At 36.6% G+C, this 69,589-nt stretch overlaps 2 protein-coding genes across 2 annotated transcripts; one reads left to right on the plus strand and one right to left on the minus strand.

Annotated features, from left to right (window-relative positions):
- Positions 1-31,350: 31,350 nt before the first annotated feature.
- Positions 31,351-46,578, minus strand: gnaia (guanine nucleotide binding protein (G protein), alpha inhibiting activity polypeptide a). Its single transcript, XM_073832340.1, has 9 exons — positions 46,124-46,578; positions 38,472-38,514; positions 38,022-38,163; positions 37,757-37,914; positions 34,406-34,534; positions 33,976-34,105; positions 33,739-33,892; positions 32,492-32,699; positions 31,351-32,398 (listed from the first exon to the last, which is right to left on the minus strand). Exons 1-8 carry the CDS (start codon positions 46,239-46,241, stop codon positions 32,509-32,511), a joined length of 1,065 nt encoding a protein of 354 aa, XP_073688441.1. The 5' UTR covers positions 46,242-46,578; the 3' UTR covers positions 31,351-32,398; positions 32,492-32,508.
- Positions 46,579-63,506: 16,928 nt separating this feature from the next.
- On the plus strand, positions 63,507-67,616 carry chrm2b (cholinergic receptor, muscarinic 2b). The gene is made up of 2 exons (XM_073831636.1): positions 63,507-64,329; positions 67,039-67,616. Exons 1-2 carry the CDS (start codon positions 63,507-63,509, stop codon positions 67,614-67,616), a joined length of 1,401 nt encoding a protein of 466 aa, XP_073687737.1.
- Positions 67,617-69,589: the final 1,973 nt, after the last annotated feature.

Raw genomic sequence — 69,589 nt, forward strand, 5'->3', positions numbered from 1 at the left:
CTGTTGACTTTACAAAAGATCCTGACAAGTTCAGGTTGGTCTTTCTTCTAATTTTAGAAAGTAAATCTTCACACGTCACTTCAAGGTTTCCACAGCTGAAATGACGACAATGAAAAATGGGCCTGCAACTTGAAGTGGTTAAAAAAAAAAAAGCACAGTGAACCAAAACTATAGCAACCAAGCCATTTTCAGAATGGAAATGCCATTATTAGTGGTGATTGCTATTGCTCATACTTGTGCTTTAGAAATATGAACAAAACCCTTAAACATCAGTGTTAAACTTCTAAATGAACTTCTAAGTGGTTTTTGTCTGGGATGCAATATTTCACCACTTCAGCAAGCATTGCTCAGATGACTGAACCTCGATGCATTAAATCAGGCCCAGATTTTAAAGGCATTGATGTCATGTCAAATGTGTCTTTGTCATGCAGAATCATCTGGGATCTCGTCCCACCCAACCGGTGCTGCGATCTCCCACCATCTGCTGGAGGAAGGTCACTGTTATTTTTCCTAGAAAAACATCTTGAATTTGCGTGTTTGCAGTATTAAATAATTTTCTCTATGGTTGACACCAATGGCCTAATTTCATGCCATTGACACAATTCTCTCACTCACACCAGCAGACAGTCTGTGACGCGGCATCAGAAGAATCGAGAGACATGGGATCCATGTGCAACAGTTTATTATCAAAAGACAAATCAAACAGGCTTAGGTCAACAACGGCAAACTGGTGTGGTGAAGGCAAATCCAGAAGAGTAGTCAGAGTCCATGCAATGGGGTCGAGGCAGGCTGAGATCAACAACAGTAGTCCGTAGGGAAAGCGTGGGTCGATAAAGGGCAGGCAGAAGAGGTTCACACACAGTATATCCAGTCCGGTTGGCAGCAGTAAGACAGTCCAATGAATAACGCTCAGGATTGGGTACATAACCGACAAAACTTCGCAGTGAATGAGCTGGCGTGGCACGCTCTTATGGCCGCCATAGAGGAAGTGAACCGGGAGACCCGGAACTGGAAATGAGCGTTCCCAGGTACGGGATTGTGGGTAATGTAGTCAATATTCAGGTGAAGGTTCCCGCTGGCGCGGGATAGAGGGAGCCACAGAGACCGCGCTTGTGACAGAGCCCCTCCCCTGCGAGTGCCTCCTGGCACGAGGAGGTGGCCGACGCCGAGGTCTTCCCCTACCACGAGGTCCTGGCCGATCTGGGTGGGTAGAATGGAATTCTGCGGTGAGAGATGGATCCAAGATGTCCTTGGCGGGCACCCAAGACCGTTCCTCGGGACCATAGTCCTCCCAGTCGACCAGGTATTGTAGGAGACCATTCCGGCGTCGGGAGTCCAGGATAGTACTGACTCTGTAGACCTCCTCGCCATCGATGATCAGGGGAGCGGGCACCTGTGGAGCGGTCTCGTCTAGGACCTCCCTCTCCTCCGGGCGACCAGCGGGCTTTAACAGAGAAACATGGAATGTGGGTGAGATACGGTATTCTGCAGGTAAGTCTAGTCTAAACGACACTGGAGTGATTTGACGGGTGATTTTGAATGGACCCACGTACCTGGGACTTAATTTCTTGCATGGTAAGCGAAGGCGTAGATTCCGTGTAGAGAGCCAAACCCATTGTCCTGGTTCGTAGGGTGGATTGGGCCGGCGCTGACGATCTGCCTGAACCTGATTGCGACGAACAGCTCTCTGGAGGTGTATGTGAGCTTGATTCCAGGTAGCTTCACTCTGCTGGAACCAGGAGTTTACAGCGGGGAGATCCGAAGGTTCCCCAGACCAGGGGAATAAGGGAGGTTGAAAACCCAGCACACATTGGAAAGGTGTCAGGTTAGTAGAGGGTTTTCTTAGTGAATTTTGAGCATACTCAGCCCAGAACAGGAATCTACTCCAATCCTCCTGACGGTTCATGCAGTAGGAGCGGAGGAAGCGTGTGAGTTCCTGATTCAGGCGTTCAACTTGACCATTTGCCTCCGGATGGTAGCCTGACGTGAGGCTAATGTTGACGCCCAAGAGGCGGAAGAAGCTGGTCCAAAGGCGGGACGAGAATTGAGGACCCCTGTCCGAGACGATGTCCTCGGGCAGCCCGTAGAATCGGAACAGGGAGTTGCACAATGCTTCCGCCGTCTCCATGGCGGTGGGTAGTTTGGGAAGGGGAATGAAGCGGCAACTTTTGGAGAATCTATCGACCACTGACAGAATGGTAGTGTATCCCTGGGAAGGGGGTAGGTCGGTTACAAAGTCCACAGCAATGTGGGACCAAGGACGTTGAGGAATGGGTAGCGGTTGCAGCAGACCAGCGGGGAGTTGATGGGAACTCTTAGAGGTATTGCAAATGATACAGTTCTTGACATGGGTTATGGTGTCTGCACGTAGATTGGGCCACCAGAAACGATTGCGGAGAAGCTGGATGGTTGCCTCCATTCCCGGGTGGCCAGAGCTGGGTGTGGCATGAACCTCAGAGAGTACTCGAGATCGTAGGTTGACAGGTACATACGTGAGGTTAGCTGGACACTCTGCTGGAGGTGGATCCTGGGCATGGGCCTCGGTAATCTCCGTCATGAGATCCCACATAACTGGTGCAATGATCATGGATGCTGGTAAGATGGACTCGGGAGATTGAGGAACGTGATCAGGTTCATGGATGCGAGAGAGAGCATCTGCCTTAGTGTTCTGGGAGCCTGGACGGTAGTGAATTTCAAATTGGAATCTGGTAAAGAAGAGTGACCATCTGGCTTGGCGATGATTAAGAACCCTGGCAGAACGGAGATATTCCAGATTCTTATGATCAGTCAGGACGATAAACGGATGCTTCGCTCCCTCCAGCCAGTGCCGCCATTCCTCCAAGGCGAGCTTGATGGCGAGCAACTCTCTGTTCCCCACATCATAATTTCTCTCAGCCGGGCTGAGTTTATGAGAGAAAAAGGCGCATGGAAAAGTCTTGGAAGGTTGATGGTGGCGCTGAGAGAGTACTGCTCCAACTCCTGAACTGGAGGCGTCCACCTCCACGAGGAAAGGTAATTGGGGATCTGGGTGACGAAGCACGGGAGCTGTGGTGAATCGTTGGCGGAGTTCTTGGAAAGCATGCAGAGCTTCGGTTGACCAGGTAAGATGTTTCTCTCCCTTCTTGACCATAGACGTTAGGGGAGCTGCTACAGTACTGAAGTTTCGAATGAATCGACGATAGAAGTTAGAGAATCCCAGGAATCTTTGGAGCTCTTTGAGGGTTTTGGGACGTGGCCATTCCAGCACTGCAGTAACCTTCCTTTCATCCATAGCAACGCCCTCAGGACTGATAACGTACCCCAGGAAAGTGATGCTCTCTTGATGAAACTGACATTTCTCCTCCTTGGCGTACAACTGATGCTGTATGAGACGTTGGAGCACGGACCTGACATGTTGGACATGTTCCTCAAGTGTGTTCGAGAAGATGAGGATGTCGTCAATGTATACTATGACCCACCGATTCAGCATGTCCCGGAAGACCTCGTTGACGAAGGCCTGAAAGTAGGAGGGACTGTTGGCCAGGCCGAAGGGCATAACCCGGTACTCATAGTGACCTGAAGTCGTGGAGAAGGCGGTCTTCCACTCGTCTCCTTCCCGGATGCGAATGAGGTTGTATGCCGAGCGTAAATCCAGCTTTGTGTAGAACCTTGCTGAACGCAGCTGCTCCAGAGCCGGAGGAACGAGAGGAAGAGGGTATCTGTACTTCACCGTCATTTCGTTGAGAGAGCGATAGTCAATACAGGGTCTTAATCCTCCCTCCTTCTTTTTGACAAAGAAGAACCCCGCCGAAGCTGGAGATGTGGAAGCTCGGATGAACCCTTTAGCCAGTTCCTCTTGAATATATTTCTCCATGGCCTCGGACTCTGGTTGGGAGAGTGGAAAGATACGACCATGTGGTGTTACGGCTCCTGGTTTGAGGTCGATGGCACAGTCTCCAGGTCGGTGGGGTGGTAGGGTGGTAGCCTTGAGGACGCTGAAGGCCTCGAGCAGATCGTGGTACTCTGGAGGAATGACGCTGCTGGAAGGTTGTTCGGTCGGGTTGGAGTGAGTCTTTGATCCGGAGGTAATGCAGTGTTGGTGACAATATGGAGACCAGTGAGTGATGTTACCTCCTGCCCAGGAGATGGTCGGTTCGTGACGATCCAGCCATGGAAATCCCAGAATGAGTGGTGACTGTGGTGAGGTGATGACAAAGAAACGAATGATTTCTTGATGGTTGGGCTCTAGACAGAGGGTGAGATCCTCCGTGGTGTGGTCAATGCGTCCAGAGCCTAGTGGTCTCCCGTCGAGGGCGGCCACTGACACAGGGGAAACACAAGAGAGAGTGGGTAAGTGGTTGGATTTCACAAAGTTCATGTCGATGAAGTTTCCTGCAGCCCCAGAGTCAATAAGAGCAGTGGTCCTGATGGACCGACCACCCACACTGAGAACCACGGGAATCACACAACGATTCAAACAATGTCTATGGGAACTCACCGAGGTGGGTGGACGTGGTGGTCGTGTTGGACATGTGGCCCGAATATGTCCAGTTTGTCCACAATAGAGGCAGAGATGGTTCCGCATTCGGCGCTCTCGTTCCTCGAGAGTGATCCTAGTGGTCCCCAGCTGCATGGGTTCGGGTCCAGTAGGTGTCGATGGTTGCATGGAAACCGGAGTGGTGAAAGGCCGGTTGACTTTGCGTGCTCGCATCACATTGTCGATCCTGATGGAGAGGTCGATGTATTGAGCCAAAGTTAATCCCTCATCACGGCATGCCAATTCCACTTGAAGCTCTGAAGTGAGTCCCTTACGGTAATGTAACTTGAGAGGCCCGTCGTTCCATCCACTTTGTGCTGCTAGTGTGCGAAAGTCCAAAGCATAATCTGCTGCGGTACGCCGACCCTGACGTAGAGCAATGATCTGCTCTCCAGCATCACCGCTCTCCGGAGTGGGTTGAAACACCTCCTTGAAGCTCCGTAGAAATGTTGCAAATGTTGGGTAGGTAGGTTGGCCCAGATCCCAAACCGCAGTAGCCCAATCCAGAGCTCTTCCCGTGAGGAGTGAACACACAAACGCTATTTTGCTCTCGTCTGAAGCGTACAAGTTCGGTTGTTGGTTCACAAACAAAGTGCATTGAAGTAGAAATCCCTTACACTTAGCTGCAGCACCGTCAAACTTCTCAGGGAAAGCGAGTCGGGGGCTTGTGGTAGCCGCTGGATTAGCCGTGGGTGGGACTGGAGGGTTGATCGGAGCAGTCGGAGAAGGCGTGCTGGGTGGTGTTGAAGCTTGCATACCTCTGATCGCTTGAACCAGTTGAGCAGTCAACGCGCTCAGTTGATCCAATTGCTGTTGGTGATGCATCAACAACGTGGCTTGAGTAGACATCTCCGATGCGATCTGGGAGACTGTCGCTGGATCCGTGGGTGGCGAAGTTTTCTGTGACGCGGCATCAGAAGAATCGAGAGACATGGGATCCATGTGCAACAGTTTATTATCAAAAGACAAATCAAACAGGCTTAGGTCAACAACGGCAAACTGGTGTGGTGAAGGCAAATCCAGAAGAGTAGTCAGAGTCCATGCAATGGGGTCGAGGCAGGCTGAGATCAACAACAGTAGTCCGTAGGGAAAGCGTGGGTCGATAAAGGGCAGGCAGAAGAGGTTCACACACAGTATATCCAGTCCGGTTGGCAGCAGTAAGACAGTCCAATGAATAACGCTCAGGATTGGGTACATAACCGACAAAACTTCGCAGTGAATGAGCTGGCGTGGCACGCTCTTATGGCCGCCATAGAGGAAGTGAACCGGGAGACCCGGAACTGGAAATGAGCGTTCCCAGGTACGGGATTGTGGGTAATGTAGTCAATATTCAGGTGAAGGTTCCCGCTGGCGCGGGATAGAGGGAGCCACAGAGACCGCGCTTGTGACACAGTCACACAGTTTATGTTTTACTTCACTTCACGTTTTACTGTGTATAAGTGACCCTGGATCACAAAAACAGTCTTAAGTAGCACATGTACAATAAATTGTATGGGTCAAAATAATAGATGTTTCTTTTATGCCAAAAATCATTAGGATACTAAGTAAAAATCATGTTCCATGAAGATATTTTGTACATTCTCTACCGTAAATATATCAAAACTTAATTTTTGATTAGTTATACGCATTGCTAAGAACTTATTTTGGACAATTTTAAAGGCGATTTTGTTAGTATTCAGATTTTTTTTGCACCCTCAGATTTCAGGTTTTCAAACAGTTGTATCTCTGCCAAATCATACATCAGTTTCAGATGATGTATAAATCTCGATTTCAAAAAACTGACCCTTATGACTGATTTTGTGGTCCAGGGTCACATATAGTGTCTGTATAGCATATATCTGTCTGTCTGTCTATCTGTCTTTCAATGGAATATATGGTGCAAGTTTGTAAAGGTTTTAAAAGCATTAATGTCAAGGTCATAAATGTATAAAGCACTTATGTTAATTCTTCCGTAAAAAAAAAAAAATAGCAAATACATGAATTTATCTTAGAATTGTGTATTATTTGAATTGTACAAATAATAAGCAATATATACCTTTTTGACCAGTTTTGGAGATTTTGAAAGCATAAATATGAAGCTTATAATTTTTCCAAAAGTACATTCTTTTTTTTCTGTTAAAGCTGAACATTATTTGAGTTGTAAAGCTGTTTAAAGCATCATTGTTGCATTCATTTTACATTCTCATAGCAACAACTTACTAAAATGAGATAAACTTAGACAGGGAAGGTCAGTAAGTGATTTTTTTCCCACATAATATCATGTTAACACACATTGTTTACACCTTGTGGTTGTACTATTGAAACAGAGTATTTAAATATTTACAGATTCATTCACTTTAACTTTTAACTTTGTTTTAAACGCATCTAAGGTCAGAAAACATTATAATTTTCTAAGAATATACATTTAGACATAGACATTTGTCAATGATTTCAAAACGGTTCATTTGAACCAGCTTTGAGAAGAATCTCTGTAAACCCCTCCCTTCCATAAGCCTAATCTGCTCTGATTGGTCAGCTGGCCAAGCCTGTTGTGATTGGCACAGAGAGGAGTATTTGAGAAAGTTAGCAAGCACTACCATCTGTGTTGCCACGTCCGCAGTTGTTTTGTCTGCAGGTTGAAACGACCCCAATAACGTCATATTTAGCCCTGGAATGCGAATTTACCAGAGGGACCCTGACAAAAAAACATGATTTTTAATGGGGGACCCCCCTCAAAACGTGATTGGGCTAGTTTTGAGTAGCAATTGGGTGGGTTTTGTTGTGAAAACCTGGCAACCCTGATGTACCTTTACATAAAACAATATAATATCCAATCCGTTCTTAAAATAATGACATAAAAACATTTTGTTCAACACTTACACAAGCGAATCCTGCCCACAGCTAAAGCTTAGCTGCTAAGCTATAAATGCATAACAAAACAATAATGGTGGATACGTTAGCTGAGTGCTAACATAACTAACTGATGAAACAACACAGTTTGTAAACCAAAATGTGTCTAAGTTACATTCCTTATTAATAAACTAAGTAACCAGAACAACAACAGTCTACATTAATCGACACATTCTTAGGAAAATAGTGGGTTCACAGTGAATTATCAGAACTATTTCAGTAAGACAGTAATATAATGGTTTACCTGGAAATCTAAAGCTGCACTATACATAACATATTAGCACTACAAACTAGATATTTTGAGCACTCACTTGAAAATGTACACATAACATATCAACTGTACATACAGGTAGTGGTTTGGAGACACTTGTTAGTCCAAATAAAGAAGATTAGAAGCCAAAAAGAATAAAAGCCAAGATTAGAGAAGCAGTCCTCTGTAAAATGACGAGAACACAACAAAAGGTTTGAATTGTATTGCTGTGGCAGCGTGGAAAAAATTAATTTTAACCACTGATTCTTCACATCATCATCTTTCAGCAATGAAAACAAAACAAACTTACTTTTATAGCGCAGAACACAGCATATTCTCAACATGATGTAAACACACTAACTAGCAGAAGTGTTTGTGGTCAGGTCAGACTGTCCGTATTTCGTAGGCCCAGTGACGTAGATCAGTAACAGGCAAAAGATTTTGAAAATATGACGACTCGTTAAGGCGATTCTGAGTCGACTCTTTCTTCTGAGAGACAATATCTTTATGTATAATGCACTTTTTTGATTAACAACTTTGCAGACCATTTACAATGAAGGATTGCTACGTTACAAACTGCAAAAAATATATATTTTTAGAAACCCATATGACATGCTCTTTAAATAAGGCCTTTATGATATCAACATTTTTGATACCATAGAAATTTCATAATTCTTGTCACGGTGTTAGTATCACAAAAAACTAATACTAGCCTAAATTGAAAAAGGCATCATTGTGGAAAAAATTATTATTCATCTTTTATTTACATTTTAACAAAAAGTGGCATGTCCAAAATTATTCATACCCTTCTCAATAATCAATAGAAAAGCCTTTATTGGCTATTACAGAAATCAAACGCTTCCTATAATTGCGGACCAGCTTTTTGCATGTCTCCACTGGTATTTTTGCCCATTCATCTTTAGCAATGAGCTCCAACTCTTTCAGGTTGGAGGGTCTTCTTGCCATCACCCTGATCTTTATCTCCCTCCACAGATTCTCAATTGGATTTAAGCCAGGACTCTGGCTGGGCCACTGCAAAATGTTAATGTTTTTGTCTGCTAACCATTTCTTTACCCCTTTTGCTGTGTGTTTTGGGTCGTTGTCATGCTGAAATGTCCACTGGTGCCCAAGGCCAAGTTTCTCTGCAGACTGCCTGATGTTGTTGTTGAGAATTTTGATGTATTGCTCCTTTTTCATGGTGCCGTTTACTGTGATTAGGTTCCCTGGTCCACCGGCTGAAAAACACCCCAATACATTAGGTTCCCACCACCATGTTTGACAGTGGGGATGGTGTTCTTAGGACTGAAAGCTTCTCCTTTTTTAAGCCAAATGAAGGCTACATCATTGTGGCCAAACAATTAAATTATTATTTCATCTGACCATAAAACAGAAGACCAGAAGTCTTCTTCTTTTACCAGATGAGCATTTGCAAAAGGCCAGTCTTTTGTGTGCCTTATCTGGAGAAGTGGTGTCCTCCTTGGTCTGCGTCAGTGGAACCCAGCGGTGTGCAGTGTCCGTTGGACTGTCTGCCTTGAGATGTTGCCACAAGCAGAGCCCAGATTCATCAGGATGGCCTTGGTGGTGATCCTTGGATTCTTTTTAACCTCTCTCACTATCCTCCTGGCCAGCACAGGTGTCACTTTTGGCTTCCGACCACGTGAGATTTTTCACAGTGCGGAACATCTTGTATTTTCCAATAATACTTTGCACTGTAGCCACTGGAACTTCAAAACATTTAGATATGGTCTTATAGCCCTTTCCTGACTTGTGAGCAGCCACAATGCGCAGCCGCAGGTCCTCAGTGAGCTCCTTTGTCTTAGCCATGACTGTCCACAAACCAACAGCAGAGAGCTTCTGTTTTTCACCTGTTGAGTTGATTAAAACAGCTGTTCCCAATGAATCAGGGTAATTAGGATGCTTTAGAACAGCTTGGACTATTTGGAATGGTATAGAACTTTGGATTTTCCCATAGACTCTGACAGTTTGCAAAGGGTATGAATAATTTTGGACATGCCACTTTTTGTTCAAATGGAAATAAAAACTGAGAATAAAAGCTTTTTTCCCACAATGATGCCTCTTGTATATCGTCTTATTATCTTTTGGGAGAAGCCTGTGTCATTTCCGGTCAAAAAAACCTTGCTGGTTGAATAAAAGTAACTTTAAGTCAGAATTTGCCAGGGGTATGAATAATTTTTTTCAAGGTCTATAAAGCGACAAAAACAACTTGTTCAATACTCCTGTGCTTTATGAGCACCATCTTTACATATAGTCTCTCAATAATTTTTTCTCTTTCGCTGTTGATTGCGTTTCAACGGCTTAAAATCAGTAGTTTTTTAACCGCAATGCTTAAAAATGCATGCAAATGGTAAGTTTTTGTGACCACGTAGCACAGCAACATTACATGAGCATGTAACCGCGATAGAAACGACTATATTCTACTGGTTAATGTATTGTATATTTCTTTAATAATTACAGTCCTATACAATTAAATGGCTCCGTTTGAAAAAAGCAGTGTGTAACTGACCTGTTTTGCTCCAGCCTGACTGAGCGCATTTCCACCTCCATGCAGTCCAACACAACCAAAGACAAAAACAACAACAGTTTGAATTTCAAGTAAATAAATACGCTCTGGGGATCAATTCTGGATCTCTGTGACAAAGCAGACGCTCTGGGGCATTGAACAAGACATTAAAGCCCACAGCCACATAGTGATTACTGCACAAAAAGACCTTTCTTTGCCAGTCTGTATGACTCGGGGCTCTTAAAGCAACCGTTTTGTTTTGTATCCCGCTGTTGAGTAATTCTACACGAGCAGGCTACACCTCTTTAATTTGCGTATACATCTCTAATCCCAAAACAAACACTTTGCTCATCCTCATATTCTCCACAGCAGAAATACGGAAACTGTGGGCTGCAGAGCAAACAGCGAATGCAAACAGTTCTTGCACAATGTATTACAGTGATGCGCTTTTATAGATCGCTACATGGTACTGAAATTAAAGCTGATTTCAGAAGTCTAGCATTTTTAGTCGGCCGTGGACATTTATTTATTTTGCAGACGCTGTATTTTAGATCCCGAAGCTAATTTTGTGATAAAACACACAGCATGAGTCTGCATACTGCGTGGACTCCCTTGACTAGGGATATTTTTCTTTTAAGAAAACAGAAGATCTCATTTTTTATTCATTTTTATTTCAGGATTAGATTCAAAGCCCTTCTCCTCATATAAACATTACCACTGCCTGGATCATTTCATTTATTCAAAAACACATGAATTAATAAATTAAATTTACTCGTAAAAATTACTTGACATAACACAAATTCAAAAAAATACATTATTAATTATTAATATTGAAGAAGACAAAATCCAACATTTTGACCTTTTAGTTCAGATAAAATGTAAAATGTTGTCCAACTCTATTGATTTGTAGGCATAAAACAAGTACAAAAATAACAAAAACGCACAATAAAATTGCTAAAATAAATAAAAAGAATTTAATCAAAATGTTAATAAAATAACTAAACCAACTAAAATTAACTAAAATGACTAAAATGAAATAAAAATGAATAAAAACTATAGACATACATAAAAAAATAAACTACTAAATTACTAAAAACTAAAACTATTCAAAATGTTAATAAAATATCTAAACCAACTAAAATAACTAAAATGAAATAAAAATGAATAAAAACTAAAACTACTAAAAATGACACAACACACACCAAAATTGGTAAAACAAAAAAATAAAAACAGATTCAAAATATTAATAAAATAACTAAACTAAAATGAACTAAAATGAAATAAGATTAGATTAGATAAACAGAAAAACAGAAAATACTAAGAATGACAAAAACACAAAAAATTGCTAAAATAAAATACAAATAAAAATGGATTCAAAATGTTAATAAAATAACCAAACTAACTAAAAATAACTAAAATGAATAAAACTATATAATAAAAAACCTAAAAAATACATAAAAAACAAAAATATTAAAAATTACAAAAACAACAAAAATATAAATAAAAACTAATTCAAACTAAAGTAACTAAAACTAAATTAAAAATTTAAATGAAATAAAAATGAATAAAACTCAGATATACATCAAAAACAAAAACAAACTAAAAATGCCAAAAAAATTGCTAAAATTTAAATAAAAAAGGATTCAAAATGTTAATAAAAAAAGAAAAAAAGAAAAAAGAAAACCATAAAATACTAAAAATGACAAGACTGCTAAAATAAAACTAAAACAAATAAAAATGATGATAAAATTAATAAACTAAAAGTATTTAAAATAACTCAAATTAAATAAAAACTATATAAATAAAAAACTTAAATTTTACGAAAAATGACAAAACACAACAAAATTGAAAAAGAAATAATTCAACTGATTCAAAATGTTAATAAACTAAAACTAAAATAAACTAAAATGAATAAGAACTATAAAGATATACAAAAACACTAAAGAAATTACCACAAATGGCATAAACACAACTTGGCTAAAAAAATAAATAAAACAGATTCAAAATGTTGATAAAATAACTAAAACTAAAAATAACTAAAAATATTAAATGTTAAAAAAGAAATAAATACTAAATAGATATACATAAAAAACTACTAACAAAAAAATTGGCTTAAATGACAATGGAAAATATACAAATATAAAATATGTAAATATAAAACACTCTAATAGTATCTCAAAGACACTAAAATACACTGATAAACATGATAAGAGTTTTTTTAAGAACTGGGCACTGAATCATAATGTGTTGTTTGAAGACTTAAAACAAATTAAGACCATACAGCAAATTACTGGGACGCTGCAAAGTAACCATCAGCATTTTTGTTACAAAAAAGTCCTTGGCTGATATTCAGCTGTATTGTAAACGGGAGCAACAAAGCCACATGTGCATGACTATAATGTGTACATCTCAAGGTAACGAATACAACAGAAGAAAGAATATAGAATAAAAGACTTGTGCATTTAAGAAAATGAAACCTCTTTTTATAAGGCTCTCCGTTCAAGCGAGATCTGCGAGTCCCTGCAATGTAGAGAGCACAGAGGCGAAATTAACTGCAGTAGCGTTCGCTTCATGACAGATGGCCAAGCATTTTTATGCACAGATCTAAAGGATAAGAACCCACATCATAATTAATTATTTACTAAATATGTTTTTCTCATGCGGATAATCAAAGTAAGCCAGCCAGTGCGAAAAGCAGTGAGAAAGTGTTTCATAAAAACCCAAATCTTGCTCGCACGCTCTCCAGCGCCAGCGTTTGTCATGTTAACATTCAAGGCAGCTGTCTTTGACATCTCGTGTGCTTGTAGTCGTGACTTAATAATGGATCAAAGACGCTCCTGCGCCCTGATTGGCCGAGGGTAAACCCGCTTCAAAATGGCAATCACAACATCAGCCTAAAGTATATCATTCTGTCTGATGGGAACCTTGCAGTTCTGTCCAGTTGATTGCAATCAGTCACTGTGGTAAGCACATTAAAACCTTCATAATCCCAAATAGCGGCCTAGAGGGATGTCAGATGGATCTGCTTTACAAATTAGGTGGCACTTGTGCTCCACTTGCTTAGTGAGTGAAAGACTGCAGAATATAATGCTCTGCGCTGCTAGTGGCTTTACCGAGCATTTTCCGTTTTCATGATTAATCGAATGTGGAGCCGAAAGGTGCGCTCCGTCCTTTAGGTCTAGACGAAATTGCCAAAATAGCTGGAAAGTTACATTGCCTGACGTGCGAAAGCTAAAAAGCGTTCACAGCTCTCTTAGGGAATTGTTTCCAGATTTGCGAGCAGCCAAGAGACAGTCTGCATCTAATAAATATGTAGCGTTATTACAACGAGGAGGACAAATGGTAGATGTATCAAAACAGCTCGCTGTATTAAAGGGATAGATCATACGAAATGTAATTATTTCCCCATTTACTCATGCTCATGCTGATATTAACCTGTAAAATGCTCTTTCTGTGGAGCACAAAAGGAGATGTTTAGCAGAATGTTCATGCTGCTCTTTTCCATACAATGACAGTGTACTGTGACCAGAGGCTGTTAAAATCCAAAAATGGACCACAGAACACTATATTCCTGCTTTAGTAAATATGACAAATTTATATTTGTCTTGTAACCCACTGTCAATAAAAAAACTTTAAATTGTAGACTCACAATTCTGCTGTTTTTCTCTAAATTGCGTGATATAAAATCACAGTTGCGAGTCTTTTTTCGCAATTGCGAGTTTATGTCTTGCAATTCCAACATTTAAACTCGCAATTGCGAGTTTTAAAGTCAGAATTGCGTGATATAAACTTGCAATTGAGTTATAAAGTCAGATTTGTGTGATCTAAACTCGAAATTGCGAGACTTTTTTCTTACAATTCTGACTTTTTTCTCAGAACTGTGATATAGACTCGCAATTGAGTCACAAAGTCAGATTTGCGGGATATAAACTCGTAATTACTGGTTATAAAATTAGAACACAAACACTCGCAATTCTGACTTTTTTTCTCAGAACTGTGATTTGTGTGATCTAAACTCGAAATTGCGAGACAAAAACTCGCAATTCTGACTTTTTTCTCACAATTTTGACTTTTTTCTCAGAACTGTGATATAAACGCAATTGTGAGATAAAAAGTCAGAAATGCGTGACATAAACTCGCAATTGCATTATAAAGTCAGATTTGCAGGATATAAACTCACAATTACTAGTTATAAAATCAGAATTGCAGGACAAAAACTCGCAATTCTGACTTTTTTCTCAGAACTGATATAAACCCGCAATTGTGAGTTATAAAGTCAGAAATGCGTGATACAAACTCGCAGTTTCAAGTTATAAACTCAGAATTGCTAGACAAAAACTTGCAAGCCTGACTATTTCTCAGAACAGCTCACTGTAGAACAGGGATAGATCATACAAAATGTAATTATTTCCATATTTACTCATGCTGATATTAACCTGTAAGATCTTCTGTGGAGCACAAAAGGAGATGTTTAGCAGAATGTTCATGCTGCTCTTTTCCATACAATAAAAGTGAATGGTGATCAGAGGCTGCCTGTCAAAATCCAAAAATGGATCACAGAAGTAGCCCGTATGACTCTACACTATATTCCTGCATTTGTAAATATGACATGTACACGTCTTTGGTTCACATTTGTCTCGGAATTGTGTGATATAAACTCGCAATTGAGTTATAAAGTCAGATTTGTGTGATCTAAACACAAAAGACAAAAACTCGCAATTCTGACTTTTTCTCACAATTCTGACTTTTTTGTCAGAACTGTGATATAAACTCGCAATTGTGAGTTATAAAGTCAGAAATGCATGACATAAACTCACAATTGAGTTATAAAGTCTGATTTGCGGGATATAAACTCATAATTGCTAGTTATAAAATTAGAATGGCGGGACAAAAATGCGCAATTCTGGCTTTTTTTCTCAGAACTGTGATATAAAATCGCAACTGTGAGATATAAAGTCAGAAATGTGTGATACAAACTCGCAATTGAGTTATAAAGTCAGATTTGTGTGATCTAAACAAAAGACAAAAACTCGCAATTCTGACTTTTTCTCACAATTCTGACTTTTTTCTCAGAACTGTGATATAAACTCGCAATTGTGAGTTATAAAGTCAGAAATGCATGACATAAACTCACAATTGAGTTATAAAGTCTGATTTGCGGGATATAAACTCATAATTGCTAGTTATAAAATTAGAATGGCGGGACAAAAATGCGCAATTCTGGCTTTTTTTCTCAGAACTGTGATATAAAATCGCAACTGTGTGATATAAACTCGCAATTGAGTTATAAAGTCAGATTTGTGGGATATAAACTCGCAATTACAAGTTATAAAATCAGAATTGCAGGACAAAAACTCGCAATTCTGACTTTTTTCTCAGAACTGTGATAAAAACTCGCAATTGTGAGTTATAAAATCAGAATGGCGAGACAAAAACTGGCAAATCCGACTATTTCTCAGAACTGTGACTTTATTTCTCCGAATTGAAAGCTTTTATCTCAGAATTCTAACTTTTTTCTCAGAACTCATTATTTTTCAGAATTGTGAGTTTGTATCTCAGAATTGTAAGTTTATATCTCACAATTCAAAGAAAAAAATCAAAACAGCTCACTGTAGTACAAGGATAGATCATACAAAATGTAACTATTTCCTTATTTACTCATGCTCATGCTGATATTAACCTCTTTCTTCTGTGGAGCACAAAAGGAGATGTTTAGCAGAATGTTCATGCTGCTCTTTTCCATACAATGACAGTGAATGGTGACCAGAGGCTATCAAAATCCAAAAATGGACCACAGAAGTAGCCCACTATATTACTGTATTTGTAAATATGACATGTACACATCTTTGGTTCACATTTGTTTCGTAACCTACTGCAACATGCAGAATTATTATGCACATATTTAATTCCAAAAATAAGACGACTGTCAATAAAAAAAAACTATAAACTCACAATTTTGACGTTTTTCTCCAAACTGTGTGACATAATCTCACAGTTGCGAGAAATAAAGTCTTTATATCTCAAAATTCTGACTTTTTTTTCTCACAATTCTGAACAATTCTCACAAACTCGCATTTAAGTTACAAAGTCTTATTTGCGTCAACTAAACCTGCAACTGCGAGACAAAAACTCACACTTCTGACTTTTTTCTTGCAATTTTGACTTTTCTTTCTCAGAACTGTGACATAAACTCACAGTTGTGAAATCTAAAGTCAGAAATGCATGATATAAACTCGCAATTAAGCTATAAAAACAGATTTGCAGGATATAAACAGGGAATTATTAGTTATAAAACAGAATTGCAAGACAAAAACTTGCAATTCTGACTTTATTTCTCAGCATTGTGAGTTAAGTCAGAATTGTGAGATATAATTGTTTTTCGCAATTGCGAGTTTATGTCGCAATTGCGTAAAAAATTACGATATCTAAAAAAAAAAAATTCAGAATTCAGAAAAAAAGTCTGAATTGTGAGATAAAAAGTCCCAATTAGCTTTTTTATTTTCTATTCAGTGGCGGAAACAGGCTTCCATATATATATATATAATTAGGATGCTTTAGAACAGCTTGGACTATTTGGAATGGTATAGAACTTTGGATTTTCCCATAGACTTTAAGTCAGAATTGCCAGGGGTATGAATAATTTCGGGCTTGACTGTATATATACATATACCATATGGAATCTTGACAAACAAATAAATAAATGTATCTTTTTTTCTCACAAATGAGATATCAAAAAATTTTACGTTACAAAAATTCTTACCTGCCATGTGATTAAAAGCATTTGCTTTTCTCATGTGCATCTCTCAGTCTAGATGGAGATGATGGGTTCTTCTTAAATATATGATAAACATTATGCACAGTTTGCAACACATCTTACCCCGCTCATATGTGTACTCTTTATAGATGTATAAGAAAGTGAGATCATAGGAGACGAGAGTCGCTGATGAAATATTGAAAAACAGATGAAAGAAATGACTTATTTAAAATGACTAAATGCAAGATGAAATACCAAATCTATCTCAAATCTCTAAGGAAAATGCCGACCGTTATGACAGAATAATGACTGTCACGGATAAATTACACATCAAAGCAAAATAAGTTAAACCCCCAAGGCTGCAGAAATCTGCTCAGAGTCATGTTCGTGTTAATCAGTTAGCAAATCCATTTGTGCAAACTGAACATGTTATATAACCAATTATTGCACTTCACAACTGAAAAATAATGAGATTATATTGCTGATATTTGAAAGCCGTCAACGCATCAAAAGCGTCTCGGAAAACCGAAGGTCGCGGCATCGGATGGGTCAATGCGCTGAGAGCGAAGTAGTGTAGCGGCACAGGATTACAAGAACACTAAACCAAATATCTGCCTCAGAAGATTAAATGAAAACATGAAAGACGACTGCTAAAATAAGACAGCAATAGACGTGCTTTATTCCAAATCAAACGTGCTGCTACGCGTAAATGTGATTGTATAAAGGCAGCCTAGTTGACTACTTAGCTTGATATTTATATAACTGTCAGAATTGGGTCATTATGACAAGTCGGGCATCCACCAAGCCACAAAAGTGAGTCCTGGACATGCATCAACACACACCAATACAACACACACCATCTCCTCCATTACATCAAAGCAGGACGGGCTGAGACTAAAGAAAAATATTGGCACATGCATATGATACAAGCTATTACCTACTGAATCTGTTCATGTAATGTCAGTGTATATTGTACTTTAAAATGTCTTAAAGGGAGAGTTAAAAATTCCCTTAAAATATCCAAACCTTCAAAACCTGTATGACTTTATTCTTAACTCTAAAGAAGAGATTTTGAAAAATATATCAGGTTTTTTTTTGAAAGTCAATGAGGTTCGTACCAAAACCTGTATGAGTTTTTCTTTTGTGGAACACAAAGAATATATTTTGAGAAATATATCAGTGATTTTGTCTACAGAATATAAGTCAGTGAGATTTAGCGTTGTTTTGGTCCCCATTGACTTTCATTGTGTGGGGGTCGACTGATTATCGGTGCCAATATAGCGCATTTTTTGGTTATGGGTATCGGTCATTTTCAAAACTGATTTGCCGATAAAATAATTTAAAAGCATTTAAAGAAAGTTTCAGTCAGAGCCCTTGTTATTCTTAATTTTGACATTCATTTTAATTTTTACACCAGACGTTATTTTAATTTTACGTATACAGACGATATTTTATCGGTTCAAAATATCGGTTATTGGTCTACTTGATCTGTAATAATCGGTATCGGCATTAGCCCTGAAAAACACATATCAGTCGACCCCTATTTTAGACCCCACTGCCTTTCATTGTATAGGCAAAAACTTAAAACTTTCTTTAAAATATCTTTTGTGTTCCAGGGTTGGAGCAACGTAATTTACTCACCCTTCCAAAACCACAAGTTTCTTTCTTTTGTGTAACACAGAATATATTTTGAAAAATATATATCAGTGTTTTTGTCTGTACAATGAAAGTCAGTGATGTTTAGTGTTCTTTTGGACCCCATTGACATTCATTGTATGGGCAAAATGTAGAGGTTGACTGGTTGAGGCCTGGCCAATTATTTGTGCTGATAAAAAGCATTTTTTATGGTTATCGGTATCGTTCATTTTCAAAAACTATTTGCCAATAAAATTATTTAAAAGCATTTAAAGAAAGTTTTTGTCAGAGCCCTTATTATTTTTAATTTTGACAATAATTTTAATTTTTACACTGGACAAATATATCGGTTCAAAATATCGGTTATCGGTCTACTTGATCTGTAATAATCTGTATCGGCCCTGAGAAACATATATCGGTTGACTCCTATTTTGGACAACACTGCCTTTCATTGTGTAGGCAACAACTATTAAATTTTTTTTTAACATATCCTGTGTTTGTGGTTTGGAACGACACTATTTACTCATCCTTCCAAAACCAGTTTCTTTCTTTTATGGAACACAGAATATATTTAAAAAAATATATGAGTATTTTTGTATATACAATGAAAGTCAGTGAGATTCTGTGTTGTTTTGGACCCCAATGACTTTCATTGTATGAGCAAAAACTAGGTGTCAACCAATTATCGGCGCCGATATTAAACATTTTTATGGTTATCGGTCTTTTTCAAAACCTATTGACAATAATTTTCATTTTTACACCAGACATACATATTGGTTTAAAATATTGGTTATTGATTTACTTGATCTATAATAATCTGTATCGGCATCTGCCCTGAAAAACACATATTGGTCGACCCCTAGCAAGAACTACTAAAAATTTCTTTCAAATATCTTTTGTGTTTCAGGTTTGGAACAACATGATTAACTCACTGTTCTATAACCACAAGTTTACTTCTTTTGTGGAACACAGAAATATATTTTAAAAAGTATATCAGTGTTTTTGTCTACACGATAAAATTCAGTGAGATTTAGTGTTATTTTGGACCCCATTGATTTTCATTGTATGGGCAAAAACTAATTTTTACACCAGATATATATATCGGTTCAAAATATCGGTTATTGGTCTACTGTGTCGGCATTGGCCCTGAAAACACATATTGGTTGACCCCTAGCAAAAAAAATTACTATCTAAAAATTTCTTTAAAATATCTTTTGTGTTCCAGGTTTGGAACGACATTATTTACTTGCCCTTCGAAAACATGTATTAGTTTCTTTCTTTGGTAAAACACAGAATTTATTTCGAAAAATATATCAGTGTTTTTTTTTTGTCTATACAATGAAATTGTATTGTAGATTCCATTGACTTTCATTGTAGGGGCAAAAAGTTTTTATTTCTTAAGATTTATTTTTGCCATTTTATGCCTTTATTTCAATAGGACAGTAGGACAGGAAGCAAAGTGGGAGAGAGAGAGGGGAACAGGATCAGGAAAGGTCTACAAGCTGGGATTCGAACTCGGGAAAAAAAAAATTTAATTTCTCCAAAACATCTTTTGTTTTATGGAACAACATCATTTAGTGTTGTTAGTGTCATCAGGTTAGTGTTGTTTTGGACTCCATAGACAAATTAGGAGAGTTACAATTTATATTACTTAGGTTTCAACAACCGCCCCACAAGTCGACAGGCTTAACATGAAAAAAAAAAAATATCAATGTGCTTTCTAACAGCAGTCCATCCTTGCATTCAAATGACCTGTCTACTAGATTTCAATCATTAAAATAAATATATTACGCTAGCCTCTGTCTTCCTACGCCATGTTACACTATAAGTGCACTATAAAACGCCTGTCGGACAAGTTCCCCAAACCCTGATCTTCAGCAGCCAGTCAATATTTACTCAGTCAGTCCACTGATCTGGATCTCCCTAGACACAACCATTGCTTGCATCAAGATATTTTTTGCTTTCACTTGGGAGTTAGAGATGTTTTCCAAAGCGCAGGCCCGGGGGCTGAAGTTTGCTTCAAACAAGAACAGAAAACACAGCAAATGTACCATAAGCATTGTTGAAAACTCAGCACTGTAGACCTGAAGACAACTGTGCGTCCTCAAATCCCATCACTGTAAGTCAACATCTGTGGGAGAGATAACATCACTCCTCCCATTCACATGGGCACTTCCCATCTCCTGTTCACCACTGAAATCCATTGTTTTTAAGAGCTGCCATCTTATGGCAAGCCATTTTAACATTCATTCCTGAATACTACGAGTATGTATTCAAATAGTGACTATCTTTCCCAATATCCTAACTGTTTCTTAGTATATATAGCTTTACTAGTACATACTCCATTGTTATTAGCAACATTTCTAATCTTACTAGTTACAGCTGCTATTTTGCTAGTTTAATTTTGAGCAGTTTTATTAAGTGCTTTGGTCATTTTTCGTTCTGTTTTTAATACGACTATTTAGGTTTAATTTATTTTTATTTCAGTTTTAATTTTAGTAATTTCCAGTTAAAAATCTTTCATTGTTTTAACTTTAAACTTATTTCAGTTAGTTGACAAGTCAACATTTCACATTTTCGTTTCGTTTATGTTTTTAATTGAATAATATTTAGATTTCAGCTTTGTTTCAATTAAAAAAAACATCACATCAATTAACATGAAAACATCAGTAACTATTTATATAGTTATACAAGTTATACTAGTACTTGATTTAATGCGATAGAATAAGCTCTAGCAACAAATTAATACTTACTAGTAAAACTAGAACAACAAATAGAGCACATACTAGTCAAACAATTCAAGTACTAGTTAACTGTTACTACAGTGATATCGACTAGTAGAAAAAGAAGTGACTGCTAGCAAAAGTACTAGAATGTGTAAATAATAGTGAATAACTGAACAAATATGAGTCGTTACTGGAATAGTATCTATGGAAGACACTGAATTAAAAAAAATTGCAACAATTCTGAATTTTTTTCTCACAATTGCGAGTTTTTGCTTTTTTTTTCAGGATTGAAAAATATAAACTCGCAATTGTAAGTTAAAAAGTCTGAATTGTGAGATATAAAGTCACAATTTTGAGTTATAAAGAAAGAATAGCAAAATATAAAAAGTCAGGATTACAGGATATAAACTCACAATTCTGAATTTCTCCTCACAAAAATAAGTTTGGATCTCGCAATTCTGACTTGTTTTCTCAGAATTGTAAGATAAACTTGCAATTGTGAGTTATAAAGTCCAATTCCGAGGGGGAAAAAAAGACTTATGTTCTCAGAGTTGCGACTTTATCTCACAATTCTGACTTAATAGCTAACAATTGCATATTATAAAGTCAAAATTGCAAGATATAAACTCGCAATTATAAGAGAAAAGTCAGAATTCTGAGTTTATATCTGCAATTCAGACTTTTTTCTAAGAATTGTAAGAAACTCGCAATTGTGAGTTAAAAAGTCATATTCCATGGGGGAAAAAAACGACTTATGTTCTCAGAATTGCGACTTTATCTCAAAATTGCGTGTAATAAAGTCAGAATGGCAAGATATAAACTCGCAGTTCTAAGATAAAAGTCAGAATTCTGGGTTTATAACTTGCAATTCTGACTTTTTTCTCAGAATTGTAAGATAAACTCACAATTGTGAGTTATAAAGTCCAATTCCATGGGGAAAAAATTACTTATGTTGTCAGAATTGTGACTTTATCTCACAATTGCGTGTAATAAAGTCAGAATGGCAAGATATAAACTCGCAATTCTAAGATAAAAGTCAGAATTCTGGGTTTATAACTTGCAATTCTGAGTTTTTTTCTCAGAATTGTAAGATAAACTCGCAATTGTGAGTTATAAAGTCCAATTCCATAGGGATTTTGTTTATCAGAATTGTAACTTTATTTCTCACAATAGAGAGTTCATATCACACAATTCTGACCTTATAACTTGCAACTGCTAGTTTATATCTTTCAATTTTGAGGAAAAAAAAAAGTCAGAATTGCTAGATGTAAACTTGCAATTGCGAGGAAAAAAAGTCAGAATTGTCTTCCATAAGTATCTAATGAATAGTTGCTACTGAAATTTAAATTATACTAGTAAACACTGGATTAGTTACCAGTCATTTACTAGACTAATTACTAGTAAAACACTGCTTATGTACACTATTAATATGAATACTAGTAACAATAGCTACTAGTTACTAGTGCTAAGGAATCAATGTTAACCCGGCTTGCCACAGCCACCGTGCAATTTACGAGATCAATGAAATTGCCTTCAAATATTCGGCCAGCTCGCCCATGGCGGACCCGCGGGCCAAAATATCTCCGACACGGGGCGGAACACCCCCCGCCCCCTGGCGCATGATACCACGGTCCTCAGAATCCAAACAAAGCTCAAATTTCATTGACATGTTTATGTGACAATCCGCCACATTGTAACTTCAGTTGGCACGAGCGACGACGGAACGTTCGCGGCTTTAATCGATAGCCACACCGATCAGGCGCGGGATCTGAAATGCACCTTTGTGTGTAAACAGGATTTGTGCGGGAATAATGGGCAGACAGCAGCCCCAGACAGCGGAGGGGTCGCTCTCTCGCTCGTTCACACGTAGAGACGGCGGCGGCGCGCTGATGTTTATCCTCACCTTGCTTCACGCACTTCAGCCGGAACGGGTCTTTGCAGTGCTTGATCACGGCCAGCACATCCCTGATGGTGAGCCCTGCCACTGGTGTATCGTTGACCTCCAAGAGCAGCTCGTCCTGGGACAGCTTGCCGCTCTGGATGGCCACCTTACCCTGCTTCACCTCCCCAAAATAAGGGAAATTGCCGTTCTCGGCGCCCCCTTTCAAGTCGAACCCCAGCTCGCCCTCCTTATTCCTGGTGAGCACCGCTTCGTGGACTTTGTTCGTCCAGTGGTTCTTCTTCTTCAGACTCTTTGACATCGCTGACAATTGACGACTCGCCTACCAGTGTGCGGCTGCTGGATGGCACCTCATCCCTGCCCCAGTGTGGCGTATCGCGTGTCAGCGGCGCTCCCGAGGCGCGCTCAGATCCTCCGCGGCTGGCCGCTGCTCGTAGTGTCCATGTTGCATGCAGTGGAGTTGCGCTGAGAGCTGCAGCAGCAGTACGCAACTGTATGGAGGAGCACGCTCGCTTACACGCTGACTGCCGAGTGACCCGGATGTGATGTCTAGGAGGAGGCAGGAATGCTAGTGCAAGACGAGCGTGCATTCCTCAAAACTGGCTGCACGTAAAAGTGAGCCTCGGACGAAAAGGGGAGGAAGGTGCGCAACAAAAGCTGCCTCAAACAGTGTTTTCTGTGTTTTTGATTCCCAAGTTTATGGAGTAGACCGAGTCGAATCCAAGATTTGAATCAAGACTGATATATTGATTGATAAGTAAAACGTGCAAAGTATATTTTGATCCCTTTGACTTTTTAAATAAAATGTCATGTTCGATTGCAGGATTTTTGATTCCTAAGTTTACGGAATCGATCTAATTCGAATCTAAGATTTGAATCAAGACATATATTGATTTATAAGACAAACGTGCAAAGTATCATTTGGTAGTACTATGTGACTTTTTTTTTTTTTTTACTAAAATCTCATGTTGTTCATTGAAGAATTTTTGATTCCCAAGTTCATGGAATCGATCGAGTTGAATCCAAGAATCGAATCAAGACAGATATATCGATTTATAAGACAACGTGCAAAGTATAATTCGATCCTATGTGTGAGTCTTTTTTATTATTATTTAATAAAATCTCATGGTGTTCGATTGCAGGATTTTTGATTCCCAAATTCATGGAATCGATCGAGTCGAATCCAAGATTTGAATCAATAGATATATTGATTTATAAGACAAATGTGCAAAGTATAATTTCATCCTGTGTATAACTCGATCTATTCATAGGGGAAAAATAGCATAATTGATCCTTTATGTGTTTTTAAGTTATAAGTATTTTATTTAGGCTGTCAAAAACTTAAAGGGATAGTTCACCCAAAAATGAAAATTTGAGGTTTATCTGCTTACCCCCAGGGCATCCAAGATGTAGGTGACTTTGTTTCTTCAGAAGAACACAAACGAAGATTTTTAACTCAAACCGGTGCAGTCTGCCAGCCAAATAATGTGAGTGGATGGGCACCAGACCTTTAAAAGTAAACAAAAACGTGCACAGACAAATCCAAATGACACCCTGCGTCTCGTGACGATACATTGATGTCCTAAGACACGAAACGATCGTTTTTTGCGAGAAACTGAACAGTATTTATATCATTTTTTACCTTTGATACACAGCCACGTCCATCTGTCATGAGCACGAGCTTTTCATCCGGCTCGTGACATGTGCATGCGCTCTGGCGTAGTATACGCAAACGCCGTAAGGGGAAATCGGTGAAAAGTCCCGGATGAGTTTGTCTTTTAGCTTTAAATCGGTTTGAACAATCAGGTTAAGCGCAAGTAATTACCATTTTGAATAGCCGCTATACCCACAGTCTCTGTGCACTGTGTAAACAATGAGTGTTGTATACATGTGACAGATCGCTTCCGGCATTTGCGTATACTACGCCAGAGCGCGTTCACATGTAACGTTCCGGATGCTAAACTCGTGCTCATGACAGATGGACGTGGCTGTGTATCAAAAGTAAAAAATGATATAAATACTGTTCAGTTTCTCGCAAAAAACAATAGTTTCGTGTCTTAGGACATCAATGTATCGTCACGAGTCGCAGGGTGTAATTTGGATTTGTCTGTGCATGTTTGTTTTTTTTACTTTTAAAGGTCTTGGTGCCCATCCACTCACATTATTTGGCTGACAGACTGCACCGGTTTTCGTTAAAAATCTTCGTTTTTGTTCTGCTGAGGAAACAAAGTCACCTACATCTTGGATGTCCTGGGGGTAAGCAGATTAACCCCAAATTTTCATTTTTGGGTGAACTATCCCTTTAAAGCAACACTAAGTAACTTTTCCCTCAACGCTCCCTCTACAGGTTAGAAGTGGAATTGTCCATTACCGCTGTCGTAAATAATTTAGCCTACCGTTGCGTCACATGCACGTTATTTGTTTGGAGGCTATCCAGGACCGGCTTTGGAAATAACGATGTCCAGTGACAAGGTAGAGTATGTTGTATGACTTTATGAAAGTATGACAAACCTTTTTTGAAGCCTGCTGTAAAGCAAGTCGCATTTGTAGTCTCATTTGAACTACAAAACCACGACCCGAAGACCCAAACTTACATAGTGCTGTTATGGCAGATAGAGGGTCGCAAAGCGAATACGAAAGTGCCGTTGTCATGAGAAATCCAGTCCCCACCCGGAATCGGGTCTCCATTAGGACCCAGAGTGATCTTATTGGTTCAATTGACTTCTAATGGGTATCATTTTTAGCGCCTGATTACAATTCCTGCAAAACCACGTTTTATTTTATATAGTAAAAAATGTGTTATAATGAATAGAATATACATTTTACATAAATACAATGGATATATTATAAATAAATGAGCATTTATTCATCTTTAATATCGTCTCCTAACTGAAAGAATATATACAGAAGCAATGCTGAGGCAAGATATTAATTAAAACCACTTAAAAATGTATTTACTCATGCATTATTTATCAGACGATATAGTGTTGTAGCATTTAAATACGTTTTTTTTTTTTCCATAAAGAAATTATTGTGGGTAATTACACATTTCTAAGTTAATAAATTACTTTTTATAGTTTAAATTGTATTATATTATATTTATGTTGCTTTTTATAAAATATAAAACATTTTTGATCAGGCATTACCGCCGCGATCCTAAAGGGGACCCGATTCCTGGGCGGACTCGATTTGTCACCACACCGTTTCACCCTGTTATGAGTTGATGAACCACTGACACGAGTTCGGAAACATTATTTTAAGGTAAAAAAACCTCTTTGGTGTTGACAATTCCGCTTCCAACCTGTAGAGGGAGCGTTGAGGGAAAAGTTACTTGGTGTTGCTTTAAAATTTTGTCTGAATTATGTTTGATAGTATAATTGACAACATCTTCACATTATCTATAAAAAAATAAATGTTACTTGTATGTTGGCGAAATCTGTATAAATTAAAGGAACACTCCACTTTTTTTGGAAATAGGCTCATTCTCCAACTCCCCCTGAGTTAATAAGTTGATTTTTACCGTTTTGAAATCCATTCAGCCGTTCTCCTGTTCTGGCGATATCACTTTTAGCATAGCTTAGCATAGATCATTGAATCCTATTAGACCAATAGCATCGCGTTCTAAAAATGACCAACGAGTTTCCATATTTGTTGTATTTAAAACTTGACTCCTCTGTAGTTATATCGTGTACTAAGACCGGTGGAAATGCAAAGCTGCGAGTTTCTAGGCTGATAAGATTAGGAACTACACTTCCATTCCGGCGTAATAGTCGAGGAAGTTTGCTGCCGCAATATGGCCGAAGCAGGCGGAGTTTTATCAGAAATGAGTTCCCAGCTAGTTTAGCATTTGCACATGTGCTGCGTGGTATTACTGCTCCTGCTTCAGCCTTATTACGGCAGCAAACTTCCTTGACTATTACGCCGGAATGGGAGTGTAGTTCCTAATCTTATCAGCCTAGAAAATTGAAGCTTTGCAATTCCACCGGTCTTAGTACACGATATAACTACAGAAGAGTGAAGTTTTAAATAGGACAAATATGGAAACTCATTGGTCATTTTTGAACGTGATGCTATTGGTCTAATAGGATTCAATGATCTATGCTAAGCTATGCTAAAAGTGATATTGCCAGAACAGGAGAACGGCTGAATGGATTTCAAAACGGTAAAACTCAACTTATTAACTCGGGGGGAGTTGGAGAATGAGCCTATTTCCAAAAAAAGTGGAGTGTTCCTTTAAGTATAATTTTTCAAACATATATAAAATAAGTATTGAGTGACTCTTGCATGTAATACTCCTAAACACTCTCACTGGTCGCCACCTACTGGTGTACTGACTGAATGAGTAACTAGCTAACAAAATTACGTAACTGTTACGTTGTGTGTTAGTAGGGTGAATGATTTAGTGAATGAATCTAACGGATTCGAAAGATTCGAGTTATTTGGATGAATAAAGACTACTGCTCCTACATAAAAGTGTAATAAAGGCAATGAACACAATCCTATTTATATAATACCCAGTCAGACCTTTGAGGAGCCGACCGTCAATTCAGTGCCTGGGAATGAAAGAATCAGTTCTTTGAGGAATCGACTTGTACTTAGGCAGCAGTTTTGTCCAAAAATGCTTTCTAAAATGAAGTATTTTCAACTAAATCTGTTGAGTGATTCACTCGCAGGTAATACTCCTAAAGACTCTCGCTGGTTATTACCTACTTGTACTGACAGAAAGAGTCACCGAATGAATCAGTAAATTAATCTTTTAATGAATATAATATTGACTACTACTCCTATATTACATGTAATAAAGGTAATGAACACAGACCTTTGAGGAACCTACTCTCAATTCACATCCCAACGACTGGGAATGAAAGAATTGATTCTTCTAAGAACCGACTCAGAACTCTAGTACTATCTAAAGCTCATTTACAGTTTAAGTGAAGCGTAGACTTATTTTAAAAATAAATAGATCATGTGAGATGTAGGAACATTTATCATAATGAGATCATGCAGATTATATGAAGATTAAAGAGGATAATGTGTTCAGTTTAATATTGTCTGGATTAGGATTACACAGCTTTTCTATTTCCAACTATAAAAAGATCTATATTTATTGCTAGACTTATTTATAGCAGTTTTATGGGCACATCTTTTACAGTCAAGATATAAGAGCTATAATAAAAATGTACATTTTCAATTTACATCATTAGTTCAAATCCATTTAATAATATTACAACCACACAAGACAACTTGATATTCAGCAATATATAACTGGCCATAAATCGATCCTAAAAGCTATTGTGTCTTGGCATATGTAATATGCGCACCATCTACAGAGTACACAGAGTGGATTGAAGTTGCTAAAATAGTCCGGCTCATCTGTAATGTCTCACAGGACTTTTTATATGATCAGTTATTTGCAGCACTACAGTTAAGAGAAGAGACATCTTCTGTTATGTGGTTGATCACACAGACAGGGCTGTTACAAAGCCCTGATGCTGCCTGATCAGGATAGTGGAGGTCTGATGTAAAGTATGGATTCTTTTGATCAGGTTCTTCATCTCTTTTCTCTTACCTTTAACTTTATAAGCCGTCTGTTTGATTTTCCTGGGAGTCTGAGAGATTACTCAAATCACATTTAAATCCCAATCTTAACCTAAAACAGAGCCTGCATGGGCCACATGGATGGATATGTGTATTATCTAATGGTGTGAGTCAGTTGTGGGTAAGGATGGAGGTCGGTACCGTGTGGTTTTACACTTTATTGGAGGGTGTGTCACAAAATGTGAATCCAGAATTAGTGCAAAGAATCTAATTTAAAACAGTTTAAGTCACCTTTTCAAACTGGAAGTCATCCATGAGATAAATTAAAAACAAGGTGAAAATTAACTATTTGTCCCCCTGCACTAAAACTTCATTCTTTATGGTTTCATGAAGAACCTTTAACATCCGTGGATCTTCTGCTCACCAATCCTGCATTTATTTGATCCAAAGTACATCAAGTGTAGTAATATTGTGAAATATTTTACTTTTTAAAATAACTGCTTTCTATTTGAATATATTTTAAAATGTAACTTATTCCTGTGATCAAAGCTACATTTTCAGCATCATTAGTCCAGTTTTCAGTGTCACATAATCCTTCAGAAATCATTCCAATATGCTGATTTGATGTTCAAGAAACATTTATTATTATTATCAATATTTTTTGTCATTTTTTATTATTATTAATTGATCAGCAACCAGTGATGAGCATACAAAGCACATTAAAAATCAGGATTACAACAGAAAAGCAGATAATAACAACAATAATAAAAACTGTATTTTTAATATTTAAAACAGCTGAGGACACTTTTTTTTTAGGATTCTTTGATGAATAGAAAGATCCAAAAATAAGCATTTGTCTGAAATAAAAAGCTTTTGTTACATTATACACACAATTTTGGGAGAAGAAATTATAGAAATTAATACTTTTATTTAGCAAGGACGCTTTAAATTGATCAAAAGTAATGATAAATACCTTTATGATGTTACAAAAGATTTCTATTTCAGATAAATGCTGTTCTTTGCTGCTCTGAACTTTCTATTCATCAAAGAAACCTGAAAAAAAATACTTAGCTGTTTTTAACATAATAATAAATATTTTTGAACAGAAAATAAGAATACTTAAATGATTTCTGAAGGATAATGTGACTGGAGTAATGATTAAAATATATTCACAAAGAAAACGTTTATTTTAAATAGTAAAAAAAAAATAGTTTTTACTGTTTTTGCTATATTTTGGATCAAATAAATGCTGTCTTGGTTTTTCCTTAAAAAAATTAAAAGTCAAAAACTTTTGGCTGGTAGTGTATATAACAACTATTTTAATATAAATAAACCATTTTATTATTAAAAAGGATATTACATGTCACAGTTTTACATAATCTCCTCTCTCTCTCTTTATATATAATTTATACATACACACACACACACATTTATATTTCCGAGTATTAAAAAAATCTTATATATCAAGATTTTTTTAGTATTCAGAATTTAATTTTAAAGTAGTAGTAATTTTGTTGCATCACTTTTATTTTATAAGTTTTCATTTTTATATACATAGTTTTCATTCATTTGTATTTCTAGTCCAGTTAGTATGGGAGTACATCACGTTAAACTAAACTTTAAAATGAGAAATGTAATTTTATTCATTTTTTTATTTTATTCAAATTTTATTTTTATTTATTTTTCTGTTATTGTTTTTTTTTTTTTCCTTCAAGGAATTGGGGGGAAAGTTTTTTTTCATGCCTTTAGTTAACTAAAATAACATTGCTTAATATAGATTTCCAGTTGGGGGAAAACAAAATGCTTTAAGGGACAGAAGATAAATGTTGTAAACAATAAAAACACAATTTTTAAGACAATTTCCCAATCAGTCCTAAAGTGTAACTTAAAGTCATTCAAATAATTGGCCTGCCTGTAATACTATGACACCTAAGTGCCAAAGGGAAAAGCATTTCTGCCATGTCCAGTCATCACCACAAGAGTGCAGTGTGCTTCCATGCTTTCAAGAGCACGGTGTGAAGCAAGAGCTCTTACAGCATATTCCTGTGGGGGAAATATTGATTTATGGACATCTCATACACTTCAAAACACTCTATTTTAAGCAAAAAATGTGGTTTCTGGGTTCATATGAGGGCAAAGGCTACCATTTAAAAAACATGTTAAAGAGATAGTTCACCCAAAAATTTAAATTGTCATTACTCATCCTCATGTTGTTCCAAACTCATAAACCTTCGTTCATCTTCAAAACAAAAATGTAAGATGTGTTGTGGTACTCTTGTGAAAGACTGACATGGAAGAGAATTAGTTTTCCTTGCGCGCAAAAATAATTTGCGTAGCTTCATAAAATTAGGTTTGAACCACTGATGTCACATGGACTATTTTAACTCTGTCCTTACTACCTTTCTGGGTCTTGAATGTGTCAGTTGTGTTGCTGTCTATGCAGGGTCAGAAAGTTCTCGGATTTCATCAAAAAATATTTTTTGGTGTGTTCAAAAGATGAACGAAGGTTTAAAATGACATCAGGGCGAGTAATTAAAGACAGATTTTTCATTATTTGGGTGAACTATGCCTTTAAGGAATGAGCTAATCGTTCAAAAAGTGAAAAGAAAAACTCTCTCATCTTTCAGGATGCCGTTATTTCAACAGCATTTTTATTAGCAAAATAGTGAATATTAGTCAACATTTGTTCCCATCCAATGAGAACCTACATTTTAGGCATGTAAAATTGAAAACCATTTTAATTGATCATGTTACTACCAGAAAAGACTCCTACTGAGGGCTTCTATATGACATTACATTGTACAGGTTATCAAATCATGGGTTATGCAACATGGCTATGTGGACCTAGTGCAAAAAAAACAAAAATGTTTATGGAATTCTGAAAAGAAATTCTTTGGTCCCTTTTAATGGATTAAAAAATTACTCCCTTTGATCAATAATAAAAAAAAAATGCCTATTGATGTACAATGTTCACCTTTTGCCAAGTTCTCCATTAAAACAGTTCATGATTTGCAGGTGCGGAGGAACCAATTCATTAAGCTCACCACAGCTTTTCCATCATCCCAAATCACAGGCAAATCTGACAACACGCACACTCACACACACATGATGACGGCTGCTCTCAGATCACCAGGGTTTTCTGAACCTGCAAAGATTTTCAGACATGTTCGGATTTTTTTTCCCCATTGAATTCACAGCTCTGAGATCACCCGCAGGTGTTTGGTCTCAAAAATATCTTGCTTTTATAGTCTAGACTACTAAAATGCGTGGATAAATATCAGCTGGATCTTATTTAACTTAGCTGAAGTGGGGGGAAAAAAAGCACTGCAACATTAACTGCAAGGCACATGACCTTAAAGACAGAAAGAGATAGCATAATGTTCCAAAAATCCCTTTGAATGAAAAATCCCCTTATAAAAGGACCTGTAAAGTCAACATCTAAAAACTGTGGAAAACCTCCAGCAACAATTACAGTTGTACAAATATTTTACACAAAATGCTTTTTCATTTTTTTTTTTTTTCCTAAAACGCACTAAAAAAAAAATTCTAAAATGTTTGGAGAACATAAATATAAAGTTAAGTAACGCATTTAACATTCAGGTTCATGGTTGACCTTCCTCCTGCTCCGGGTTCTCCCAAAGATTTCACATCGGGCCACTCGCCGTCACACTGTGAAAGTGAACATTTAGTGGATAAATAAACAGATTCATTAAATCACATCAATGAGTTAATTCAAAGTTAAGCTGTGGTGCTTTTGCTCACCAGTCAGATGGTTTGTTTTAGAAGAGCCCACAGTCCTTAAGGTTGTTTTTGATGATGACGTCAGTGACGGCGTCAAAGACGAACTGCACGTTCTTGGTGTCGGTGGCGCAGGTGAAGTGGGAGTAGATCTCCTTGGTGTCCTTCCTCTTATTCAGGTCCTCAAACTGACACTGAATGTAAGCGGCCGCGTCCTCATACGTGCTGGATCCTTGTAGAGAGTTTTGCACAATTAATATAGAAAAAAATGCCAATCAAAAACTGGAGACAAAAGTATACCAAGTCATATATTATATACATATGTGACCCTGAACCACAAAACCACTCATAAGGGTCAATTTGAGAATTTTATACATCATATAAATAACGTTTAAAAACAATGCATGTTTTAGTCCATTGGCGGAGACTGATTTTAACTACACCCCTTTATGATCAGGAAATATTAATGTGTCTCTCTATCATAGCTACGTGGCAAGTAGACAAGCCCCATCATTTTAAGGTTAATGTGTTCAAAAGACTGAAAAATCTGTTTAACTTTAAAGAATGTCACTACTGAACATCAATTTTCTATCATTAAACACTTTTTTGGGAGTTATTCCATAACATTTAGTTTTCCTATGTGTACAACTGTTCAGAACTGTGCTAGCTAACCATTTGCTGATTAGCATCTTTAAGCTAGCTTCAAAAGTACCTAAAATTGTCACAACCGAAACATTTGAAGTTTCGGTAGTGACATCTTTGTTTTTTGGGGTCTCATCCCATAAATGTGTCACTGCTGTAACAGTCAAGAGCAAAACATGTCATCATTGTTTCGGTAGTGACAAAGGGGAACACATAATCCTTTATTCCTGGGAAATAAACAATTTTAGTACAGTTATGCAATTTCTTTGTATTTTAGTGTTTGGTTCAATGTATATTCTAACTAATAAATCCTTAACTTTGAAATCAGTATGATCAACTTTTTGCCTTTTACACAAAAAAAAAAAAACTGGATTCGAAATACAACAAATCTTAAATTACAATTAAAATATTGGTAAAAATGTAATTTACCTCCGGTAAAATGTTAATAAAATAGCAAAAACATATTTACAAAGTAGATCTTAATACGTCAATATAACCCTTCTAATTAAATGATATATTACTGCTCCCCCCCCCCCCCTTTTTTTTGAATATTATTTGTCTTTAATATAAAATATTACTATATAAATTGTACTTAACTAAAATTAGATTCAGGAATTAACTGTTCATACCAGTATACTCGGGGAAACAAATAGTAAGCGGGCTTCTTTTGATCTTATCGTCGAACAGATCCTTCTTGTTGAGAAACAGGATGATGGAAGTGTCCGTGAACCACTTGTTGTTGCAGATGCTGTCAAACAGCTTCATACTCTCATGCATTCGGTTCTACAAGAAGAGAAATCAAGCACTGTTTGAGAGGAACTTTAAAAGGCAAAGTTTCTGTTTCGTGATGTTGTTTGCGCGCTCACCATTTCCTCATCTTCAGCCAGGACGAGGTCATAGTCGCTGAGAGACACGCAGAAGATGATGGCGGTCACTCCCTCAAAACAGTGGATCCATTTCTTCCTCTCAGATCTCTGGCCGCCCACATCAAACATTCTGAAAGTACAGGAGACGTGGGTGGTGAGACTCACTCTGGGAGAGTCACTCCGATCACAATGACATTTACTAGGAATTGTGGTAAACACTGGTTTAATATATATGATTACAAAGGAGTTTGATCAGACAAGCTTATCCAACAAAGACTGAGATAAAAATAGTGCATAAACAGATGACTCAACTCAAAGAAGGCACATGAATCATGCACACAAACACAGAGTCAGAAGTTCACATTCTCAAATATTTTATCAGTTTTTTCCCATTAGTTACAGCGTGTGCAGTTACAATGGCAATACTCACTTGAAGTGAAGGTCCTTGAAAGTAAAGTGGGTCTCCACAATACCGGTAGTCTTCACTCTGGTCCTCAGGACATCTTGCTGAGTTGGGACATAGGAAGAACTGGATATTCTGTCTAGGTCATTCAGGTAGCTAGAGACAGAAAATACAGAGTTCAGTTGATTAAAAGGTTATTCGAAATCTAGGGCTGTTACTAACAATTATTTTCGTAATGGAGTAATCTGCCAATTATTCTGACGATTAATCGGCTAATTATAATTAATTTGAGGTAATAAAAACAGACGCAAGCAAACAATAGCCTTTAAAATTATTTAAAATACATATAACAACGAAGATATAATAATTAGTTAAAATAAAGGAACAAAAGCATAGACCATATAATGTAGAACGCACAGTACACATAACAAATGCCTGCAGAGGGCGCCAACGGCCTGACGATGGTTTTTACACTTCACTGTGCGATTCGATCCTTTTTGTATACAGACTAGACATTTAAATTCTACAGCCACTGTCATTTCTTGGATTTTATATTGATGTATTCTCCTGTGTTTGCATAGGTTTATAAATGATTTACCTTACAAATCTGATCAAATGGCACGCTCTAGAAATCTATTTGATGATTTTAATGGTGCGTGTACACCAAAAACGAACTGAATATATGCATATCATTACTCGCTCCACATTACTCACAGAATACTTTTCGTTTCACTTGTGCGAATAATAAAGAGGCGAGCTAAGCTGATGACGACAGCGCTGTGACGTCCGGAATCATTTAGTAAACATTGAAAGATGGCAACAGATGAACACCAGTTGTTTGAAACTGCTTTGGCCGCTACAATGAACGAGTTAGACTTGGCTTTTCATTTAAAAGAAGAACAGAAAACCGCGCTCGAATCGTTCCTTTGCAAGAAGGACGTTTTTGCTGTTTTGCCAACTGGATACGGCAAGACTTTAATCTATCAGTTAGCTCCGCTGGTAGCTAAGCGTGTATTTTTGTGATTGGTTTTGGCGTTATCCAATTGCGTGCAGTGAGAGTTTCAAATGCACGCTTGGTACCGCCCCTCGAGTTAGGCCCTTTTCATTGCCCGATGCCAGACCCTTAATCTTAATAGATTAGGGTCTGGATTTTTTCCAGGCTAGGCGAATATAGCACAGTCACAGAAATCATGTCGTCTAACTCACGTCTTTTATATCAGTTCTGTTTTGTGACTTTAAATAAAATGAATTAAAGTAAATTTGATTTAATACAGATGAATTGAGTTTCTGATCCAGCAGATCCTTTTAGCAGAACTTTGTGTTTTTTCAGATGAAAAGATTAAGGGCCAGTTTTACAGCTTGCGGCAACACAAACCCTCTTTTGGCAATAAAATAGTACTGTCAGGATTTACTAAAGATGCGCAGTGAAGAATTAGTGCTGAAAAGGTTAATTTCAGAGTTAATTTGGCGTCTGACCCCCAGGGCATCCAAGGTGTAGGTGAGCTTATTTCTACAGTAGAACACAAAGATTTTAACTCAAACTGTTGCATTCTGTCAGTCATATAATAGCAGTCAATGGGATCCACAGCTTTGAGAATAAAAAAAAAAAAATTCACAGACAAAACCCAAATTAAACCCTGCAGCTCGTGGCAATACATTGAGGTGTCAAGACACAAAACGTTCGGTCTGTGCAAGAAACTGAACAGTATTTATATAAATTTATCTCTGATCCACTGCTGTCCAACTGTCATTAGCGTGTTCACAACAGCCGGCGCGTGGCACGTCAACGCATTCTTTCATAGTAGATGCACGTGCAGAAGCGATCCGTCGTGCGTATACATCACTCATTGTTTGCACGGTGCATAGCGGCTATTCAAAATGGTAATTACTTGTGCTTACCCTGATTCTTGCAACAAATCAAAAACTAAAAGATTACGTTTCCTTGCGCGAACTTATCCTGGAGTGTTGAACAACTGGACAGTTGAACATCGCGGTGGATCAGAGGTAAAAAAGAATTATATAAATATTGTTCAGTTTCTTGCAGACCGATCGTTTTGTGTCTCAACACCTAAATCATCACAAGCCACAGGGTTTAATTTGGTTTCATCCTTGTATGTTTTTTTCTCTCAAAACCATGAATCCCATTGACTGCCATTATATGACTAACAGACTGCAACATTTGAGTTTCTTTATTTGTGTTCTACTGAAGAAACAAAGTCACCTACATCTTGGGTAAGCAGATAAACATTTTTTCATTTTCATGTGAACTATCCCTTTAAGAGGAATTACACAACGCGTTTTACTAATGTTTGTGCTGTCAAATTACTGGTATTTGCACCATTATTTAACACCCCAAAAAAGCATGTCTTAAAGCAGGAGGTAATTTGCGCTGCAATTGGTAGATTGCACTGGTCATCATGGAAATGGCTGCGTCTGTGTTCCTTAATGTGCGCATTGTCAGTAAATCACATGCAGAATTTTCCCCTCACATTGGTGCTTTTATGGAATTGCGTTCTATCGCTAATTTGCTGACTATAAAAGTTCACCATAAACATTTAATCAAGCATGCATTAAGTTAATTAGATTTCTATTTTAATTAAATACTGCTCTTTTAAACTTTCTATTCATCAAACAATCCTAAAAAAAAAAAAAAAAAAAAAAAAATTATCAATTTCCACAATTTAAGCAGCACAACTGTTAGCAACATTGGTGTTTAATGATTAATTATAATTAATAATTACCAAATGTTTCTTGAGCATCAAAATCAGCATATGTGAATGATTTCTGAAGGATCATGTGACACTGCAAACTGGAGTAATGATGCTGAAGATTCAGCTTTGCCGTCACAGGAATAAATTACATTTTAAAAAACAGACATTTTAAATTAAAGTAATTCAGAACATTTGTGTTCTATCTGTATTTATGTAAATTAATATAGACTTCTTTCAAAAACATAAAATAAAATCTCACTGACTCCAAACTTCTGAACAATAGTATATATATTCATTCCAAATTTGATTTCCTAGACACGTCTCATTTTTATTACACAACAGAATTGTCTATTGTGAACACGTCTTATTCATCTGGGTTGTATGCAAAAGGTAAGGGTTCAGAGCATGCTTGGAGAACACAGGACAAATTTGCATTTTTGAAAAGTTTGCATAAAGCATATTTGAATCATGGGCCATAATGGATGGAATAAAGTCAATAATAACTCAATGTAAAATAAATGTCCACACGCAGCACACGAACCATTGACGTGCTCTGCAGCCACAATGGAAATGGCGCCGGATTATGTGGGGAGCTCAACAGCCATTATGTGGGAAACGGGCTGCGTAGTAAAGAACATAAATTCTAGAAAAGCTAAAAGACACTCACTATGAGGCAGAGTCATTGAGCTGGTACTCTCTGGAGCGACCGAAACAAGCCTGAACGCCACCATCCTTCCACAGCCGCTGGATGATTCCTGACAGCTCGCTCGTCATGTATCCCTCATCCGCGGAGCCGGCCAGCACAAACAGCTGTCTTGCGTCATCCTGCAACGCAGCCAATCGAATGCATCTTGAGTTCATTTGATACTTTAGCATTACATAAATAAGTGGCCTGTATTAACCCCACTTTACATTATGACGGCAGCACTTACAGCCCGTCCAGGATCCGCAAAGTCGATCTTCAGGCGGCCCATGGCCCTTATGATGGCGATGATGGACTGAATAGTGTTGCTGTAGACCACGGCTCTGTACTGTTTGCACTCTTCCTCTGAGTAGCCTGCTTCGTGGATGATTCTGTGGAGAAAAGACAATAGCATTAAAGTAATTGAAGTAATAAAGCTAACAGTTCCCAGCAAACATTAAATGCAAAGATATATCACTATATTTGCGGTGTTGCTCAATTCTAAGGTCTTTGAGGATGCTTAAAATGTTCAAAAGCATGACAAATGCAGGGAAGTCCCTTAATAAGTCATCTCCATAATCGAATGATTATGTAATACACATTTAAATAAACACTGCTATCGCTTACATCCTGCGTGATTTCAAAACATTGCGAAACTAGGATGACAAATTAGGATGACATAATAGGGGTCGAAACTTACTTCATCTGTTTGACAATTGTACTCTTTCCAGATTCACCAGCCCCTGCCAGAGAAAAAGAAGAGAGAGAAAGAGTGTGTTAGCCAGATGGACACACACCCAAACATTCCAGATCCTTCCCTGCTCCATAAAAGAGTATGAGGATCTGACTCTGAACGATCAAGCATTCGTGGCTTCTGCCAGCTCAGCAAAAGTGTTTGTTAGTATCAGATTGAGTGGGAGGTTCATCTTATTTCCCTTGCTTTGATTTCACCACAAGTAATAACTGGGTAGGGAGAAGGCCTTATCAACTTAAAAGTTGAAATTATATTGTCATGTTGCACCCTTGCCACTCATATGACAAACAAGTGATTTAAAAATAAAGGGAAGTGGGGGGAAAGCTGACGTCATGGGAAATGGCCCCAACCAACAATCTACGAAACTGAGACTATTTAGGCCCTGTTTTTACACTTGTGTTTTCGTTTTAAAATACAAATGATCCTCATCAACACTGGCGTTTTCATTGCATATTAGAAACGATCTCCGCCCACACTACACAAACAAAAATGCATGTCACATGACCATTCAGATGCTTACATCACGGATATCTTGTTTAAGAGAAGTAACCGTAATAAAATTGACTGTTATTCCTTGGGGTGTAAAAATACTGCAATGTTATTTTTTACTTTAGCCTCCGAAATGTGACACAACAAACGGGCATGATGTTATTATTTACATAGTCATCAAGGAGAATGTGGGCAGCCAAGCCATGGTTTTAAGTCTTCGTTTTGGTCCGTTTACACTGAAAAGCAAATCCTAGAGTTTTTGTATTAAAACAAGGTCTGCAGCGTTCATCGAAAGTCTCCGTTTTCAAGGGTCGAAAATGCCAGGGTAGTGTAAATGACATGCATTTTACAACGAAAACACAAGTGTAAACTTAGCCTTAGACTCATTGGGCCTCATTCAAGGAATTTTCGTGAATATGCATATGAACTTGTAGTAATTTCTAATTTGCGTGCAAAATGGAATTTTATGGAAACTTCGTAAACATCAGATTAGATAAACATTTGTTAAAGTCGTTCACTTCCAGAACAAAAATTTACAGATAATGTACTCACCCCTTTGTCATCAAAGATGTTTGTGTCTTTCTTTCTTCAGTCTTAAAGAAATTAAGTTTCTTGAGGAAAACATTTCAGGAATGTTCCCCATATAGTGGACTTCAATGGTGCCCCTAAGTTTGACCTTACAAAATGCAGTTTAAATGCAGCTTCAAAGGGCTCTAAATGAGGAAACGAGGAAGTAGAACCTTATCTAGCGAAGTGATCGGTCATTTTCTAAAGAAATTGACAATTTATATACTTCAACCGAAAACGCTGATCTTGTCTATTCTCTGCAACGTGTAATCTGGGTCAATACAGTTAGGGTATGTCGAAAAACTCCCATCTAGTTTTCTTCTCCAACTTAAAAATCATCCTACATTATCGTTTCACCTTTTTTTGTAAACGGCGTTTGATCTTCTTAGCATGTTCACTTTGTAAACACTGGGTTGGTACTTCTGCAGTGATGTAGGATGATTTTGAAGTTGGAGAAGAAAATGAGATGGGAGTTTTTCGACATACCCTAACTGTATTGACCCGGATCACACAGTTCGCATGCGCATCACTGAGAATAGACAAGCTGCATTTAAACTGCATTTTGGAAGTTCAAACTTGGGGACACCATTAAAGTCCACTATATAGAGATATTTTCTGAAATGTTTCTCAAAAAACAATTACCTATCGACTGAAGAAAGAAAGTCACAAACATCTTGGATGACAAGGGGGTGAGTAAATATGAAATTTTTTATTCAGGAAGTGAACATCTCCTTTAACAAATACCAATCATTCGTAAATAGGACAAGCGTGCATGGCACACTCATTCACATTAGCATAACCCCGCCTATGAATTATACTCAAGTTACGTATCAAGGAACGCACTGGTATATTCTGGACTCCTGTCTCAAGCTACATTTACACTAGTGCATTTTCTTTTGCTTTGGTTACACCTTTCGTTTACACTACTACAGCGTTTTCAACCCTCGAAAATGAAGACTTTAAAAAAAACGCTGCAGACCCAGTTTTAGTTTGAAAATTCCAGGGTTGCTTTTCAGTTTAAACGGACCAAAATGGAGACTTTGGAAAATGATGGCATGGCTGCCCATAGATATATATACACGTAGATACCCCATTGGACCGCTCCAAGCACGCAGATAAATGTGACCTCAGGTTTGGCTCCAATATATTGCATAAATGCAAAAACGACTAATAGGCCATACACTTAACAATAAATATTTAATTAATGTGTCCAACCAAAGTGTTTTTAGCCAGTTGAGAGAAGAAAAAAAAAAGCCAGACACTCTTCTGAAAACGGCCAGGTGGTAGCGCTTGAGAACGATTTGTTGGCACAGCATTTTTCCAGCTAATACGCTTTGGTTGCAATGATCCACGGCAGTAACGTACTACCAGCATTTCATTTTGAAGAATATTACTGAACATAAAAATTAATTAACCTGCAATAATAACTTTTCCATTGTTGTTCGGTCATTGTACAAGTAGAATGGTTGGTCGGTGTAGTATTTGTCCCGCCCGCCCTCTATTGACTGGACGGCTGGGTAAAAAGTGGCAGTGACGACCACTGCTTTTTACACAGACAGGGCAAATGAACTTGCGAAATATTATTATGGTAGTGCATCAAAATTCTGTCATCAGTTTGCCAAAAAAAGAACACCGAATGTTTTACGCACCATTTAGTTGTGCTAGAGAGTGGCTGTGCATTTCTTTTGTACTAACATTTTCAAAATAATTTCCATGAATTCGAAAGTTTACATAGGAACTGCTTTACAAGCAATTTGCACAAATATTCATTCTGCTCGTGTTTCATGAATGAGGCCTATTAAGTGTATATTTCCCACTATGTATGTTAACAAGATACCAGAAGCAACCACCTTTAACAGTCAGTAGTGATGTGTGGAAGTGTGTAGGTGTTAATCTTAATGGATTAATTAAACGTCACCTCACTGTAATGGGATTACAGACAGGCTTTTGTAAACAGATTAGCTGTATGTCTAGATAAGAATGTCAGTGCAGGTTTGATTGCAGGCGACAGACAGCAAATTCAAGCATCACAACCTTAAGAAAAATTCACTTAAAGCAGGGGGTTTCAAATTGAGGTCCAGGGACCCCCAGGCGGCTGCATGGGGGAAAACCGAAAACTTGTACGAAAAAAATATATAGATTTTAGGGCTGTCAAATGAGTTAATAAGATGAATGTTCAACATCATTTAGTGTAACGTGAGCCTTCAAAAATGTATCTAATATGCTGAATTGCTTTTCAAGAAACATTGCTTAATATTTTCAATATAAAAAAAAACAGCTAATGCTAATGTTTTTGTAAATGTTTTTTTTTTTGTAACATATGAATTGGGCCTTAATATTTCTATAAACTGAAATACTTAGCAGTCTTTATATTTGGGGGTCCCTGGCATTAAAAAAAATGGAAAATTGAAAATCACTAAGTGTTTTCAATTAAAATTTAGCAATTTCAGAATAAGGCTGGTCTTTAATTTACGTACGGTCAGGCAAGCTCTCCGCCTTCCGTGAGACTAGAGTTTATCCGTTCACCGAGCGAACGTTTCAATTAACCATCTCAGTTGTGGTTGAGGACGTCCCTGAGGGAGGACGTCTCTTACTCTCAGTCCCAAAACACAAACACAGCAATTAGGCCACATCAGCATCTCTTACACAGATTCCAATCCTACTGCGAGGAGACCGAACACAAGAGCGCAGCATTTACCCCAGAGACCCCAACAAAGCTCCCACAAGAGTTGATGAAAGTCTTGTGGCACTTAACGTTCATCCACACTATTAATCGTCTTCCAACAAAGGCCAAAGTGTTCCTAGCACATAATCAACAGTTCCACCGGTCAAAGAATTTTGCAGTCATGTCAATTCAGTCATTTTAATTTGAAACCTCAATCTGAAAACTGGGAAATTTACATCAGGTTTAAACTTTTTGTGCAAATGTGTGACAGTGAGCAACAACTGTGTGCACTGCAATTCAAAAATCACTACATTTTTGACAGTTAACTTTTAGTCGACTAAATTTGGCAAATGTGACCACACATGACCATCAAGACTCTCTATACACCTTTTTCTTGCCGTAAGAGTGGGTGGCATGTCTTATGTTATTTTAATATTATATTTTAATCTCAATTATGAACACACTGGTTTGTAGAGCAAACAGTTTTACCATTTACTGCACGTTGTTATTCTTCTCGTTATTTCCCTATAGAACCATGAACCAGAAGTCTAACTCATAGGCTTAGTTCTGCGTTAAAGAAAAAAATTGTATACTGTCCTATAATAATAATAATTAAAAAAAAGGCAAAAACAGCAAAAAGAAATCTTTAATTACATGTAGCGTTCCGAGTTCGAGTCCTGGCTCGTGAACCTTTCCAATGCAGTCCCCCTCTCTCTCTCCCACTTCGCTTCCTGTCTAACCACTACTGTCCTAACGAAAAAAAGCCACACAAATTTTTCTTCATGTTTGTTTTAGTGTGGCGATGAATGCATCCATTTGTCAATGCGATGAATTCGCATGAAAAACCTCTGCATCATGAATTGTTTCACCTTTACGCAAAATTCCAAATGGTACATACTAATTTTTAACGCCCACATAATTTCCCACAAAATTTTGCAGAGCAGCAGTAAATGTTACCGCACTTTTTAAGATCCTTCTGAGAAGAAACCTTTTAAACTGAAGCTGGAATACGGTTTGAGAAGGCAGGCCAAAACTAGGGTACTGGTTGCTAGGGTATGCTATGTGATTTCCTAAAGCCCCTGAGCAAAAGTAGTCTAGGTCAATATGATATTCCAGTCCCTACTTCAATATTGAAAGTGTAATATTTTGTTTTAAGGCTTGGTTTAAATCCTTAAAGGCATAGTTCACCCACAAATTAAAATTACGTCATTAATTATGTCATGTCGTTCCAAACCTGTAAGACCTTTGTTCATCTTCGAAACACAAATTATAATATTTTGGATGAAATTCAACAAGAAATTGTTGAATCAAGTCGTTATTTGTGTTTACTTTGCACACGAAAAGTATTCTCATCATGTCGTTCCAAATCTGTAAGACCTTTGTTCCTCTTCGGAAAACAAATTTATATATTTCTGATGTATATATATATTTTTTTATTTTTGCACACAAAAAGTGTTCTCGAAGCTTCATAACATTACGGTTGAACCACTGATGTCACATGGACTATTTTAACAATGTCCTTAGTACCTTTCTGTGTCTTGAATGTGGGGGTCAGGGAGCTCTTGGATTTCATCTACAATATCTTAATTTGTGTTCTGAAGATGAACAAAGGTCTTACTGGTTTGAAACGACATGAGGGCGAATAATTAATGACAGAATTTTCATTTTTGTGTCAACTATCCCTCTAAGCATAAGCACTGGCAATTGCATTGATGCTTGCTTGCTTCTAAAATGCATAAATCCAAGTTTCTGATGCCACACATTGAACTTGAATCCCAAAGCACTGGTTTCACCTTTTGTTTGGTCTCCTGTGGCTGCATTTATGATGCTGTAATTTGAACTGGCTCTTGGTTCCTGGGCAACCAACAACAACTGCCTGAGACGCACGATCAACACACTCTAAACCATAAAGACGTGCTCGTCTTCACTGAATTACTACGTTTTGATAAGCATCTGTGGCTTTTGCGACAAAATTCTTCAATAACCACCCATGAAGGTACTTTCTCTTCACAGCAGTGGTTTTATTCTTAGTAACAAGCCTGACAGTCACCATTTGTCCCCTCTATAGTCTAAACAGGAACTCCAGCCTGTTTTACAGCAGGTGTAAGGACATATGCTGTTGATCCACAATGCCAAAAAGCAAACAAACTCAAGAAGGCAACACGCAGAAGGCGTATAATGAATCAGCACATAGGGGGAATCCAGTTAACTAGATTATTAGACGTCAATTCCCTAAAGTTTGACAGCGTAGGGGCAGGTTTTTATGTCCTCTAATGATTTACACAGCAAGGAAAGGAGGGACTGGTGGGAAAATGGACAATAAATGGTAAATTAAATAGGCAGATCCATTATTGTTTGCAAGGAAACTGACATAATAAACTCTGCAGCTCTTCAAAATAAATAAAACTGCATGTAAACAGCACCAAGTGCTTGTCTATGGGGAGTTTGTGACTTTTTTTTTTTTGTAAAGCAAATGTGTGACCCTGGACCACAAAACCAGTCACTCAAAATTGAGATTTATACATCATCTGAAAGCTGAATAAATAAGCTTTCAACTGATGATTGTTTGTTAGAATAGGACATTTGGCCGAGATACAAATGTTTGAAAATCTAGAATCTGATGGAATCTGAGAAAATCACCTTTAAAGTTGCCCAAATTAAGTTCTTAGCAATGAAAGTTCTTATTAATCAAAAGTTAAGTTTTGATATATTTACGGTTGGAAATTTACTTCATGGAACATTACTTAATACCTAATGATTTTTTTGGCATAAAAGAAAAATCAGTAATTTTGACCCATACAATGTGTTGGCTATTGCTACAAAAATACCCATACTAAAGACTGGTTTTGTGATCCAGGGTAACATATGTTTAGGCTGTACACGCCATAGATAATCAAGAAATCATGTTTCAATAAATTGTTCGGCTTCATTACTCAACGTCCTGAAAAATGCATGCAAACAAATGCTGGAAAAGTACAGAGGAAACATATGCAAAACAGGAATCGGAAACTGAGAAACAAGTGGCCTCTATGTAAATCACAATACATTTACAAGTTGACTGCTTTAAGGTAATAAAGAAAAAAAACTATAAATTCTAGATATCATTTATAATCTGCAGTTATAGAACTTGCCATAAGCAAAATCTAAGACTAAAACTTATTTTTTATGCCTCTCCTAAATTATTGAAGAGCTGTTGTTGGAAAGTAATAACTCAAATGAATCATACATTAAGGTTTAAGACTTTCGAGATTTAGAATATTTTGTAAAACCACCAGGACCACTTTTTAAGCCCATCTAGCATCATCCTCTCCAGTTTGCTCCAAGCACCCAGCAGGACCCTCCATATGCACAAGCTCATTTATCATAATTGGATGAAGTTTAGGGTAATCCATCAGATCCATCTCAGTAAATCAGGCAGTTCGGATTAAATTAGATTAATCTAGTCTTTTGTTGGCTGGATTAACGTTAGCTGATAGCCGTTTGCGTCTAACTGGCCACTTGGCGAATATGCAAACCGGTCTTTCAAACAGGTCAAGGCCAAAATAAACAAAAAACAGGCAAATAAAATCACTTACGCAAAAAAATCGTCTGTGTTGTATAGAAACGTAAATTAAAATAATAATAGCAGTGGTAAATGATTCGAGTGATATAACGTTAACTAAATGTTAAGTGGATTAGCTTCATATGCTAGCCGAGACACCAGCGCGGTACGTTAACTATGGGCAGAAAAGTTTCCAACATTCATAAATATGCACTTGACTTCTTTATTCTCCACTTACAGCTTATTAAAATATTAAATCCATTGGTGAAGTATCTTATATCCGCTGTTAAATCAACTTTAACACTCTTTAAGTCACTAGCGGAGCGGCTAACTCACCCAGCAGCAACAGCTTGACCTCTCTCGACGCTTTCTCTCCATCATCCCGCAGGTTTTTGTCAATCATTTTACTCCTCTCCTGGGCGCTCTTGTCGTCCGAGCTCAGGGTGCACCCCATCTTCCTGGAGTTTCAAACGCTTTCCGACGATAAAAGAAGCTAAAAAAAATGCGAGGAAGAAAGAAATATCATGCACAAGTGGTTTAAATGAGGGAGCCACCCCAACGCCTCACGCCCAACTCTTTCACGCACACGCACACGAGCTCTTCAAACTTGACTTTTTCCAAGCGCTGGAGTTTGTAAAGTTTAAAAAAATAAAAGTGGAGCGTGTCGGTAATCAGTCGAGTGCCTTGACGGCCATGGTTGATTAAAAATAACGTGAAAATTGAGTCATTAACGCCCAGTGTCACGCTCCGCTTCTCCCACGGCTGTTCAAGTGGCGAACAGATCGGTGGAGTTTCCTGTTTCTTTTCATACATAAATCCCCCCTCCGCGGCCGCGCGCCTAGAATGCACGCTCCCGCACATAGGCGTGAACGCGAGGGTGCGCGCATATTGAACCCAAGTTGTCCTGAAGGCAGATTTTTTTTAGTGTTGAAAAGACTGTTTAACAAATTCGAAGAAAAATTTTAAATAAATTGTATGAAATTTCTGAAAAGCTTAATATAGTTTCAAAAATACTTTATTTTACGTTTTTGTAATTTTTTGTATGTATTTGTAAAAAAACATTTTTATTTTTTTATTTGTGTTGTATTTACAGTAAGTAGGCCTATATATTAATGCTTGTATATTTAATGAAATTTATATAAAAAATAAAGCGTAATATACTTTTAAAAACTAGTTCATAATGTGTATTTGTCATTTTTAATGTACATTTTTTATATTAATTTTACAGTAATAAATAAAATCAAACCTTTTACACTTTAATATTTAAAAGGCTTATTTGTTAATTTTAATTGTATTTATTTGTATATTCTTACTTCGTTACCATTATTTTAACATTAATAATTATATATTATTTAATTAACTTTCTGGAAAGGTCAATGCTTTAAAATACTAGTTCATAATTTTTGTTTTTGTCATTTTTTGTTTACTTTTTTTATATATTAATATTTACAAAATATTAAATAAAATCAAACCTTACACTTTAATACTTAAAAGGCTTATTAATGAATTTTAATTTTATTTATTTGTATATTCTTACTTTATAAACATTATTTTAACATTAATAATTATATATTTTTTAATTAACTTTCTGGAAAGATCAGTGTTTTAACATACTAGTTCAGAAATTTTGTTTATTTGTCATTTTTATTGTACATTTGTATATATTAATATTTACACATTATTAAATAAAATAAAATCTACACACTTTAATACTTAAAAGGCTTAATTATGAATTTTAATTTTATTTATTTATATGTTCTTACTTTAATAATATTATTTTAACATTACAAAATAATATATTATTTAATCAACTTTCTGGAAAGGTCAGTGTTTTAAAATACTAGTTCATAATTTTGGTTAAATTGTAATTTTTAAATATTAATATTTACATATTATTAAATAAAATAAAAATAGCTTCTACATTTTAAAAGACTTGTTCATAAATTTTTATTTAATTTATTTGTATATTCCCTAATTTATTAACATTATTCTTTACATTAATAGTTATATATTATTTAATTAACATTCTGGAAAGGTCTGTGTTTTAAAATACTTCAAAATATACATTTAAAAATAAAATACATTATATATATATATATATATATATATATATATAGATATAGATATAGATATAGATATAGATTAATACTTTAAAATACATAATATTACTAATATTTTTTATTTATTTGTAATTTTTTTATGTATTTAGTACATTATTTATCTATTAATTATTGTTTATTATATATTTATAAATTGTGTTTTTTATATTATTCTATATTTATTTTTCTTCTATATTTTATTGTTCTGTCATGCCAATTAAACAGTTTTAGCTGCACTTTAGGTCTAACCTAATTCCAACTGAATTACAGTCAATATCATAAATAATAAACTCAAATGGTGGTAATCAAAAAGGGATTTAACAAAAAATCTTCACAACAGTGCTTCAAATGTGTATTATTTTGTATTGTAGTTTGGTTTTTTACATTAGTATCTGCATAGGTTGGGTGATTATGAATAATTTATGGAGGAAATGGCTCCATTTGGTGAGATAAATGAGGCCACATCTGGTCGGTCGGGTCACAGGTCTAACCATATTCAAATAGATTCAGATTTAGGAGATTTTCTTATAGGTGGCACATAACCATTGAAATAAAAATCAAAAGATGAGCTCATACATAAGCTTTAGAAATATCATCATAGCCAGCCTTATTATTTTACATACTATTTAAATTTCAAATGTCATGAGCATGCAAACCATCGTGCAAAGTTTCCCTACATATCCATGACTAGTGGATTTTCCTAAAGAACCACAATGGAAGGCAGGGAGCATTCAACCCATTTAAAATGTGGGTAATCATGGCGACTAAACATTCATTACACCGATTCATAGTATCATTCATTGTTGTGACTTTAAAATACACATTGAATTACAGACTAGTTTTAAGCAAAACTATGCAGCCATAAAAAGTCATTAGCTATTTATTGTAGGCCTATCACATAGGGTTATTCATCTAAAAACAAAAAGACATAAATGGCTGACATGGGTAAGATGACTTATATGACTGTACTAACAATATAATCAAAGTATATTAATGTTACCACAATCCATTTAAAGTCGATTTTAAAGAATATTTTGCATATCTAATTCAATGTTTTTCCTCAAATCATAGTTTTGTTTAATATTTTGTTAAAAAAAGCTCGCATTTTCATGTCTTTTAACGAAATAAAAATAATAAACTAGGTGTATTTGAATAAATAAAGATTTCACTGGAAATGGCGGCGTGCAGTAATCTAGCACGCGTCTTAATGATAGATGATAAAGTGGTGAGATGAGACTATAAGGATGATTGTTGTTTCTCCAGCGTGGTGAGACTCGTTAAGCTTGTGTACTTATTGCTTGCTGTGCTGCTTGAATGTAGAAACACTGCTGAAACAGGACCTGAGGGGATACCTGTGCGTAGGCTGTGAGTGTTTGTGATTAGGCTACTTTGAAGGAGAGGTAAGGTTTGCTTATATTTGCAATCTATATATACAGTATATTGCTAACTGCAAGCTTCATGGTCGTTTGTTATGATTTTGCTGATTTACCTTTGTTCTCATGTCTCAAAAAGCTAACTTTGGTTAGAGACTTTACAGTAATTGAGATTTATTTTACAGATAAAACAGTGCATATTCAGCGTTACTCCGCTCAGCAGTACCACCAAGCGGCTGATTACTGCAACAGCATGGATTACGGTTTAAAATGACATAACAGAAACAGATAAATGATTCATAATCAAGACATTCAGGTCATTAATTCATACACAATGACCTGAATACTTCTCTTATATGATAAACATGCTGTCAGAGATAATAATAGAGAAACGAAAGAACGCTAGATAGATAGATCTATCTGAAATAGATATATAAAAAACTGAAAAGATCCCGTTGCATAAGGATTTCTGGGACACTCGAAATTTAGCTCAGGAGCGTTCATATTGCTTCTAGATGATGTTACTACACTTCGAGTGGAGTTAAACTGTGGCAAATTCATTTGAATGAGTTTGATTTAGAAAGGCACACACCTCTCAGAAAAGGTCTAACAGCTTAAAATGCATATCAGAGCAAAAACCAAGTCCTGAGGTCAAGATAACTGCCTGTAGAGCTCAGTGACAGACTTGCGTTAAGGCAATGATCTGGGGAAGAGTTCAGAAAAAGATCTGCTGCATTGAAGGTTCACAGAAGCATGTAGCCTCCATTATCCATAATGGAAGAGGATTGGAACAACTAGGGCGCTAGAAAATGTCTGCCAGCCCCCATCCAAGCTGACAGAGCTTGAGAGGTGAAAAGGTGAGGCAAAGAATGGCAGATAATTGCCAAATACAGATGTGCAAAGCTTGTCACATCATACCCAAAAAGACTTGAGGCTGTAAAGGTGCTTCAGCTATACTGAGTACTTATGCAATGTACTTATTTCAGTGTTATATTTTTAATAAATTTGCAACATTTGCAAATCTGGTTTTTGCTTTGACATTATTATGGTGTATGGAGTGTAAACTGATGTGGGGAAAAACTCATTTTAAACAGTTTAACATAATGCTGCAACAAAACGTAAAAAAAATGAAGGGATGTGAATACTTTTGCGAGGCACTGTAGATAGATAGATAGCGGCGTTTCAGCAGTGTCAGTGGGACAGTAGTTTAGTATCTCAATGTCTTCCTATGGTCTGGTGGCACTGGGGAATTTACAGTATTAACAGGACCTGAGACTGGGTTTTGTCTCTTGGTACTTGTGATGAGATGTTTGACAGCACGTTCTGACAGCAAATGTTTCCACTGGGCAGCTGTAACTGCTCACAGGCAGCCTGAACCCAGATGATTCTGTAAAAAAGAGCGAGAGCGGTTCTGTGGAAGAAGGGATTAATTTTGCCCTCAAGGATATTACTGTTGATAAATAAATAAATAGATAGGCAAGATAATAGATAGATAGATAGATAGATAGATAGATAGATAGATAGATAGATAGATAGATAGATAGATAGATATATGGATAGATGGATAGATAGATAGATAGACTAGCAGTTAAGGTCAAACGGGGACACACAGCTGTTTTTGTTGTGTTGTGGGCCACATAAGAGTTTTAAAGGGACGGTTCACCCAAAAATGAAAATTGTGTCATGAATTGAAATTAGGATATTTTTGATGAAATCCGAGAACTTTCTGATGCTGCATAGACAGCAATCAAGCGGTAACCTCCCGCTCTCTCTATTGAAACCAACATGGAAGTGACTTAAACTGTAATCCATTGACTGGCCGCTAGAGACTGGCTTCAAAAGGAAGTCAATCCCATAGACACCCCATGTTAAAATGCCCAACTTTACAGCAGAAAAGAATATGTTTACAGCCTGGTACAAAAAGTGGTTTTGGTCTATATAGCTAATTTTGCCCTTCCTGTCAGCTGTGAGGGGGTGAATTTTTTTATAACTCATTTGTTTAAGTTATATTGAGCCTTGAAGTTCTGCATAATTAAGGGCATGGCCACTTGAGTGACAGGTGGATTGCTGCTGTTGTCACCACTGTTGCGCTAGACGGGCGTGGTTTCAACAACCAGCTCCACCCACGTCCCGCCTCTTTGCCTATTTTCAATTATCCGGTGACGCACGGTGATGCGATTCCAAGATGACGACGGACGACTCCCGCCCACTATAGGCTTCAAAAATGCTCGTCAGAAACCTACGGGTGACGTCACGGACACTACGTCCATATTTTTTACAGTCTATGACAGCAACGCAACGGACACGTTCAAGGTAATAAGGACATAGTTAAAGTACCACAACGTATGTGTATGTCTGTATATTCTGGTTCAAATAAGTAAGGCGGGGGAAAAAAATTCAACCCAGGCTCATTAAAATACGTGCCTCAACCATAGACTGTAAAAAATATGGAGGTAGTGTCCGTGACGTCACCCGTAGGTTTCTGAAGAGCGTTTTTGAAGCTCATAGTGGGCGGGAGTCGGCCGTCGTCATCTTGGAATCGTGTCATTGCGCGTCACTCTCGGATAATCGAAAATGGGCAATAAGGCCCAAGGCAAGTGAGTGGAGCTGGTTGCTGAAAACACGCCCGTCTAGCGTGACAGTGGTTGACAGCAGTGACAATCCACCTGTCACTCAAGTGGCCTCGCCATTAATTATGCAGTACTTTAAGGCTTAATCTAACTTAAACGGATGAGTTATAAAAAAAAATAAAAAAAAATTCACCCCCCTCACAGTTGACATGATAAACCAAAACTTTTTGTACCAGGCTGTAAACATTATTTTTTTTTAGCTGTAAAGTTGAGCATTTTAACACGGGGAGTCAATGGGATTGACTCCCTTTTGCAGCCAGTCTCTAGTATGGAGTTAGAATTGTTGCTTAATTCCAAATAAATACATTATGATCCACAAATAAATGTAAAGCGATTGACAAAAACCAAGCATATTCACAAAATAAATAAAATGAGATCCACAAATAAATCTTAGAGTTCCACAAACATGAATTATATTCACAAGTAAAAAATTTTGAATTGCAGATAAAAAACATACTCACAAATATTTTTTTTAATTCTACAAACACAACTTTGCCTGGTATTTATATGTGAATCGCGTACTGTGCATTTGTAGATCGCTGCGCGTATTTGTGAATTTTGAAACATTTCAAGCGTCAAGACGCAAACTAATCCACAAATGGATGGACTCCACCCACCTTCTACTTAAGCCAATCAGATACCGGCCACGTGGGGCTGACCAATCGTTGCACGTTCTCCAAATAGACTAGTATAGTATTATGCAATCTAGTCTATTTATTAGACAAAACAAAATAAATGTTCAATTCAACCTTTAAACTACATTCCAGTAAAACTCAGTCAAATAGCATATGTCAAGCATTTACAGTATCATTTCCATATAGAACGTTAAGAGATCAAAATTAAGGGGGAAACGAATATAAACAAAAATATAAAAAAATATATACATAATAATAGGCTAATAATAATAGTAATAATTATAATAATGATGACGATAATAATAATACAAATTCGGAAAAAAGACGACCAGTTAATAGAAGGAATGTCATGTAGGCCTATTTTACTGTGACGATAAATGGTTTCCAAATGAAACTACGTGAATAATTCACTCTTCACTGAAACACTATATTTGTCTATTAATTAGACTAAATAAAATACAATATATATTAAATTCAACCTTTGAACTGCATTCCAGTAAATATAGAACCTACATTCAGAACATTAACGGTGTGTTCACACGGGGCGTAAGCGTCAACGCTTAACGGAAGGCGTGGCTGACGTTTATGGTCATAGCAGCGTCAGCCAATGAAATGCTGCTCTTGAACAGGATGAACGTGATTGGCTGCCGCCTGGCCACTGTATTTGCATAGAGCGATCTGATTGGCTGACGCGGCGCTTCACTGGCGTTGCTCGCGGCAGAAGTTGAAAATTTCTCAACTTCTGCCGCGAGCAAAGCTAGTGAAGCGCCGCCGACGGATCCACAATTCTTTTCGGCAACGCTTGACGTCACCCATTCAAAGTCAATGGGAAGCGTTGACGCTTACGCCCCGTGTGAACACACCGTAAGTAAAGAGATCGAAATGAAGGAATGAAAATAACGAATATGACTAATAAAATATAATACATATAATATATAACATATGAGGTTCCCACAAATTAATATCTTGTGGCCACGACATAATATCATGTTCTCAGTTTACATATTTACAAACATAAGTGACCTTACGGTCACCGTAAAAACGTGATTGGTTGGAGCGAGAACGTGCAACGATTGGTCAGCCCCACGTGGCCGGTATCTGATTGGCTTAAGTAGAAGGTGGGTGGAGTCCATCCATTTGTGGATTAGTTTGCGTCTTGACGCTTGAAATGTTTCAAAATTCACAAATACGCGCAGCGATCTACAAATGCACAGTAGGCATTCACATATAAATGATGGGCAAAGTTGTGTTTGTATAATAAAAAAACATATTTGTGAGTATGTTTTTTATTTGCAATTCAATTTTTTTTACTTGTGAATATAATTCATGTTTGTGGAACTCTAAGATTTATTTGTGGATCTCATTTCATTTATTTTGTGAATATGCTTGGTTTTTGTCAATCGCTTTACATTTATTTGTGGATCATAATGTATTTATTTGGAATTAAGCAACAATTCTAACTCCATACTACTCAGTTGATGAATTGCAGTCTAAATTACTTCCGTGTTGGTTTCAATAGAGAGAGCAGGAGGTTGCCGCTTGGCCTCAACATACATTATTAACATACATTGTATTAACAAAAATGCAAAAGTGATATAAAACGCATTTGCTGATGCTATTATAAGCTGCTTTGTCAAATCGTAGTTTTACGGGTTCGTACCAGAGTTCTTGATCACTCAAGTGCAACGCCGTATCGTGTGAATTACAAAGCAAACCTACTGAATTAGAAAACTCATACATATAAAGCTGTATATGTGACGACAACGTTTAAAAGTATCACTTTTCAAATCGCACGGGATGTTAAAATTGTTCTGAAGCCATAACATAATATTCTGAAAGTAATTGTGTGAAAATTAGGCTTTTCCTTACCAAAAAGAATATTTGGTATGAAAAAAACCCCAGCTAAAACCAGCCTAGGCTGTTTGGCTGGTAGTAGCTGGTTTAAGCTGGAAGTAGCTGGTTTTAGCTGGTCTCCCAGCCTGGCCAAGCTGGTTTTAGCTGGTGGTTTTCCAGCCTGACCAGCTAAGACCAGCCTGACCAGGCTGGAAAAGTGGCCAAAACCCTTCTAAAACCAGCCTGCCGACCAGCTATGACCAGCTAAAACCAGCCAACCAGCCTAGGCTGGTTTTAGCTGTTTTTTTCACCAGGGTATACTTAAGTAAAGTTCAAGTATATTTTTAAGTATACTTTATGTAGTAAATATACAAATATCAGTGTACTAGTAGTATACTATTAAGTGTAGTATTTCAATACTTCTTGGGACGAAATTGGCCCACTTTCTAGTATATAAAAGTACACTTTTAAGTATAATTTAAGTTAACAGTAGTAAAATTTAAGTACACAACTAGTTAGCATTTATTAGCATTTATGCTTTCAGTTTGTACTCCAAGTATACTAAAAGTGAACTCGGAGGTATACTGATAGTTTACTAATTAAATACTTTTTTCTGCATTTTTAGTACACTTTGAAGTATAGTCTCAGTAAACTACTAGTTTAGTTTTATACTGCAAGTATACTTGTAAGTAAACTTTACATCATACTTTAAGTATACTACTATGTCCCTATTTAGGTATTAATTTGTATACATTTTGTTATATGAATATCTGAACATACAAAGGAAAGAACAGTGTATCTGCCTGTAAACAAAAAAACAACAACATTTTATTCTAGCTTCATGCATTCTTTTTTTTTTATAAACACTTGAATGTGGGTAAGTTTCCAAAAAGACTATTATGATAATCAAAACACAGATTGATCGATTTGATCAACACCCCAAAGCTTGACAATCGATATTACCTCTTCATGTGTTGACATTTCCATAACGTTACACAGTTTTACATATCTATGGTTTTGATGCTGTTTTATGTCTGATGATTGTAATTACATGTGGAAGCATCTGTTGTTTCGGTTTCTTCTTCACTGGTGTTTTGGAAATTCTGTACAGAAGATGTGCGCCCCTAGCGTATAACAATGAGAACACGGATTCTCAGAGCACAACTAAAGCTCAAATATACTTAGACTTTTTCTAAGTATAAGTCAAGTATACTTAAAAGTCACCTGGAATGACAAGAGGGTGTGAAATCAATGACAGAATTAGATTTTTTGGCTGAACTGTCCCTTTAAAACTGGCACAACAAAAACATTACTGCTGAAACAGTTTTACTCTGCCATCATTGAGTCCGTCCTCTGCACTTCAATTACTATCTGGTTCAGCTCAGCTAACTCTGATCTCAGAAGACTATGTCGAATAGTCCGGACAGCTGAACGAATCATTGGCACATCCCTCCCTGCCCTTCAGGATCGGTACTTATCCAGAGTACGCAAAAGGGCTGGCAAAATCATTTTGGACCCCTCACATCCAGCACACTCACTTTTTGAACTTTTACCATCTGGTCGGCGCTATAGATCACTGAGCACAAAAACGACCAGACACAGAAACAGTTTCTTTCCTCAGGCAATCCATCTCATGAACACTTGATCATGGAACACAACACTATTATACACTCTTTACTCATTACTCAGTTATTTTATTTAATGCACATACTTACATTCAAATATTGCACCTAATATACCTGTACATAGTAAATTGAATATTTTTGCACATTGTCTGTCTTGTATACTTGTATATTGTTCTTTTTATAATCTGTATCGTCTTGTCACTGTCTATTCTGTAGCACTGTGGAGCTTCTGTCACTAAAACAAATTCCTATGTGTAAACATACCTGGCAATAAAGCTCATTCTGATTCTGATTCTAAAAATGGTGTGGAAACATATTTTTCAGAATAGGTGTGTTTGTGACACGCTGTCCCCGAACACCTACAATATCTAACATTCATATTTAAGAACTACCACGTTGCTTATGGTTCACTGGCCTCTCATGTAGGTGTGCTTAGAGCCCCCCCTCTGGGCCCTCATGTTTACACACTCACAGAGCTCATTTTCAGACAGTCACTGGCACAGAGAACAGCACACAGACAGACAGACAGCACATCCTGATCCTCACATAAGACAAATGCTGCTGACAATCATCTGCAACCAAAGGAGTATGACTGGATGATAAAGGACATCTGACTGCAGAAATAAGGTATTCAGCATTTGTTTTTACTGTTGTTTTTGTATGATTTACAGAAGTTAAGATATGTTGAAGGAGTGCCACATGAGGTCACATGTTTTATTAAATGTTATATTATTCACACAATTTATGCTTAAGTAATATTTTTGTGTTAGCTTTTACCTTTTTCTGATTAAAATTAAGTAAATAGTGTTTAACAGTTTTTTTCTAGAGAATGACAGTGAAAATGTTGATGTTTCACGAATTGTTTTGCATTTCATAATTGTTTTACTGTTTAAATTTAGCTGAAAATTCTACGTTTCAATGTGACAACTTACCCCTATATAGGTTCTCTATTGGGGCATGTTGTCACAACATTTTATAAATAATATTTATAATCTTTTGCCTGCTCAATAATGATGGAAGAATGAGCCTATGCAGAAGCTGTTTTTCATAACTAACCTACCATGTGATTTATTCACTAGAGTAACAAGTGTGACAACTAGTCCCATGCTGCCCTACACTATAAAACAAATATGTAAAGAATCTCATAAGCAAAACACACATAAACATACACACACTAACTAATCCAAGGTACAAATTTTATCACCGGTGTTAAGATTGCTGTTCTTTGTCACAGCTCTGAGATATTTCCCACATGGCTGTGCTGTATTGCCCCTAGCTTTCTAACAAGAACTTGTGGCACGAGCTAAAAAGGTGAAGACGGGTGACTAAAGTCTTAAGATAAAGAATATATATTTATGTTTTCACAGCTTAATATCTTACATCTTGATATTTTGCTTTGTCCTCGTTGTTTTTCATCATGAAACTGGTCTCTGAGAAGTGAGTGAATGTGACAGCACAGTAGTGCTATTATTAGTCTCACTTAAAACAGCAGACAAATACCAAGAGCTTCTGTAATGTTGTACCATATTCACATTATTCATATTAGATTAGCTCATAATGTCATTTATACTTCAAAGAGAATATAAAACACACACCAGCAACATCCTCAGCTTTATTCTTTATCCCGAGTGATGATGACCAGACCCCGCTATATCTGTGCTTAACAAAGAGGATAACCATTTAAAGGCCATTCACTTTTGAGCACAGTAGTAAAAACAAAACCTCAAACTCTCATTAACAGAGCACATATTTGCTCAGGAGCGCATCTATATGAACAACATATACCATCTGTTTGCATTATATTCAGTCACTTATAGCTCCGCCCTCCGCCCTTTACAAAGAGGTGTTTAATTAGAAGTAATATATAAGGCACGCTGACCCTAGCAACCACATAGCAACATGATAACAACTTATTAGAACATCTTAGCAACACCCCTGAAACTGTATAATAACAGACTAAACACCTAAAACACCCTAGCAATGCCTTAGCAACCACCCTGAACACCCCAAGAACTGTATAGTAACAGACTAACCACCCAAAACATCCTAGCAACTGTATAGAAACAGACAAAACATTCTAGCAACACCCTAGCAACGATTATTAACTCTCTTGCAGCTGTATAGTAACAGACAAAACACCCTAGAAACACCCTAGCAACCAGTCTAAACATTCCAGCAACTGTATAGTAACAGACAAAACACCCTAGCAACAATTCTAAATACTCCACCAACTGTATAGTAACAGACCAACCACTCAAAATACCCTAGCAACACCCTAGCAACCATTCTTAACACTTTGGCAACTGTATAGTAACAGACAAAACACCCTAGCAAAACCCTAGCGACCATTCTAAGCACTCCAGCAACTGTATAGTAACAGACAAAACATCCTAGCAACCATTCGTAACACTCCTGCAACTGTATAGTAACAGGCTAACCACCCAAAACACCCTAGCAACCATTCTGAACACACCAGCAACTGTATAGTAACAGACTAACCACCCAAAACACCCTAGCAACACTCTAGCAACCATTCTGAACACACCAGCAACTGTATAGTAACAGACTAACCACCCAAAACACCTAGCAACACCTTAGCAACAAATCTGAACACACCAGCAACTATATAGTAACAGACTAACCACCCAAAACACCCTAGCAACACTCTAGCAACCATTCTTAACACTCCTGCAACTGTATAGCAACAGACAAAACCCCCTAGAAACCATCCTGAACACCCCAGCAACTGTATAGTAACAGACAAAGCACCCAAAACAACCTAGTAATGCCCTAGCACCCACCCTGAACACACAGACAACTGTATAGTAACTTACCATTCAGAACACCTTAGTAACACCCTGGTAACCATCCTAAACACACCAGCAACTGTACAGTAACACACTAACCATCCAAAACAACTTAGCAACCATTCCGAACACCCCAGAAACTGTATAGTAACAGGCTAACCATGTAAAATACCATAGCAACTGTATAGTAACTGATTAACCACTCAAAACACCCTAGAAACCATCCTGTACACCCCAGAAACTCTACAGTAACAGGCAAACCATGCAAAACACCCTAGCAACTGTATAGTAACCGATTAACTACTCAAAACACCCTAGAAACCATCCTGTACACCCCAGAAACTGTATAGTAACAGGCTAACCATGCAAAATACCCTAGCAACTGTATAGTAACTGATTAACCACTCAAAACACCCTAGCAACCATCCTGAACACCCCAGAAACTCTACAGTAACAGGCAAACCATGCAAAACACCCTAGCAACTGTATAGTAACTGATTAACTACTCAAAACACCCTAGCAACCATCCTGTACACCCCAGAAACTCTACAGTAACAGGTAAACCATGCAAAACACCACAGCAAATGTATAGTAACTGATTAACTACTCAAAACACCCTAGCAACCATCCCGTACACCCCAGAAACTCTACAGTAACAGGCAAACCATGCAAAACACCCTAGTAATTGCATAGTAACATGCTTAAAAACACTTAAGCAACCACATATAAACACACCATCAATCTTATACACTAGTAACATTCTAAAAAACAGAAGATCTTAGCAACCACTTAGTAACATGCTAAAAAAAAAAAAAAAAAAAAAAAAAAAAACACTCTAACAACCATCTAAAACCCATAGCAACAACCACCCAGAACATCCTAGTAACCACATAGCAACATCCCAGTAATCACACAGTAACACCAAGTAAATCCTTAACAACTGTTCAGAACACCCAGCAGCATAGTAACATGCTAAAACCACCCAGAACACCCTAGCAACCCTCTGGAAACCTGTTGGAAAAAATTGCTAAAACCAGTCTCATTGGCTGGTTTTAGCTGGTCTTCCAGCCCAGTCATAGCTGGTTTGCAGGCTGGTTTAGAGGGGTTTTGATCACTTTCTTAGCTGGTCAGGATGGGAGACCAGCTAAAACCAGCTAGGTTTCTACTTAAACCAGCTAAGTCCAGCCAACCGTCTAAGGCTGGTTTTAGTTGTGGGGGGGGGGGGGGGTGCTGAGGTGTAAAGTACAGTACATGTTGTCCTGCTAAATGCGCTTATTGCTCCTCAGGGGCCGTCCTGGCTACAGTAAATAAGACATATGCTATCAGAGTCCTTTCCTCCATCCAGCTACATTAAACCCAGTGTGATAATATCACAGCAAGTCCTGTTTTCCCTGCAGTATTATCACTCCCATCAATGTGAGGCCCTTCTCCTGTGCCTTAATGGAAATCTGGCAGCACAGAGCCCAACAAAACAATACAGATATTCTTTCTGTTTGAGAACGATGTTTGGCAAACAGACTCCATCCGCACACATGCACACTAGTTCACTCTCCACACCTACGAGCTGGAATATTCTCGTCAACAATAAAAATAGGAGTAGCCTTTTGCACAGTGTTTTTGTTCACTTTAAAGAAAAGCATTGATGTTCACTGAACAATTTATTGTATTTTTAATGTAGTAAAAGATGCAAAAAAATATACAGTGGGAAAAGTATTTAATCTATTGTTGCAAACTAAAAATGCAATACATTTTTAGTTTTAGTTTTAGTTTTTGATTGAAAAAAATATTAAAAAATTGAAAAGACAAAATTAAAACTTTTTGGATTTAGTGTTGTTAAAGTTAACTACAATTAATAAAAATTGTAATAAATTGAATTTGAAAACTTTTCATTAATTGAAATTAAACTGAAATAAAACATAAATATTAGATGAAAAAAACGTTATTTTGCAAGTGCTGCCTTGCTAAATAAAATCATATTAAAGCTAAACGGAAATACTTTAGGAAAGACAAAGCAAAAGTAATAATATAATTGAAAAAAACTGGAACCAATTTTTTTAATGATTTTATAATACATTTTTAGTAGTACTTTTTGATACTATATATATATATATATATATATATATATTAACCCATAAGGACCCACTGTGACGCGGGTGTCACAAACAATTGTGATAATCTGGAAAGATCTTTTTAAAGTATTATCCCTCATTTTCAACTCGGGAAGTCCCAAAGTGACATATAAGTAACATCCAGGTTCAGTCACGTGAGAATGTGTGCACTTTTTGTTGTCATGGCAACATTTCCAAAATGGTGGACTGTCTGGTGAGCACATGTTGCAGTGTCAGCAATTTTTAAAGATGCTTGTTTTTGTTACAAAAGGTGTGTTTCAACCCATTCAACTATTCTAATGTTTTAATAACACATCCTAGGTGACAATTACCATGATTTTTATACATTTCTTGAACAAAATGATATAAAACAAGTTATGAAGATATTGTGGTGACATATATGTCACATCGGGCTGTTAACCTTAAAATGGTAGGTGGAATTTTGATGTGACATATTTGTCACATTAAGACAAATGGTAATGAACTGCTCAATTAATTTAGCTGATTAAATTATTTTAGTGTTATATACTTTCTATATATGCAAATTGACATGTTAGTGCTGTGGTTTTGAGTTTTTAGGTAGTGGCCCCAAAATGGCTTGCATGTCTGTCTAATAGGGTCATTACATTACTTTTATTCAGAAAGTGAATGCATTAAATTAATTAAAAGTGACTGTGAAGACATTTATAATGTTACAAAATATTTCAGTTTCAAACAAATGCTGTTATTTTGAACTCTATATATTTATCAAAGAATCCTGGATGAAAATGTATCATGGTTTCCACAAAAATATGAAGCAGCTCAACTGTTTTTATTATTGAAAATAATAGTAAATGTTTCTTAAGTAGAAAATCAGGATATTAGAATTATTTCTTATGGATCATGTGACACTGAAGACTAGAGTAATAATTAATTACATTTTAAAATATGTTCAAATAGAAAACAGTTATTTTAAATCGTAACAATATCTCATTATATTATTGTTTTACTGCAAATGTATTTGCCACTTCGTATAAAGCTATAGTACAATTAGTCAAATTCCAACATGGACTAGATATGTAGTGTGCACTCATCTTTAAGTGCATGTTTAACATGTTGACCTCCAGTGTGAGGTAGTTATTTATTTTTATTTAGTTCACTCATTTTCGAGTTGTGAAAACATGAACAACCATACATCAAAAAAGGTAGAATTTTGATGTTTCGAAAGAGTTGTTGTAAAATGTAATGGTCACAGTTATGTGGCTTTGAAACATGTTATGGAAAAGCCAATAAAAAGAAAAAATTGATTTATGTAGCAAATAAAACTGACAAAATGTACTTTTTTCAATTGTGAAATAAATGCCCATTGTGACATATATGTAACATGAAAAATTAATTATAAACGCCCAATGTTACATATATGTAACATTACAGATCTTTCACAAAGAAGGGTTGCATTTCAAAAACAACTGCAGAAACATGTTATAAGTGGTCCATTTGGTCTGTATTATATGCCTCATAATTTTCCTATAAGGAGAAATCGGTCCGGGTTCTTATGGGTTAACCCAGATAATTTTTTTAATGTAATTAATTTAATTAAAAGACTTTTCATTAATTGCAACATTGCTTAAATAAAATATAAATATTAGATGAAATAAAAAACAACTTAAAAACTAGAAATGTTGTCTTGCCAAATAAAATAAAATAATATTAAAGCTAATCAGAAGTAGTTTAAAAAAAGACAAAAATGAATATTAAAAATTATATGATTAGAAAAACTGGAACATAAATAAAATTCATTTTATGACTTAAAAATGAATTTGTTAAATTTTTTGATACTAAATATATTGAAAATGGAAAAGACAAACTGATTTTTTTATTTAACACTATTATTATTTTTTTTTTTTTTTAACTTTTGCATTAATTAAAATACAGTTAATATATAATATAAATATATCTAGAAAAATAAAAAAATAATAATATAATTGGAAAGACTGGAACCAAAAATTTCAAAAAAAAATTTTTTTTTTAGTTTTTAATGCAAAATATATTAAAAATTAAAAAGACAAACTGAAATTTATTTTGATTTAATGTTGTTATTGTTAACTAGAATTAATTAAAAAACATTTTATTACAAAACTATTCCTAAATTTAAATAAAGCTGAATTAAAATATAAATATTAGATGGAAAATGTAAAAACTGAATGAATGTTGCCTTGCCACATTAAAAAAAAATAATAATAAATGCAAAAAATAATATAATTGGAAAAACAGGAACCAAAATAAAATGTATTTTATGATTTCAAAATAAATTGAAAAGACAAACTGAAAACTTTTTGATGTAGCGTTCTTATAACTATATTAAAAAAATTATTTAAAAAACTTTCCTTTTCCAAATATCAGATGAAAAAAAGTAAAAATGTGTCATTTTTGTTTATTAGAATTTTCTTTTCTAATTTTAGTTAAACAAATATTATTATTTTTTTTATTTTTTTTGGATACAAAATATATTGAGAATACTCGCCAATAACCCAAGCTAACTAACCCCTAACCAAAAACAAATAAATATAATTAATAATATTCTTTCTAATCCCTTAGGCTCTAATGTACATGTCCTGTGATGAGGAAAGATGGAGACTTCCAACTTCACTCTTTCTCCAAACTCCAGCCATGCTAACAAGACCGACTTCTCCCCAGACAGTCCATTCACACTCGTGGAGCTCGTTCTCATCATTCTCGGCCTGAGCACTTTAAGCCTGATCACCATTATCGGCAATGTGCTGGTCATGCTCTCCATCAAGGTCAACAGGAACCTTCAGACAGTCAACAACTACTTCCTGTTCAGTCTAGCATGTGCAGACTTGTTCATTGGTGTTTTCTCCATGAACCTGTACACTGTGTACATAGTGACAGGCCACTGGCCTTTAGGAGCTTTGGTGTGTGACCTGTGGTTGGCTCTGGACTACGTGGTGAGCAACGCCTCTGTCATGAACCTCCTCATCATCAGCTTTGACCGATACTTCTGCGTCACCAAACCTCTCAGCTACCCGGTCAAAAGGACCCACAAGATGGCAGGCATGATGATCGCCGCCGCTTGGATCCTGTCGTTCATCCTCTGGGCTCCAGCTATCTTGTTCTGGCAGTTCATCACGGGCAGCCGGACGGTTCCAGAGGGCGAGTGCTACATCCAGTTTTTCTCCAACGCCGTGGTCACCTTCGGCACAGCCATCGCTGCCTTCTACCTGCCGGTCATCACCATGAGCATACTATACTGGCAGATCTCCAAAGCCAGCCGCAGCCGTGTCCAAAGCAGAGACAATCGGAGAGTATCTAGAGTTAGTAATGATGAAGGCCAGGCTGGACCAACAACTGGGAACAATACAGAGAGGAAGTCAATCCAGGGAGGCGAGGAAATGGTTATGCGCAAGCAGAGTGCTTCAGATGCCACTACAGGTACGTGTGTTAAAGAAATAGTTCCTGTAAGAGTGGGCGCGCCAATTTGTAAATTTTATGGGTCTGGCTTCTGTTCTTATCCGCGTCCAGCTATTTTTAGCTGTACAAAACAGCTCGTTTTGCTGCTTGATATTGCAAATTGGTGTGTCTTACCATATTATTTTAATGTATTATCTTAATTATGAGCACATCGGTTGTTATTCTTCCCGTTATTAGCAGCTAATAAACCAGAAGTCTCGCCTATAGGCTTACTTCCGCATTAAAGAATAAGGTGGATATTATTGTTTCAAATCTGTATAACAGTTTACATACAGAGAAGGGCTGTCAAAAGTAGCATAAAAATAGTCTTGTCCACACTAATACTTTTTCATTTGAAAACGCATCTTTTTCTCTCCATTTTAGGCTTCCGTCCAAACTAAGATGGCGTTTTTGACAATGATAATCTTTCAAGTGTTCATGTTTAGTTATGTGACACATATTGTACCAATAGATACAGTTGAAGTTAAAAATACATACAATGCCTTGCGGAAGTATTCATACCTCTTTATTATTTATTTTTATTTTTATTTTTTCTCACATCTACACTTCATACTCCATAATGACAAAGCAAAACAGAATTGTTTTTAAATGTTAAAAATAAAAAAAACTGAAATAAGTATATTGCATAAGTATTCAGTACTTAGCTGAAGTACCTTTACAGCCTCAAGTCTTTTTGGGTATGATGCAACAAGATTTGCACATCAGCATTCTGGCAATTAGCTTAACTGCCATTGTTCGCCTCACCTCTTCACCTCTCAAGCTCTGTCAGCTTGGATGAGGGCTGGCAAACATTTTCAGGTTTCTCCAGAAATGTTTGATTGGGTTCAAGCCCAGGCTGTGGCTGGGCCAGTCAAGGACATTCACAGAGCTGTCTATAAGCCACTCTTGCTGTGTGCTTAGGATCATTGTCCTGTTGGAAGGTGAACCTTCTGCCCATTATGAGGTTCTGAATGCTCCAGACTGGATTTTCATTAAGGCTATCTCAATATTTAGGTGCGTTGAGCTTTTCTTCTACTCTGATGAGTCTCTCAGTCCCTGCCGCTGAAAAACATCCCCACAGCATGAGGCTGCTACCACCACACTTTACTTTTGGGATGCTACTCTTTAGGTGATAAGCAGTGTCTAGTTTCCTTCAAACATGATGCTTGGAATTGAGATTCATCAGACCACAGAATATTGTTTCTCACAGTCTGAGGGTTTTTAGGTGCTGTTTTGCAAATTCCAAGTGTGACTTCACTGAACACAGGATTGAGTTTGGCCACCATTAAGCCCAGATCGGTGGAGTGTTGCAGTAAAGTTTGTCCTTCTGTAAGTTTCTCCCATCTGCAAATATGATCATGGATTCTTGATCATCACTCTAGCCAAGGCCCTTCTCCATCAATTGCTCAGTTTGGCCAGGAGGCCCACTTTAGGAAGAGTTGTGGTTGTTTCAAACTGCTTCCATTAAGGGTAACTTGAATTTGCCACAGGTTAACTTCACGTGAAATGTAGTAACATCTACAAGTAATATGAATGCTCCTGAGCTAAATTTCAACTGTCCAAGATAAGGGTATGAATACTTATGCAATGGAATCATTTAAGTTTTTTTATTTTTAATAAATTTGCAAAGATGTTAAAAAAAGATGTTTTTTGCTTTGTCGTTACGGGGTATGGAGTGTAGATTGATGTGGAAAAAAAGTAATTTAAAGCAGTTTAACATAAGGCAGCAACATAAAATGTAAAAAAAAAAAAATGATGAGGGGTATGAATACTTTCGGAAAGGAACTGTACACCTTGCAGAATCTGCAAAATGTTAATTATTTTATCAAAATAAGAGGGATCATACAAAATGCATGATATTTTTAATTGAGTACTGAATAAAATACTGTGTTGTTATCTGAATGATCTAGAGCTGTGTTTTTTGTTTAGTAATAGTTGTTCATGAGTCCCTTGTTTGTCCTCAACAGTTAAACTGCCCGCTGTTCTTCAGAAAAATCCTCAAGGTCCCACAAATTCTTTAATTTTTCAGCATTTTTGTGTATTTACCCCTTTCCAACAATGACTGTATGATTTTGAGAACCATCATTTCACACTGAGGACAACTGAGAGACTCATATGCAACTATTACAAGGTTCAAACACTCACAGATGCTCCAGGGGGATACTTACATGTTTCCCAGATTTCAAAATAAGTTAATTTTACCCTGATCTTCAAATTCAAAAATTTTCACCCCCTGGCTTAATGCATCGTTTTTCCTTCTGAAGCATCGGTGAGCTTTTGAACCTTCTGTAATAGTTGCATATGAGTGCCTCAGTCGTCCTCAGTGTGAAAAGATGGATTTCAAAATCATACAGTCATTGTTGGAAAGGATTCGAATACACAAACATGCTAAAAAACCAAAGAAATTGTGGGACCTGAAATTTTTTTCTGAAGATCAGCGGACAGTTTAACTGATAGTAGTCAGGAACAACTATCACTAAACAATTATTTTCTCTTGAGGACTATATGTGAACGTCTTTTATGTGAAATATCTTATTCAGGTCAGTACTAAATAAAAAACAACATGCATTTTGTATGATCCCTCTTATTTGGGTAAAATAAGTAACATTTTGCAGATTTTGCAAGGTGTATGTAAACTTTTGACCTCAACTGTATAGTTAAATCTCACCAATGTATTGTACTGACCTGCAGGAGAAGACCGTGAGAGTGAGAACGACTCTATATCTGGAAGTGTGCTGGCTTCTTCAAATCAGAGGGATGAGGAGGCCGTATCCATTAGCACCAACAGTGACATCAGAAACCGTCAGACTCAATCAACTCCGCTGGCCACAGACAATTGGGTCAGGTTTACTTTCTTCAGAACAAAATCCCAAAAGGACCTGGAAAACAACTGTAAACCCAACAACAGAGGTCAACAGATGACCAGCGGGAAGGAAAGGCTGAGTCTGGTGTCACAGAAGGTTCTCATGCCACGTTATCAAAAGAGAAAGAGTTTATCATCACGGGAGAAGAAAGTCACGAGGACCATTATGGCCATTCTGGTGGCGTTTGCAGCCACGTGGACTCCCTACAATGTCATGGTACTCATCAACACGTTCTGCTCGGCCTGTATTCCAAACACGATGTGGATCTTTGGCTACTGGCTCTGCTACATAAACAGTACAGTGAACCCAGCCTGCTATGCCCTGTGCAATGTCACCTTCAAGAACACCTTCAAACAGCTGCTGACATGCAAATACAGGAATATTCATGCCAGCAGAAAACATTAAGACTGTGGGGCAAAGCTGTACACACTTACAAACAGCTTTACTGACGATATCCAGAGTCTGCTGGTTTGGATCCGTTCCTGGGTTAGAAAACACCAGGCTTGTCCAAACTGTTCAAATGACATTTCAGCAGCCACTGACAAGTAGCATGGACAGTTTAATGAGGTTTTATTTCTTTGCATTCTTAAAATACAAATGTTAGTCATTTTCAATGGTGTCCTTTCAAGCTTATTGCTGAAAATTATAATACAAATTTTATGTGTAAAACATATTGGGGTCAGTAACATTTTTGAATGCATTTTTTTTTTCAAATTAATGCTGATTTTTTACATTTTTTATTCTACAAGGAGTCCTGGAAAAAACAAATAAGCAGCACTATTTTCAATATTAATAATAAATGTTTCTTGAGCAGCAAATCAGCATATTAAAGTGATTTCTGGAGGATCATGTGACTCTGAAGACTGGTGTAATTATGCTGAAAGTTCTTTTGCATTGAGAAATTACATTTTAAAACATACTTTATTTCAAATGTTAATAAGATTTAACAATATTACTGATTTTACTGCATTTTGTTGTTTAATAGTGCAAAGAAAAAATCCTTACATTTGGTAAGAGATTCACATGTATTTCTCCACATTTTGATGTGATTTAAATGTATTTTTTTCTAAAGTAATTATGATGGCCAATAATGGCGTTTTATTAGTATATATACAGTATTTCAAGGTTCCCAAATCTTTGAGAAGTTCCTGTGGCTGTTCCAGCTTTTTGTCAGCTATTATATATATTAAATAATTTATGTATTTTTGATACATTTATAGCATGTGATTATGTAGTTAATATTTATATACTATGTATCAATATGTATAAACAAATTAATGTATTTTTTACTTTAAAAAAAACGACATAATATTGCACCATTTAGTTATTTAGGCTTGTTTTTTTTTAACTATGTTTAGTAATTATGCCAATAATGGTGTTTTATTATTATATATACTGTATTTTAAGGTTGACAAAACTTTGATTCATTTCTGTGGCTGTTCCAGCTATTTGTGATCACTAATATTTATATAATATCTATAATTAAATAAATGTAACATGTATTTCTACTTTCGAAAAAAAATACAGAAATACATAAATTATTATCATGTTATCTGCATCATTGAGTTATTTAGGCTTGTTTTTTTATGTTTATTAATTTATGAATAAATCCTTTAAATTTAGTAAGATAATCACTGAATTTTTTTGACATTTCTGTGGCAATTAGTCAACACTAATTATATAATTATATACTAATTATATATATCTATATCTATATATATATGCTATATCTATCTATATCTATATATCTATATATCTATATATATATATATATATATATATATATATATATATTATATTTTATATGTCTGTGACTGTTCCAGCAATTTGACATCACTGATTAAAAAACAGAAATGAAATGTATCAAAAATACAGAAATTTTTACATTATATATATATATATATATATATATAAACAGAAATACATGTTCCATTATTACAATGTTATCTGCACAATTTTGTTATTTCGGTTTGCTTTTTTAATCTATGAATAATTCCTTATAAGATAATCACATGCATTTCTCCACATTTCAAGGTCATTTTCAAAAAGTAATTATTCCAATAATGGACTTTTATTATTATATATATATATATACATATTATATATACATATATTTTAAGGTTCCCAAATTATATTTATATAGTTTTTTTTTTAATGTTTCTTAGTCTATCCCCCGGTTTCACAGACAAGGCTTAAACCTAGTCCTAGACTAAAATGTAAGTCTGAGCTGTTTCAACTGAAATAAAATTGCAATGATTGATCTTAAAATATACCAGTGCCTTTGTTTTGGCTCAAGATGCACGCCAGTAATGTTTTTTTTCTAAGCACATTTATAAATATTACTTAAATGTCCTAATTGAACTATGGCCTAATCCTTG

This window comes from Garra rufa, chromosome 25, assembly GCF_049309525.1.
Source record: "Garra rufa chromosome 25, GarRuf1.0, whole genome shotgun sequence".
Classification (NCBI taxonomy): domain Eukaryota; kingdom Metazoa; phylum Chordata; class Actinopteri; order Cypriniformes; family Cyprinidae; genus Garra; species Garra rufa.

Coding starts and splice junctions, on each gene's coding strand:
- gnaia (XM_073832340.1), bottom strand. CDS start 46,241: ATGGGGTGCACCCTGAGCTCGGACGACAAGAGCGCCCAGGAGAGGAGT. Junction 38,515..46,123: donor GGTCAAGCTGTTGCTGCTGG/GTGAGTTAGCCG, acceptor TTTCTCTGGCAG/GGGCTGGTGAATCTGGAAAG. Junction 33,893..33,975: donor TGGCTGAAGATGAGGAAATG/GTGAGCGCGCAA, acceptor CTCTTCTTGTAG/AACCGAATGCATGAGAGTAT.
- chrm2b (XM_073831636.1), top strand. CDS start 63,507: ATGGAGACTTCCAACTTCACTCTTTCTCCAAACTCCAGCCATGCTAAC. Junction 64,330..67,038: donor TGCTTCAGATGCCACTACAG/GTACGTGTGTTA, acceptor ACTGACCTGCAG/GAGAAGACCGTGAGAGTGAG.